We start from the raw sequence: 72,089 nt of genomic DNA, 5'->3' as shown, positions 1-72,089 counted from the left end.
TACTTGCTTTTAATAGTCTCTTGCAGTCTTCCCTTATCACAACCCAGTCAATTAGTCAATTTCTCTGTGTTTTAGTCTTTTTTTTAAATTAAATCTTTATTGTTCAGATTATTACATTTGTTCCTCTTTCCCCCCCCCATAACTCCCCTCCTCCCAGTTCCCACCCCACCCTCTGCCCTCACTCCCCACCCACTGTCCTCATCCATAGGTGCATGATTTTTGTCCAGTCTCTTCCAGCATCTCCCACACCCCTTTCCCCCCCAAGAATAGTCAGTCCATTCCCTTTCTATGTCCCTGATTCTATTATAATCACCAGTTCATTCTGTTCATCAGATTATTTATTCACTTGATTCTTAGATTCACTTGTTGATAGATGCATATTTGTTGTTCATAATTTGTATCTTTACCTTTTTCTTGCTCTTCCTCTTCTTAAAGGATACCTTTCAGCATCAACACTAATAAAAGAGAAAAATGGTAATTGGCATACGACGATACCCTTTTCATTGGCTAATCAGGGCTATATGCAAATTAACTGCCAAGATTGGCAGTTAACTGTCAACAAGATGGCAGTTAATTTGCATATGTAGGCACAATGCAGGGGGGCGAAAGGGAAAGCAGGAAGAAGCCCCCTGCCACTGACAGTGATCGGAAACCCAGGGGGGAGCTAAGAGCTGGGGAGCTAAGAGCTGGCCGCCTTTGCCCTGCCCCCCAGCCATGATCAGAGAATCAGGTGCCTTTTCTGCCCTGGCCAGTGATAGCAGGAAGTAGGGGTGGAGCCAGCGATGGGAGCTGGGCACAGTCGAAGCTGGCAGTCCCAGGAGCTAGGGGCCCCTTGCCTGGGCCTAAAGCGAAGCCCATGATCGCGGGGCCGCTGCAGCTGTGGGTCCCCGCTGCCCGGGCCGGACGCCTAGGCCAGAGGCGTCAGGCCTGGGCAAGGGGCCGATGATCCTGTGATTGGAGGGTGATGGGGGTCAATGCCTGAGGGCTCCCAGTATGTGAGAGGGGGCAGGCTGGGCTGAGGGACACTCCCCCCCACACACACACCCAGTGCACGAATTTCGTGCACCGGGCCCCTAGTTTCATATAATCCTGGTTTGGTGGTGATGAACTCCTTTAGCTTTCTTTTCCTTATCTGTGAAGCTCTTTATCTGACCTTCAATTCTGAATGATAGCTTTGCTGGATAAAGTAATCTTGGTTGTAGGTTTTGCTATTCATCGCTTTGAATATTTCTTGCCACTCCCTTCTGGCCTGCAAAGTTTCTGTTGAGAAATCAGCTGACAGTCATATGGGTATTCCCTTGTAGGGAACTGAGTTTCTTTCTCTTGCTGCTCTTAAGAGTCTCTCTTTGTCTTTTGCTCTTGGCATTTTAATTATGATGTGTCTTGGTGTGGTCCTCTTTGGATTCCTTTTGTTTGGGGTTCTCTGTGCTTCTTGGACCCGTAAGTCTATTTCTTTCACCAGGTGGGGGAAGTTTTCTGTCATTATTTCTTCAAATAGGTTTTCAATATCTTGCTCTCTCTCATCTTCTGGCACCCCTATAATTCTGATGTTGGTACGCTTGAAGCTGTCCCAGAGGCTCCTTACACTATCTTCGTATTTTCGGATTCTTCTTACATTCTGCTTTTCCGGTTGGGTGTTTTTTGCTTCTTCGCATTTCAAATCTTTGACTTGATTCTTGCGCTCCTCTGGTCTGCTGTTGGGAGTCTGTATAGTATTCTTTATTTCAGTCAGTGTATGCTTAATTTCTAGTTGGTTCTTTATCACAACATCGAGGGTGTCATTAGATTTCTCGAGGATCTCATTAAGTTTATTGGCGGCTTCTAGACAGTTCTTGAGAGACCTTAAAAGTGTGGTTCTGAACTCTATATCTTCCATTGACAATTTTGTCCTGTTTCTTTGTCTCTGCATTTTGTTATGCTTTCTTGGTGCACCCCCTAGTGGTCTTTGTGCACAGTCTTGTAGTTAAGCCTTGATTGTTGTAGCTAATACTAGGGGGGATTTGACCTCCAGGCCAAGTGGCTGTGAGAATCAGCTGTGTCTGCAGTGAGAGAACTTCTGTCCTCTAGGGAGGTGTTAATCTGGCGTTTGCCTGAGGCTATCCGGCAAATGCCTCTGTGCAGGGCTTGGGCGGGGAGGGTGGGTCGCAGGGGATTAACAGGGTGGGCCGGAGAGAGCAGTTATGGCTGCTCTCAGTCCTGTCCCCAGGGGCTCTGCCTCTTTGAGTCCCAGCAACCACTGCAAACCTCGGAGAGAAAGCTGCCTTCGAGTTCTGACCGAAGCCAGACAGTCCCGCTTCTCCCGTTTGAGTCAGGGTCCCTAAAGACACACCTGGATCTGGAGCTCAGAGTCTGCGACTCCCTCCCGATAGAAAACGCCAACTGCGCCCTCAGCCACCAGCCTGCTCTGCATGCACTCCGCACCTCAGTATTTGACTTCAGCACTACGCCTCCTCTGAGTGTCGGTATGCGTTTCTCTTTCCTCCTAGTTGTAGGACTTCCACTCAGCCAGCGTTCCTGTGGTTCTGGGTGATGTCCGTTCTGTCTTTTAGTTTCACTTTTGAAGTGGTTGTTCGAGGCAGCAAACTCCGGCATTAACCTATGCCACCATCTTGGTTCTCCTCAATTTCTTTTTTTTTTAAATCAAGATAATCTTCATGTCACTCCAGTCTCCCTCCACCCTTGAATGGATGCAATTGTTCACTCTTTTAAAAACTGCTTGTGGAAATATGCTGTTGGGTTTTTGTCCTATGAAAATTTTTCTCTTAAGACACTTCTCATATTCTACAAGCATTAAAGATATTTGAAAATTATATTAAAGTAATAATTAATTTTCCTGAATGTCTGGTATTCAAAAGTTGATACTGATTTTCAAACATTAACTTTAATTCAACAGCTTCTCCAAGGCAGGTAGTTTGCAGGTAGGGGAATTGACACTTGAGTTGGATACCTATCAGGTGAATAATTACACCAGTGTAAAGTGTTGATAGTGTTAAATGGTTGAGTCCAAAGTCTGGCCTTTAATCTCCCTAGCAGAGGCCAAAAATGTAAACACCCTACAGGTTTGCCAAGCAACATACATAAATTGATCAGGTTATGTGGGGACAGGAAAAATGGGAGAGCATATAAATGCACAAGTGTAGCCTTATGGATTCAGATTCAGATATTTACTGTTGTATGAAAATTCAGGCAAGAGATGATTCTGATCCAATATATTATTTGAAATCTTACAATTTTTAACTTCTGCTAAAGACTACCAAAATAAGTTATAGCTGTGAGTCTCAAAGAAAACACATCTTCGTTCATGAGGGAGTCTGTAGGTCACCAATGTTTTACTTCTTTTAACCCATATATATGGTCTTGGCCCTACTACTATTACATGATAAACCCACAAGGCTGAAATTTCTACCCAGTCACTTTCATAAGTAGTTCATCTCCCTGCAACTAATCTGCAAAATGAAACCAATAATGCCTGTATTCCTTTCCTAGGGCTGCTGTAACAAAATATCACAAACTGGGGGCTGAAAGCAGAAATGTATTTTTTTTTTATAGTTCTAGACTCTGGGAGTCTGAAACAAGGTGTGATCAGGGCCATGCTCTCTCTGCCAGCTTCTGGTTGTTTCTGGCAATCCATGAATTCCTTGATTTACTCTTTGAATAACTCCAATCTCTGCTTTCATGATCATATTGCTGTCTTCCCTATGTGTGTCTATGTTTTTATATGTGATTCTTTCTGTCTGTCTCTGTTCTTGTGCCTCTCTTCTTTTATAAGTATATTTGTCATAATGGGTGAAGAGTTCACTCTATTCTAATATAGCCTCATCTTAACTAATTACATTTGCAAGAACTTTTTTCCAAATAAGGGCAAATTCTGAGTTACTATGGGTTAGGACTTCAACTTATATACAGGTGTGGACAAAAGTAGGTTTACAGTGGTATGTGAAACACAGTTCTCATTATATTAATGAGTATTATTATAAATGAAATGTCTTTTTTTCCATACAAACAACTATAAACCTACTTTTGCCTGCCCCTGTATTTTGTGGAACACAATTTAACTCATAACAATGGCTCACTCCCAGGGCTGTTATAAAGCTGTTATTCTTTGGATTTATCTTCTCTGGGATGCATTATGTTTCCTCTTTCAGTGGGCTCATATTTTTCTCAGTTCTGGAAAATTTTCTTCAATATTTTTTAAAAAATATATTTTATTGATTTTTTACAAAGAGGAAGGGAGAAGGATAGAGAGCTAGAAACACTGATGAGCGAGAAACATCGATCAGCCGCCTCCTGCACACACCCCACTGGGGATGTGACCACAGCCAATGTACATGCCCCTGACCGAAATCGAACCTGGGACCCCTCCGTCTGCAGGCCAATGCTCTATCCACTGAGCCAAACCGGTTAGGGCAAAATTTCTTCAATATTCTCTCTTTCATTTTCTCAATTATGACTTTCTGCAATTTTAATCAGATACATATTAGAACTTCTCATTATGTTCTTCATATCTCTAAACCCCTCTTTCAAATTCCCCTTCTTCTCATCTCTGTTTATTGCATTCTAGATAAATTGTTTAAAATATATTTCAGATTACTTATGCTATTACAAATTTTATATGTCTGCCTTTTAACCTAACCACTATTAATTAAAACTGATATACCTCCATCATTAAATTTCTCTGCTTATTCCTTACTATAAAGTAATTGCTTATTATTTTCCTTATTTGAACTCCTTATCCACTGCCATTCTATATGCTTATTTGATTAGTCCAACATTTGCTTATTGTTGGAGACATCAATTTGCAGTTTCTTGTTTCTTCTGTATATTCTCATAGTGGCTTGTTTTTTAGTATGCCTATAAACTTCATTCCTTCTGCTTCTGGCACATGACAGTCCAAAGATCTCATCAATCCCTCCTCAAAGATTTGGTACCAATGCCATTCTAATACCAGCCTTTCACCTCGCAGAGATCCCATAGGCCGGTATTTTTATAATACTGTTGATATAGAAATCTGATGCACAGAGACTATAGCTCTCCTGGCTGTCAGCTAGTCTAGACAGGCTCTTTGCTGCTCCCCTCTAGCTCACAAACTCTGAAGCTTCTTCTCCAGCCACCCGAACTCCCAGGAGCTCCAATCACATATCTTGATCTCAATACCCTGGCCAGCAGGGGACCAGGTTCTGGTTCATATAGAACCAACAGTGCCCCAAAGTGCATGTCTTAATAAATTCACAATGTTCTGGTGCATGGATGGTCTCAGACAGCTCCTGGTTATTCCTTACATTAGATTGAGACATTCAGCAGTGATATTCAATAGAGAATATACATCAAAAACACCTACGATTAGTTTTATGGATTTGTAACCCTGAGCCTCACTCTTGGATATTCTGGTTCAATCATCTGGAGTAAGTATGAATATTAGTGTTTTCAAAAGATTTCACTTGCTGAACCAATGTAGTTTAGATACTTATTCTAGAGTCTAGTTCTCTCTCATTAAGCATTCAATACAAAATAGTTACTTTAGAGGCATATTCACATGAGTCGTCTCCTCAAGAAGCTGCCTATCTCACCAGTTAAATTTCTCACTGAGGCTGACTGTTGTAAATCTTTATAACTTGACCCAATCTGTCTCTCAAAACTCCCTTTCCTCTAGTTCCAAATGAGCAACCTTTGCCATAAGCATTGAGGAGATCATTCTGGCCTCAGCATTTTGTCTATATTATTCCAGACATTGATTCCAGCCTTGACATTTTGTTTATATTATTCTACTTATTGTTTTTTTTTTCATCTCAAAACTAACAAACAAAACCACTGACTTTAAAGTATAGAAACCCAATTACACTTTTTATTCATGACTCTGCTAATGAGAAAGAGACTTATACACTCTAAACTTCAATTTTTGATCTTTAAAATCGGGATTAATTTTTCAGTATCATTGAGTGGGTGAAAAGAGCTATCTTAGTACCTACAACACAGAAATATCTCAATAAGTTAGTCACCTTCTCTTTCCTCCATCACCAATCCAAACACTATGCCTCCTTCAGTTAGAGTATGTTGTGCCAGCCTGGGTGCCCTTCCCTGGCTGGTTAAGGTTATATGTAATTTACTGACTTCTGATATCTCACAGCACTTTTGTATATGCCCTCACTTATTGTCAAAATTCTTTTCAATGCTGATATTTTATCTTCATTAATTAGCTTCAGTTCCATAAAAATAAATGCATAATCCTATTTTCTGCTTTTATACCTCATATTTCTTAAAGTAGTGCCCGCTGTGGAGTAGCATACGGAGCCAAGTAGAGTCATGCATCACTTAACAATTGGATAGTTCTGAAATATGTGTTGTTAGATGATTTTATCATTGTGTGAACCTGGATGGTTTGTCCTACTACACAACTAAGCTACATGGTATAGACTCTTGGTATATACTGGGCTATAAACCTGTACAGCATATTATTGTACTAAATACTGTAGACAATTGCAACATAAGTTAAGTATTTGTGTATCTAAACATAGAATAAGTACAGTAATGGAATAAATGGTATTCTTGTATAGGGAACTTAGCATGAATAGAATTTATTTGACTGGAAGTTGCTCTGATGAGACACTGAGTGAGTGTTGAGTGGATGTGAAGGCCTAGGACATTTCTATGCACTACTGTAGATTTTAAAAGCATTGCCTCACAACAGTGTCAGAAATAGAACTTCTAAACTGCCAAGGCTGCTCTATGAACAAAAATGTAGACTGGATTGATTGATTGGAGATATCAAGGAGAAACTGAATGGATAAGGCATAGATCAGCATGATAGTGACTGTCAGGATGAAATAAAAGGTGGTCTGAGGATCACTAAGAATAATAGCTCAAGATGAAGAGATAAAAGAACATAGAGATTGTCATGCAATGTGGTTTTGTCTATTGCATCTTAAAGCAGTGGTTAAATTAAGAAACTTTGTGGTATTCATTTAAAAAAGGATGTTTAACACGTAGAGGGTGTAGAACAGTGAGGACTCAATATTTTAACTTTGGACATTTGTTTTGGGTTCCATTGACCCTATCTTACACAGAGGGCTCTCTCTGGCATGGAATTCATGAGGGGAAGAGGGGCATTTACCTATGTTTTACACTATTATAACCTGAAAAACTTTCAAAGTTCAGGGACAGGCGGACTCCACACTATCACAGAAAGCTTTTATTAAAGTGGCAGTGGCACTTACTACTTGTTATGGTAGCTCCTATGGACCTGTGTCTTTGTACAGGACCTTAGGTCCTTAACAAAGATTTTACACAATAAACTCTGAGGGCCATCAGACTAAATCTGGGAGGACTGCAGTGCCTCTGAATATTTTGCACTCGAGAGTCAGGTTTCTCTGTGCTGAAACAGATCAGTAGCTGACTAATTAGGATGTAATCTGTGCACCTACAATTTAGGTGCTATGAGTGAGAAGAAGTTAATTGCAAAGCCCCACAGGCATGGCTCCTGTCGGAGAGAGAAAAAAAAATCATCCTGGGCTTCTGGTTAAGGTGGCAGCATAGCAAATAGAGTACTCAGAACCTCCCACTACCACATCAAAATTACAACTCAACTAAAGTACAACCACCATTCAGAACCACATGAAATATAGCTAAACAGAGTCTTATAACTAAGGATATACAGAAGAATCCATGTTGAAACTGGTAAGAGGGGCAGAAGCACAGAACAGACTGGTCCCAAATCCATGTGTGGCTGTTAAAAATTGGGAAGGACAAGTCAGCTGCAGAGGTCCCCCCTGAGGAGCCAGAGGTCTGCGTTCCACACCAGAATCTAGTGCAGGGAAGATAAGTTCCCATAACTTCTGGCTGAGAAAACCAGCAGGGATTGTGGCTAAGTGAGGTAAAAGGCTGCTGGAGCCCTAGGCAGTTTCTCTTAAAGGGTCCACACACTGACTGACTTGATCTCTCATGTTCAAGGCACTAGGGCAGGAGATTGAAAGGCACTAGGATCATATGGGGAATAACTGAATTGTCTGGCTTCAGGATGAGAGCTGGAGGGACAGCTTTCTCCCAGATGGAAGTGCTGGCAGAGATCACTGAACCTTCTCCTGAGTGAGCTGGCAGTCAGTCTCCATATATGAATCTGCATCAGCCTGGCACTGTTTACCCAGCCCTGGTAATTTATTGAGACTCCAGTCTACCCAACTGTGTCCATGTCTTTTCCATGCAAAGGGGCTATCTTGGCTCATGCTTTAGACTTTCCTAAAATCTCTCAAACCAGCAGCATCTGGCCTCTGTGTGACCCATACCTCTTGCTAAATGGCCCCAGGCCTGGCACTAGTGGCAGCCAGCCTTAGTTCACAGCTTGGCTTCTCCTGGGCATGTCCTTGTCCAACACAAGTAGCAATCATCTGCTCATGCTGGGTGGCCCCAGGACAGGGCATCTGATAAACAATTTCAGACCACATCAGATTACAACCTAGCCACCTCCACAAGCAATGCACTCAAAGGCAGACTCAGGGGGCACCAAAGCCCCACTGAAATGAAATCTGCTCTATGGGATTGGCCTCTGCACAGCAGCTCCTCCTCTGTAGTCACAGCCAGTCCTTACAGCCAATCAGCCTGAGGGTCAATCCCTCCCAGTGATGTAACAAAAGCAATCAAGGCTCAACTACAACTGGACAGTGTACACAGCGCACGTATGGTGCACCTGGAACATTCAGTCCAAGTGTCAAAGGAGGCTGTGTCACTGGTCCCTACAGAATACCTTCTACATAAGGTCACTCTACCCAGACAGGGATAATCAGAAGCTCTAGCTAATACAGAGAAACAAACACACGAAAACAGCCAGAATGAGGAGAGGAAGGAACAGGACCCATGTGACAGACCAGGAGAAATCTTCAGGAAAAAAAACCAAAACACACACACAAAAAAACTTAATAAAGTAGAGGTAAGCAAACTATCAGATATAGAGTTCAAAACAATGGATTAAGCATGGCCAGTCTCCCTCAGTGGTTATAGCATCAATGCACACACCAAAAGGTGGTGGGTTTGATTCCCAGTCAAGGCCAAGTACTGGGTTGCATGTTAAATACCCCCTGGTTGGGGTATGTGTCAGAGGCAACCCCCTGGTTGGGGTATGTGTCAGAGGCAACGAATTTTGTTGATGTTTCTCACTGTTTCTTCCCCTTCCTTCCTCCCTTCCAGGAAAAATCCATGGAAAAAATGTTCTCAGATGAGGATTTAAAAAATATATACAAAACAAAACAAACAAAAAACAATGGTTATAAGGATTCTCAAGAACATTATTAAGAATTTTAACAGCATAAAAAAAGAAACATGGAAACCTTAAAAAAGAACCAGTCAGAAATAAAGAATATAATAACTGAAATAAAGAATGCATTATTAGGAATCAACAGTAGAGTAGATGAAGCAGAGGATCAAATCAATAAGTTTGAATACAAGAAAACAAAAACAGTCAGATCAGGAAAAAAAAGAATCCCAAAAAATTAGGGTAGTGTAAGGAGCCTCTGGGACAACTTCAAGTGTACCAACTTTCACATCATGGGATTGTTGGAAGGAGATGAGAGCAAGAATTTGAAAACCTATTTGAAAAAAATGATGACAGAAACTTCCCTAACCCTGTGAAGGAAACGGACATACAAGTCTAGGAAACACAGAAAGAAGATGAACACAAAGATGCCCACACCAAGGCACATCATAATTAAAATGCAAAAGGCTAAAGACAAAGGGAGAATCTTAAAAGAAGCAAGAGAAGAACAGTTAGTTTACTACAAGCTCCCATAAGACTGTGAGCTGATTTATCAACAGAAACTTTGCAGGCCAGATTGGATTGGCAAGAAATATTCAAAGTGATGTAAAACAAGGATCTACAGCCAAGATTATTCTATCCAGCAAAGCTATCATTTAGAATCAAAAAAGATAAAAACCTTCCCCGATAAGAAAAGCTAAAGTTCATCACCACCAAACCAATACTACAAGAAATATTAAAGGGTCTTCTTAAAGAAGAATAAAAAATCAGAACAAAAATATAAATAATAAAATGGCAATAAATACATATTTATCAGTTACTTTATTTTTTAAAATATGCTTTTATTGATTTTAGAGAGAGAGAGATAGAGTGAGAGAGAAACATCAGTGATGAGAGAGAAGCAATGATTGGCTGCCTTCTGCATGCCCCCTACTGGGGATTAAGCCTGCAACCCGAGCATATTCCCTGACTGGGAATCAAACCATTGACCTCTTGGTTCATGGGTTGACACTCAACCTTGAGCAACATTGGCCAGCTATCAACAATTACTTTAGATACAAATGGACTAAATTATATATACACTGCATGGCCAGATTATTATGACCACTCCATCAGTACAATGAAGTGAATTAGTTATGCAAATAATAATAATAATAATAATAAAACCTTGAGAGTATTTGCTTAGGAAGTTTGCAATTTTCAGTATTTTTGAAAGTGTCAATGAAGTACTGATGGGGTGGTCATAATAATCTGGCCACTCAGTAATTATATATAGTGACTGAATGGATAACCAAACAAAACCCTTACAGATGCTATCTACACAAGACTTACTTTAGATTGAAAGACACACACAAATTTAAAGTAAAGGGATGGAAAAAGATAGTTCATAAAAATGGAAACTAAAAACAAACAAACAAAACAAAACAAAAAACGGAGGAGGCAATGCTTATACCAGACACAATAGACTTTCAAACAATAGCTAAACAAAGAAGGACCCAGCAACTCTACTTCCGTGTAATTATCCGAAGAAACCCAAAACACTAAAAAACACCCAAAACCCAAAACAAAACAAACAAAAAAACATAAAAGTATACATCCATATGTTGCTGCAGCATTATCTACAGTAGCCAAGATACTGAAGCATACGTACTGTTTCTGGATACTAAGTGTCCAAAAACAGATGAATGGGTCAAGAGTAAGTGGTGCATATCCTATCTAATAAAAGAGAAACATGGTAATTGGCATACGACCACTACCCTTCCCATTGGCTAATCAGGGCGATATGCAAACTAACTGCCAGCCAAGATGGCGGCCGGCAGCCAGGCAGCTTGAAACTAATATGAGGCTTTCTTGCTTCAGTGACGGAGGAAACCAACGTTCCCCGCCTGCCTTGCTGGCCTCTGAGCCTGCAGTTTAAGAAACATTGTAACAAATATAGAAGCTAAACAAAACCCCAGAAACCTGCTTTCAGCGAGCCCGGGATCTCAGAGCTGGAGTTATACATTGTTTCGATTATAGAACCGAAACAAACCAGATACCTGATTTCAGCAGCAGAGGCCTCAGAGCTGGAGACTCAGAGCTAAAGCTGGCCCAAAATAAAAAAGAAAAAAAGAAAAAAAGGAGTGGTTGGAAGCTTCAGTCGGCCTGAAAACAGCCCTCAGCCCCTCACCCAGACTGGCCAAGCATCCCAGTGGGGACCCCCACCCTGAATGGTGTGTGACCAGCTGCAAACAGCCCTCGGCCCCTCACCCGGGCTGGCCAGGTACCCCAGTGGGGACCCCCACCCTGATCCGGGACACCTTTCAGGGAAAACCAGCCAGCCCCACCAATGCACCAGGCCTCTATCCTATATAGTAAAAGGGTAATATGCCTCCCAGCATCGGGATCAGCGGAGCCGCAAGGCCTTCTAGCACTGGGATCAGCGGAGCCGAGAGACCTCCCGGCACTGGGATCAGCATGACAGGGGCCAGCACCCAAACTCCCTGATTGTCTTGCAGCTCTGTTCATGACAGGGGATGGCGCCCCAACCCCCTGATCAGCCCTGCTCTGTGCCTGATACGGGGGAGCTCCCCAACCCCCTGATCACCTTGCGGCTCTGTGTGTGACAGGGTGCGGCGCCTCAACCCCTTGATCGGCCCTCCTCTGTGTGTGACAGGGTGCGGCACCCCAACCCCCCCCACACACACACACGGGCCCTGCTCTGTGTGTGACGGTGTAGAACCATAACCTCCCCATCAGCCCTGCCCTGAGTGTGAGAGTGGCCGCGCCCCAACCCCCTGATTGGCCCTGCTCTGTGGGTGATAGAGGGCAGCGCCCCAACTGCCCCACCCTTGGGCCTTGCTCTGTGTGTGATGGGGTAGAGCCATAACCTCCCCATCGGCCCTGCCCTGAGTGTGACAGTGGCGGTGCCCTAACCCCTGATTGGCCCTGCTCTGTGGGTGATAGAGGGAGGCGCCCCAACCCCCTGATGGGCCCTGCTCTATGTGTGACAGGAGGTGGTGCCCCAAATACCCTATGGGCACTACTCTGTGAATGACAGGGGGGAGCTCCCCAACCCCCTGATGGGCCCTGTTCTGCACGTGACGGGGCAGCACCCCAACCCCCTGATTGGCCCTGCTCTGTGTGTGACAGGGGGTGGCACCGCAACCTCCCCATCAACCCTGCCTTGAGTGTGACAAGGGGCGGTGTCCCAACCACCCAATCGGCCCTACCCTGAGCATGACTGAGGGTAGCATCACAACCTCCCCATCCGCCCTGCTCTGTGCAAGACAGGGAGCGGCGCCCCAACTCCCCAATCAGCCCTGCTCTGAGCCCGACCAGGGGCTGCACCTAGGAATTGGGCCTGCCCTCTGCCACCCGGGAGCAGGCCTAAGCCAGCAGGTCGTTATCTCCCGAGGGGTCCCAGACTGCGAGAGGGCGCAGGCCAGGCTGAGGGATGCCCCCCTTCCCCCCGAGTGCACAAATTTTTGTCCACCAGGACTCTAATATATATATATATATATATATATATATATATATATATATATATATATATATATATATATATATACAATGGCATGTACTTCAGCTACAAAAAAAAAAGAAGAAAATCTTTCCACTTGTGACATCATAGATGAACCTAGAGTGTATTATGCTAAGTGAAATAACTCAGACAAAGAAAGGCAAATGCCAAATATTTTTACATATGTGGAATCTAAAAACAAAATAAGTGAACAAGCAGAACAGACTCAAATACCTGTTACTTATTGATGGTTGCCAGGTGGGAGGGGGTTAGAGGGATAAGTAAAAATAGTTAAAGGGATTTAGAAGTACAAGTTGGTATCTACAGAGTGGTCACTGGGTTGTAAAGTACAGCAGAGGGAATATATAGTCAACAGTATTGTAATAACTATATATGGTGTCTGTTGGTACTAGATTTATCAGGGTGATCACTTTCCTAGTTATATAAACTTCTAATCATGGGGATATACACCTGAAACCTATAATATTATATCTGAACTATAATTTAAAAAAAAAAAAAATTCCTCCTGAACCACATGTCCTTCTGTTTCTTACAGGAAATTCAGATCCATTATAATATACTAGAGGCCTGGTGCACAAAAATTTGTGCACTTGGGGGGAAGGGGGGGCCCCTCAGCCTGGCCTGCGCCCTCTCACAGTCTGGGACCCCTCGGGAGATAACGACCTGCTGGCTTAGGCCTGCTCCCGGGTGGCAGAGGCAGGCCCAATTCCTAGGTGCAGCCCCTGGTCGGGCTCAGAGCAGGGCCGATTGGGGAGTTGGGGTGCCGCCCCCTGTGATGCACAGAGCAGGGCGGATGGGGAGGTTGCGATGCAACCCTCAGTCATGCTCAGGGTAGGGCCGATTGGGGGGTTGGGGCACCACCGCCTGTCACATTCAAGGCAGGGTCGATGGGGAGGTTGCGGCGCCACCCCCTTTCACGCACAGAGCAGGGCCAATCCGGGGGTTGGGGCGCTGCTCCCTGTCACACACAGAGCAGGGCCCATCAGGGGGGTTGGGGCTCCTTACCCTGTCACGCACGGAGCAGGGTGGATCAGGGGGTTGGGGAGCTCCCCCCTGTCACGCACAAAGCAGGGCCCATCAGGGGGTTGAGGAGCTACCCTCTGTCACTCAGAGAGTATTGCTGATTTGGAGTTGGGGCGCCCCCCACTGTCACACACAGAGCAGGGCGGATCAGGGGGTTGGGACTCCACCACTGTCACACTCAGGGCTGGGCCGATGGGGAGGTTATGGCTCTACCCCATCACACACAGAGCAGGGCCCGTTGGGGGGGGGGTGGTTGTGGCACCGCCTTCTATCGCCCACAGAGCAGGGCCAATCAGGGGGTTGGGGTGCGGCCACCATCACACTCAGGGCAGGGCTGATGGGGAGGTTATGGCTCTACCCTGTCACACACAGAGCAGGGCCCGTGGGGGGGGGGGGGGGTTGGAGGGCGTGGGTTGGGGCGCCGCACCCTGTCACACACAGAGCAGGGCCGATAAGGGGGTTGGGGTGCCGCACCCTGTAACACAAAGCCGCAGGCCAATCAGAGGTTGGGGAGCTCCCCCGTGTCAGGCACAGAGCAGGGCTGATCAGGAAGTTGGGGCGCCTTCCCATGTCACAAACAGAGCAGGCGGATAGGGAGGTTGTTGCCCCCCCCCCCATCACACACAGAACTGCAGGGCTATCAGGGGGTTGTTGCCCCCCCCCCCCCCCCGTCACGCTGATCCCGGTTCCGGGAGGCCTCTTGGCTCCGCTGATCCTGGTGCTGGGAGGCATATTACCCTTTTACTATATAGGGTAGAGGCCTGGTGCATGGGTGGGGCTGGCTGGTTTGCCCTGAAAGGTGTCCTGGATCAGGGTGGGGGTCCCCACTGGGGTGCCTGGCCAGCCTGGGTGAGGGGCTGAGGGCTGTTTGCAGCTGGTCACACACCATTCAGGGTGGGGGTCCCCACTGGGGTGCCTGGCCAGTCTGGGTGAGGGGCTGAGGGCTGTTTGCAGCTGGTCACACATCCTTCAGGGTGGGGGTCCCCACTGGGATGCCTGGCCAGTCTGGGTGAGGGGCTGAGAGCTGTTTTCAGGCTGGCGGGTGACAGAAGCTCCCAATCGCTCCTTTTTTTCTTTTTTTTAATTCTGGGCCAGCTTTAGCTCTGAGGCTCCAGCTCTTAGGCCTCTGCTGCTGAAAGTAGGTATCTTGTTTGTTTCGGTTCAAAACAATGTATAACTCCAGCTCTGACTCCAGCTCTGAGATCCCAGCTCACTGAAATCTGGTTTCTGGGTTTTTTTTAGCTTCTATATTTGTTATAATGTTTCAAATTGCAGGTTCAGAGGCCTGCAAGGCAGGCAGGGAACATTGGTTTCCTCCGTCACTGAAGCAAGCAAGCCTCATGTTAGTTTCAAGCTGCCTGGCTGCTGGCCGCCATCTTGGCTGGCAGTTAATTTGCATATCCGCCTGATTAGCCAATGGGAAGGGTAGCGGTTGTACGCCAATTACCATGTTTCTCTTTTATTAGATAGGACTAGGGGCCCAGTGCATGAAATTAGTGCACTGGGGGAGGGTGTGTCCCTCAGCCCAGCCTGCACCCTCTCCAATCTGAGACCCCTTGGGTGATGTGTGACTGCCAGTTTAGGCCCGATCCCACAGGGCCTAAACCGGCAGTCAGACATCCCTCTCACAATCCAGGACTGCTGGCTCCTAACCACTTGCCTACCACCCTGCCTGATTGCCCCTAACTACTTCTGCCTGCCAGCCTGATCACCCCCTAACCACTCCCCTGCTGGCCTGATCACCCCTAACTTCCCTCCCCTACTGGCCTGTTTACCCCTAACTGCCCTCCCCTGCCAGCCTGATCACCCCCTAACTGCTCCCCCCTGCCAGCCTGATCACCCCCTAACTGCTCCCCTCTGCTGACCTGATTACTCCCAACTCCCTCTCCCTCAGCCCCTGCCACCGTGACTTTGTCTGGAAGAACGTTGGGAAGATGTCCAGTCTAATTAGCATATTACCCTGTTGTTAGTATAGGTAGGGCCATCTCATATATGGGTCTGTTATTAACCAAAGCATCATTATGTGGCACATGACTATATTAAACAAGGAGGAGAGCACATTTCTCACCCAAGTTCTTTAATTTGTGATTTCCAAGTTTCTGAACCAACTTTTTTTTTTTTAGTCTGGTCTTCTTATCCATAAAATGGAATCAACATTTATTTAACCAGTTTAACTTGCAAAGTTTTCATGACAGGCCATGAAATAAAGCATATGAATAATTTATAAGAGCTTTACAAAGTATATTTTGACAATCCTAGCTTCTGAAATATGGCTCATGACTAGTATAGACAGGAAGCACTGTGACATGGTCCACCACATTATCCCATCCTAGAAAGTAAGAACAATTATGAATCCCTCTTACACACACACACACACACACACACACACACACACACATCAGAACACGGAAGCACAGAGATGTTAAATAAATTGTCCAAGGTCTGTAGGTAAATTACCCCAAGGCTATTGGATCTCAAAGTCCATGCTAATAAACTGTACAAAAGAGGTTTTAGCAGTCCATCACCTTAATCACTTAACCACTTCACCCCCCAAAAGAGGTTTTAGACAAAAGAAAAATAAAATAGCATGTGATGGTTAGTTTTCTGAGATGTATGAATCACAATGTCCTAACAGCCCTAAAATAATAAAAAAGAATAAGAGATAAATACACTGAGAATATAAGTGGCTTTCTAAGGGTGAAAATGGCACAACCAGAACACACGCACAGGGGTCTTCTGCTTCTATGTAGGAGCTCTCCATTCCACCTACTGTTATTCAAAGCAATATGTTGAACAGCTGTCACAGGCAAGTCTGACATGAGGGTTTTTAAATCAGTATGCTTCCTTTAAAACATGACTTATAATTGGACTGTTCCATTAATTTATTTTATGATGATTTTATCTATGTAACAGTCAATCTGACACTATTTCTACATACATAGCTGAGTTGACATATTTATCATTTCTAAAATTAATTTCCATTCTGCCCATCCAACTATAGGTAATTCCATTTTAGTCACTAAGTTTCAACTGAATTGTTGAGAATAGTGTATATTCCTAAAACAAGACAGATAATCCTTTCTAATCCAGTGTATCAGTACAACCAGTAATTTCAGTTTTTGCAAGTTAATATTATGTGGTATAATTTACATAACATAAAGTGTACTCCTTTTAAGGATATAATCTGATTATTCTTTATAAATGTCTGATGTAGAATCACACTATCAAGATGCAGAGCAATTCCATCACCCCAAAATGTTCCTTCATGCCCTTTGCACTCATTTTTCTCTCCACCTCCTCTTCAGGAAAACAGTGGCCTGCTTTCTATGTAAACACATTAGTTTTTCCTATTCTAGAACTGCATATAACTGGAATCATAGGATATGTATTCTATTGTATATGGCTTATTTCACTCATAATAAAAGCCTGATGTTTTCATCAAGGTTGTTACATGTATCACTAATTTGCTCCTTTTTTTATTGCTGAGTAGTATCCCAGTGTATGTATTTAGCACAATTTGATTACACATGCATGAACTTAAAATAGATATTTAGAATGTTTCCATTTTTTTAGCATCTAATTTTTGAGGACACAGTGGGCCCTTGCTATGTAATGACTCTCTACTTAGCTTCCCAGGATCAAAACTTATGGTTATACATCCCAGGCATACTGCTTGGCCATCCTTTCTGTGGCTGAAATGCTACCTCAGCATGTTTCAACTCATTGGTGTATGGCCCTGGCTTGTAGGGAAACCCTCATGTGCAATCCTTAAGGCATTTCAGAAATACATGAATAGATATAAATGTATACGGGAAGAGATACACATGCAATTTCTGCTTTCTTCCCTATAACAAGCCTCCCTGTGCCAAGGGTCACAAGATTGTGCTGCATACTGGATTGGGTAAGAAGCAACGTAAAAATAAAAACACACTGAGAAAAGTCTTAGATTAAAATCTATACAGTGGATTTTATTCTAATGAAAAAATAAATTTAAGAAGTAGCCTACAACACACCAAGGAACTGGTGGTCCATGTGTTAAAATGTAAGTTTGCTTTTAATAGTAAAACAGTAGTATTACAGCTAATAATATTTAATTTAGATATTTCCTGCCTGTATGCATGCTCACACACACACACACTGCATGTTTTACTAACTATGTGTTAATATTCTCTTAAGAAACCAAGGTAATATTCCCATCAGTATTTTTAGTAAATAAGTTGATAACTTTGAAAGACTAATAGGCATTATGCTATTAGTCTATCTTCCATCAACCATATCTATGAAATAAATTGGTTATGTTGAGTTTATTTTGGATGAGCAATTAAACACGTGCTTACAAAGAGCAGTGACTCTTTAGGCCTTCCTGTGCTCCTCTGTCTTCAATTTTAACATCCTCCATATTTCATCTATGGCTTTCTTAATTAATTTCTCCTTAGCACTTACCACACTCTCACACTATCCCAGTCACATAATGGTTTCATGTTTGTCTTCTCGCCTTGAATGTGAAGCCATGAGGCAAGGGACCATTGGCTGTGTTGACTGAACGCCTGGAGCCTAGAACAGTGTCTAACATGGAGTAGGTCACCCAGATATATATGCTAAGTGACTGACTGAATGAATGAGATGGAGGAGGACTCTCACAAGAGAGAAATTTAACTGGATAACCTGCAAATAACTAACCTTGGCAATTTAATTTAGAAATATTTAAATTAAAACAATATTAATAACAAATAATAACATTGTGTGCTCACGATGTGCTATGCAATTTCCATATTTTCATTCACATAATGTTCAAAGGTGTGTAGGTATGTACTATTAATTAATTTATTTTACAAATAGAGGAACCAAAAGCGTAGGGAAGTTTAATACCTTGCCCAAGAAAGGAAGGTTAAAATGCTATCAGACATCTGAGTCCAGAATCTGAGCCATTCTGAGTCTCTACAGTAACCCACAAATCTGAATAACCTGAAAAGAAAGTGTTAGATATGAAAATATTTGATTCTGGTGAAAAATGTTTTCACTCCTAATAGCAGAGCTGCTTCTCAGAAACACATAGCTCCTAGGACATAGCAGATCTGCAGGATGGGGACACGGATCACAATGGTTCAACTTCTCCAAATGCTATACATTGAATGTATGTGTCCCTCCAATACTCAGATGTTGAAAACCGAAGGCCCACAGTGACAGTATTAGGAGTTGAGGACTTTAGCAGTTGAACTGATCATGAGGGCAAAAGCTTCATGAATGGGATTCACACCCTTGAAACAGAGATTCCAAAGCGCTAGCTCACCCTTTCTGCCAGGTGAGGTCATGGTGAGAAGTCAGCAGTCTGCAACCCTGTAAAGGGCCCTCACCACAAGCCAACCATGCTGGCACCTGGTTTTGCTCTTCCAGATGCATAACTGTGAGAAATAAAGTCCTCTTGTTGATAAGCCACCCAGTCTGTGGCATTTTGTTACAGTAGCGTGAATGGACTAAGACACCAAAGGATGAGTTGCTTTCCTCATCACACTCCCTAATGAATGAGAGATTCATTACTGTGTGAGATGAAGTGAATGCATACTTTCTCTTCACTTTCTTATCCTCTGGGCTGCATTCCCTTCCTACCCCAGCCTCATCCAGTGCTGGTGAAGGAAATTTTCCAAGGATGTACACCAGGAGGCACTCTGAAGGTAAGCAATAAGATTATTACTTCAGAGAAAAATAAAGACATACATATGAATGAGCAGTTAGTATTTCCTAATAAGTGTACACGCCCTGCTGAAAAGGAAGGTGGAACATGCTTTCGGTTTCAAATTGCACTCCAAGGCTAGGAGAGAAAAGCCATGGCCGGTGAGTTTTGGGGTTTTTTGTTCTGTTTTGTTTGTTTGTTTGTTACTTTCTAAAAGGGAAAAATTTTTGAAAGTGGCTGGCTTTTGGGGAAGCCATAATTAGGTTTTGTGAATGTTTAGGTGAACAGAACTGAGGGAGAGGGAAGAAAGAGGAGAGAGGAGAAAGGGAAGTAGAAAAGGGGCCCTAAGGACTCTCAGTTTTCAGAAAGGCAGGGTGAAGGCCGGAAAGGAACTGGGCTTTCCTGGTATGACCCTGTCATTTTGCAATCTTAACTGAATTATCTGCCAAAGGGTGCAGGATCCACATGAGACGGGTACCAGCAGCTGCTGTCCCCAAGGGAAATAGGCTATCACTGTTTCCTTCTTTTATTATGCAGAGTTGAATAAACAGGAGGCACTGATAGTAAATCTCAGACTTCAGGCTCTCAGTGAGCACCCTGGGTAGCACTGAAGGGAGGGTGAGGGATGTGGGTAGCTCAGGTTGACTGAACTGCATGGGGAAGGTCATTTTATGGATTAAATGTAAAGGAGGCTGTTGCTGACTTGAGAGGAAAATGAGGCTGTTTAGTGACTTGAGGAATCCTTGTGCTTCAAACAGACAAAGTCCTGAAGGAGAAGAGGATGGTTTTTGTCCAATCAGTGACCTCAGGCACAATAAATGGCTTGTTGGATGACCTATTAGAGAAAAGAGTGCTGAACCAGGAGGAGATGGAGAAAGTAAGACGTGAAAATGCCACAGATATGGATAAGGCCCGAGCTTTGATTGACTCAGTCACTCGGAAAGGGGCCAAGGCAAGCCAAGCATGTATCCGTCACATCTGTGAAATCGACTCCCACCTTGCAGAGAAGATGGGGCTGCCCTCAGGTAAGGTCTACAGCTCGGACTAAAGTCCACTCAGGACCCGTGTCTTTGCACCCACATAGGATTTCTTCATTGGTCATGATAGCTTGCCGACAATTTCTTTACATCTGTCTTCAGGGCCCCATTTCTAAGTCAGTGGCACTATTGTATATCCGCTGTCTCGTTACACTTTATTCTTATTTCTTTAGCCTCAGAATCCTTCTAAGAATTAAAACTCACTTCCCATCCTGAGTATGTGGTAGCTCAGTTGTTGAAGTTTATGAGAACAGTCTGATAAACTTCATACCACATTCTCTAGTCCTCCTGGCAAGGCACTTTATTTATTTGTTTGTTTAGTTAGTTAGTTAGTTAGTTAGTTAGTTAGTCAGCTAGTTACTTAAGTCTAGGAATTTCTAGTAACTTATATAGTTATCTGACATGAAGATTTAAAGTCTGTCATTGAATAGTTTTATAATTTCTCTCCAAAAGTTTGCTCTCCAGGAGGAATAAAATATTTCAATGATGGTGAAGCACTCAGAGAATAAACTCAATCCTATTGAGTTTAATGTGGACTCTTTCATTTAATTGCCCTCTTGCATTTTCTTTGAGTGATGTTGTCCACTAGCATGGAACTAGGCTGTAGACCAGGGGTCCTCAAACTTTTTAAACAGGGGGCCAGTTCACTGTCCCTCAGACCATCGGAGGGCCGGACTATAGTTTAAAAAAAAACACTATGAACAGATTCTTATGCACACTGTACATACCTTATTTTGAAGTAAAAAAACAAAACGGGAACAAATACAATATTTGTATTTGCATGTGGCCCGCGGGCCGTAGTTTGAGGACCCCTGCTGTAGACCATTGTGTAAGGTCCGACCTCTACCTCACATGCTCCTGAGGCCCTGATACAAGACAGACAGGCATCTGACCTGCCCCTTCTATCTATAGTGCCTACGGCTCCCACACAGCCAAGATGGGAGCTCTGGCAGACTCTCAACCCCTGGTCTCTTTTATGCTTCCCAAATGCAACCAGAGGGAAAAGTTGTTCTTTGAAAGCAAGACCTCTTTTTCTCCAGGACTAGGGGAAGCCTATGCCTGGCTTACTGACATAGCAAAGCTCATCTCTCAGTAACTTCCTGCTGTTTCTCTTTTAATACCTTTTTTTTTTCCATTTAACACTCCCCCAAATTAAAGACAATCAATACTAACAATAAGGGTTCGGAATAATTGTATAGTAGCCAAAGTTTCTTCTTCTTTGCCCCAGTTTCTTCTTCTTCCTTTCAGTTCATAGTCCTTGAGTCCTAGAGGCACTTGGACAAACCACTCTAATAAAGCCAACACCTGGAGTCGCCTGGCTGCTTGCCAGCTGATGCCTCCTCAGTCAGGCTGTCATGCCTTTGTCTCTCTCTCATCTACTTGGCAATTGTTTTCTGTGCCACAGAATATGGTAATTCGATGACTTATTTGAATGACTCTAATGGCAGAGATCTTTCTAAAAAAAAGTTCTTGACATGTACACTCCTGCCACCACAAGTTTTCCCCCAGAAAACATTCTTGAACTTATTGATGGTTAAGTTAGTCCAGCAGTCTGGATGGGAAGGACGGGATGAGCTGCAGTCTGTCGCCTTGAGCTCAGCATTTTGAGGGATAGCCTATGGTTCTCCCTCATGCAGAGCAGGGAAGTGGACCATATTTTGTCTATGGAAATCTTGTCTTCAATTGTAACTATGGGATGAAAGCTCAGTGTATTTCACATGTGTTAGCACATGCCAATTCTTAGAATTTCTGGATTAAACTTCCAAGGTGTATATTGTTATACTAGAGGCCCGGTGCATGGATTCATGTACTGGTGGGGTCCCTTGGCCTGGCTTGCGGGGATCAGACCAAAACTGGCTCTCTGACATCTCCCAAGGGGTCCTGGATTGCAAGAGGGCTCAAGCCAGGCCGAGAGACCCCACCAGTGCCAAAATCTGTGCACTGGGCCTCTAGTATGCATATAAGATCTTTGGTTAATCTCTTCCCACCCTTCCCCTTTCCCCCTTGCCTCTGAGATTCATCATTCTGTTCCATGTTTTCATGCCTGTGGTTTCTGCTCATGCATTCAGCATCATAGCTACCAGTTAAACAGCTGGTAGGCTAGTCACTTAGGCTTTTATATATGTATAGATTGAGATCCTTATAAAAACTTTAAGAACCTTAAATGTAATTCCTGTCCTTGAAATTGACAAGCATAATGAATCGTGACCTCAGAGGATGCATTAATAGGCTTGAGTTGTTTTATGCAACCAAATAGTGGAACAGGCTTTTCAGTGTTTGTTTTTTCCTCAGAGCATGCCACTGAGTAGGGCAAGTGCAGATTACAGAGACTGTGGCCAGGGCCCCTGTCACATGCATAAATCCGTAGTGCCCTTTGTGGGATGGCAGAGTGGTTCAGTTAACCAGAGCCCAGATTTGTGTTTATATCCTAGCTCTACCACTTTCCTGACCTATGGCACTTAGAAAAGTAACTTAACACTGGTTGATGGTGGAGAAGTGAGTCACCTCGTCATCATTTTCTGCTGCGATAAATCTTGGCAGTGTAATTGTCCAAGACTTTTCTTGGTTTTCTCTAAAATCCAAATCAGCTCTGAGTTACACAGCTTCACTTTGCATATACCTGTTATGCAGTAGTGGTCACCTCAAGAGCCACCTTGAAACACGCATATTACTAGTAAGAATACTCTTGCTTCTATAGCTGATGGAATCTCAATGCCATTTTCATCATAGAAAGCAGAAATCAAGGGATTCACTTGCAGGCACTCTTCTGTTCTGCCTCAAATGTTAATGTCCAGGAATAAATGTGGAGAGGCTTTTGTTTCTCAGTGCTGAGTGTGGTTCCAGGTAAACAGCTATTTGAACAGATCAAAGCTTGGGGACATTGTTTTCAATAGGGAGTTTCCAACAGAGATAAGTGACTAATTTATGGCCCTTATCTTTCCTCAGGTGCACAATCAAATACTGATCATAATACACAAGACTCCCAAGCAGAGATTCTTCCCTTCCCAGGTAATGGCATGTTCAAAGCAAGAGCATTTTTGAACCCCATCTTCCTTGACATTAACTGCAGATTCATGGGATAAACACGGGGTGAGGAGGCAATGGGTAATTCTCCTGGATTGATCCTATGCCTTTTGCTCTTTTCAATCTATTCTGCTTTAGCAGAGGTCATTCCTGCAGTTTCACTACCATGTTTATACCAAGAAATCCTGAATATGTGTCTCAAATTCTGACTACCCACTTGAACGCCAAACTTGACCCCTTTTTCTCTACATATCCAGAGCTAAACTTGCCATCTGCCTTCCTTCACACTTTGGTTCTCCTCCAGTTTTCTCTCTCTTTGCTATGTAGCCATCATTACCAAGTTATTCAAACCAGAAACTTGCAATTCAATTTTTAGCTCTTTCTTCTTCCTCAGCTCTATCATTCAGTGTCTGAGATTTATTGATTCCTCTCTCAAATCCAGATCTGTGTAGCCACTCTCTTTGTATTACTATAGTTCAGAGCTCCTATTCCCACCGTTCCCTAAGATTCTCCTGCCATAATCTCACTATATTTTTCTTGTATTTTAAAAAATAAATTCATCATTGTCCCCCACTGGACTTGAAGCTTTATGAGTTCAGCCTCTTATTTACTAAATAATCAGTGTTTTATTTGTCCTGGGACAGTATTTTACCCACAGTTCTTGAAGTATTTCAGCTGAAAGTGACTATTTTCTCTAAATTTTGGAAGATATTTAGAGGCCACAGATGCAAATATTTCACCAAATTATAAATTACTGTAGTAAATCTGTTAGGGGTGTTTATCCCATGAATTTTTTCTCAGATATTTCATGGGATGGAGACACTCACTATATAACCAAATGCTCATTCCTTTACTAGGAAAAATGAGCTCTAATATAATTCAAATATTTCTCTTTAATATTTGCCATTGTTCCTCAGATTCCTGTATGAAGAAATAGAATATTTCTTCCACCTAATAATGATTTCTATAGTTTTCTTCAATAAATTAATTCCAATTATTTTTTACTTTACCCACAGTAAACACATTTCAGCCTGCCTTGCTTTGCCTAATTAAATGTATGATAATGTCTTCAAATTTTCCTTCAAAATTGCATATAACTTTCTTGTTTGAATAGTTAGTTTTTGATAGATCTTCCAAATATTGAGGAAATATATTTATTTTGAAAAAGACATTAGGTTACTTCTTTAGCAAGTACATCACACTGTTGGATGGTGTTGAATTTGTAATAAACCTAAAGGCTTTATTCACATAAATTACTGTTAAAACTCTTCCTCATATATTGTTGTAATCAATGTTTAGTGCTTTAAATCCATCAAGTATGCATCTTGATTTTTAGCATTTATCATTCTATTTCATAGTCATTCTAGTTAATATATTCAGTATTCCTCCTCCTCCTCCCCATACATACACACATTAGAGAGATCCTGAAGAACAGAAAAGCCCTTCCTTCCTTCTATCCTTCCTTCCTCCCTCCCTCCCTCCCTTCCTCCCTCCCTCCCTCCCTCCCTCCCTCCTTTCTTCCTTTCCATCTCTAATGCATCTTAAGTAAATAAAAAATAAACATATATATTTTAAAAACATTGAAATAGAGTGATTAAGCTCTATCTCAATTATATCTTATTATCAATGTTAAATCATTTGAAATAAATTTATGTCCTAAATATTTTCTCTAACGTGTTGGTTGGTTTTTGAGAGTTCTATCATGCATGGTCTTGAATAAATTCCCTTTTTATTCTTCTAATCTAAAATGTTTATAAAAATGCCGATCCTCAGAGGTAAAGGCTGATTCTTGTATCGACCGATAGAAACCTCCCCTGGTGTGGAATGTGTTCCCATAGTAGTGACTCACTCAGCAGAGTTGGCCAGGGTTTTTCTTTTGAGGATTCACTTCCTCCTCTGTGGCTTCTGCAGCTCACGCTGTGAGGAGCACCTGGCGGGACACTCAGGGGTGCCATTATTCATAATGTTTCTTGTCTGTTGCAGCTCCCCAGGCAGTGCAAGACAACCCAGCTAAGCTTGCATTCCCAGGACCAGGAGGGAGCCTCAAGCTTTGCCCCCCAGACATAGCCCAAAAGATATGGAATGAAAAGTCAGCAGAGGTGCTGTGCTCAGAAAACAGGATCCGGGTGAAAGAAACACTGGAAACTCTTTGAAAGGGCAGTGGAGCTTTCTTAGAGCCAATTTCCTAGAGAAGTTCTAGAAAATCATCCTGCTGCTTCCCTTACATAAAGGGCTCCTATCTCCTAGAATCCCAGGTTTAGGGATTGAGTTCTAAGTTTGATACAGCTCCCTGAATAAATACTTATAATGACAACAAAGGCATCCATTGGATGCTTACTATGAGTCAGATACTGTTCTAAGCAAGTTTCAGAGTTGAGAAAACATATTTGAATAACACCTTGAACCCTAAAAATAGCCCATGTTATAGATCAGGAAATTGTGCATTGGATGATAAAATATTTTGGCAAAAACAATAAGCTGAGGAGTCAGTTTTAAAATTCTGTCATTCTTGCATCAAAGCCTGTTCTTCTCTCAAATCTTAACTCAAAAAAAAAAAAAAAATCCTTACCAGTTGTTATCTGGGCATTTGTAAGTTCTATTGCAACTCCTGTAGTAAGATTAATTTGCCTTTCCTTTAACTATGGTTCATGAAATTTGTTTTCTGGGTAGAACTAGAGTGGGAGAAACAGTCTTATATCCTCAAGATGAATATTTAATTAAAGGGAACAGGACCATAATGCGATTTGCATTTCTGACAGATTTACCCAATAATGGGAAAGTTTACTCGGACACGTGTTGCCCTCATTATCTGCAACACAGAGTTTGACAAGCTTCCCAGGAGAGCTGGAGCTGATGCTGATATCAGAGGTATGAAGATGCTGCTAGAAGATCTGGGATACACTGTGGATGTTAAAGAAGATCTCACTGCTTCGGTAAGGTCTTCCAGAATGTAGGGACAATGATCACACCATTCATTTTACTAAATAGCTTTTGGTTGTAGCACCAGAAACTTAATTTCTTGATAATATAAAAGTTAAATTTGCCCTTGGAGGGTGCTTCTCACCCCTCCTAACAAAGAGTCTTTTAGCAAAAGTCTAGTGAAATTCTTATTTGGAAATTGTTCTGTAAATAATAATACCCTTTCCTCTCTACTAGAAATTCCCAAATGGCATTCTATAACTCTATGGCATCTTTCTTTAAATTAAAACTTAAATTATCTTTTGTACCCCATTGATTTTTATGTTACGCAGGAATTCCTTAAGTGCCTTTTTATTGAATTCCCCAGGCGCTCTGATAACGGACCTCCTAGTCCAAAATTAATGGCATGGTCTCTTTCCAGGACATGAAGACAGAGCTGAGGGCCTTCGCTGCCCGCAAGGAGCACAAGACCTCTGACAGCACGTTCCTGGTGTTCATGTCTCATGGTATTCGAGAAGGCATTTGTGGGAAGAAACACTCTGAGGAAGTCTCCGATGTATTAGACATCGACACCATCTTTCAAAGTTTGAACACGTATAACTGTCCAAGTTTGAAGGACAAGCCCAAAGTGATCATTATCCAGGCCTGCCGTGGCGGTGAGTGCTGATGTCTGTCAGAACACAAGATATGCCAGTGTTGACCTCATCATTTCCATCCATGTTTTGTGCCTGCTCCTTAGTGTCAAAGAATACCTACTGTCACCAAACAAAACTGTAGCTTCTGTGAGTTGTATAAATGGTTAGTAGATACTTATTCTATTTTCAACTAAAGAGATACCACTTTTAGTCTCAAGACTTTGATGTCTCAGTGTCATTAGAATTCATTTAGGGTTCATAGAAATAAAGGTTGTTAAGAAGATAGTTCCTGGGATGTATGTGTGTACACGTACATGAATGAAAGACAGCCACAAATAAATTAGTAAATATAGTTGGACAGAGGCTTAAGGGTGAAAATGAATCTTTTGGCTGTTGGTAGTAACAAGATGTCAAATCTTGTCTTTCTAGAGAATGAAGGGGTGGTGTGGTTAAAAGATTCAGCAAAAGGTTCTGAAAACGACTTCTCATTGGCTCCAGAAGATTTTGAATATGATGCCATTAAGAAAGCCCATATAGAGAAGGATTTTATTGCTTTCTGCTCTTCAACACCAGGTAATGAGTGTCTGTATAGAACACCTTTGTGGGCATTGCCAATACAGAAATTCACACACACACACACACACTCTGTAGGGAATGGATATCTGTTGAACTTTCTATGACACTTCTGAAGAACAACGAAAGCAGTCCTCCTAGTTTAAATCTCCAATTATCCTTACCCACAGAGATCACATATATTTTCACTAAATTAGTAATTAGTAAACTTCCATGGTGCAAACATAGTTTCCTGGAACTGCTTGGGATCTGTTGAGAAATATCTACACTGGAAGTAAATTAGAAGATGACTCCACTTAGGGAAGGTTTACAATGTTGGGCTCAATCATCAGTTCAATTTTCCTAGACATCAGCATGTATTTACAGAAAAGTAGTATTTATAGGGACAGAGAGAGAGATTAAAAAGCAGAAGAGGCATATTGAACCTCTAAGTTAAATTGTTTTCAACTAGAAGTATAGAGTGGATGAAAAAGAAAAAAAAAACATAATGATTTCTAAATCTAGGCTATGGATTAAGAATACTGACAATTATAATCTGTCCCTGCCATTTAGTATTTTGTAAAATAGTCTTAGTTATTTAGCCTCTCTGGGCTTTATTTGAATTCCTTACTGATTATATATATATATATATATATATATATATATATATATATATATATATATAATGTTTTGAAATTCAAATTTTGTGTGTGTGTATGTTGACCATATCTTAATGTAGAAATCCATCATTTTTTCCCCAAAATCAAAACAGTGATGCTAGGCAAAAAGTCCCACACACTTATAGCTTGAGTGTATTTAGCAGATTTTAGTATTATACATAAATTTTCTTTAAAACCCTTTATTCCAGCCTTCCAAAAAGATTTACCTCTGGCTATATAGTCTTTTGTAGACCTCCTGGCTTCTCAAAATCTGTCTTGCTGAGTTCTTTCTCCTTTTCTTTTACTTTCCTCACCCCTCCATTGCAGTTGGCACTTAAAAACTTCAATTCTGTCATCGTCAGTTAGTTATCTTCCACTAGTAAACGTAGCTTCACTTTCTCTGGTGTTAATTGCAAGCACATTGTGGTGCTCTCCTGAACACACGGGGCGATTTACTCCCTTAATTTCACAAAGAACGTGTGGAGATTTCTGCCTCCATCCTCTCTCCCATCCCCTTCTTTTAATAGAAACCAGCTTCATAAAACTCCTGTGGCTTTAAATAGAATTTTAACCTATTACTATTACATGTTTTATTACCAATTATTGGCTAAAAGGTTTTGTTAAAAGTTGTGTCCATGGTTATATACAGAGCTATACCACTTTTCTCTTATATATTTATTTTTAAAATTTTAAAATGGCTCAGTGATTTCTATGTGTCTACTATTTATATAATTAATATCATTCTTCAATATTTCTCTTTCATAAGGCTGTTTTGTCCTACAGTAGAATACGATCTTTCTCTCTTACTTTTTTTTAGGTTTGTACTTCTATTATATTGGTAGCATTCTTATATTCAGTTAACCTTTTCTTTGCACAAATACCTTATGATCAATAGTATTTGATTTTAATTAAATTATTTACCAAGTCGACATTTGAAATGCTATTAATATAATTACCCTGTATGGACTGGGTATAACACATCCTATATTCTCCTAGACACTAATAATAATTATATCTAATCTTTCAATACAGTTTTATGGCAGAAAATTTTACCCTCCCTACCCTTTATAGTCAAGGCCATTGCATTTCAGAGTGTATAAATAACTTAAATTAGAGTCAGTAAACAAATACTCTTGGGATCCACACTCAGGTATTTCTTCCCTAAGGCCCAATCACTTCTCTCTACCTCATTCTGCCCTCCCCTTCGTATCTACTAGATTTATAGATCCGTGAACCCTAAGATAATACCAACCTAACATCTGCCCCATCTATGGCATCCTTCATATGGCATTATCAATTGTCAAGTATCAGTAAAAATATACTCATTACACATTGGATAAATCACTACATGATGGCAAACAGTGTATAGAAAACAGCATGAACTCAACAGGCTTCCTCAGCTGGAGGGGAAATCCTAGCATTCCATCTTTTTGGCCAGACAAGAACTTTGCATGAGATTTGGAATGTGCTTTATTCACAGATAATGTTTCCTGGAGACATCCCAAACATGGCTCTCTTTTTATTATGAAACTTATCAAAAATTTGCAAGAATATGCCTGGTCCTGCGACATGGAGGAAATTTTCCGAAAGGTAAGGCTCTAGATCACTGGTTCTCAACCTTCCTAATGCCGCAACCCTTTAATACAGTTCCTCATGTTGTGTTGACCCCCAATTTCATTGTTACAAATTGAACATAATTATAGCATAGTGATTAATCACAAAAACAATATGTAATTATATATGTGTTTTTCCAATGGTTTTAGGCGACCCCTGTGAAAGGGTCGTTCGACCCCCAAAGGGTCGCGACCCACAGGTTGAGAACCGCTGCTCTACATGTTTCTCATACTCTATTTCCCTGGGTACTTGACTATTCCCGATGGAAACCTAGGGAGCAACTCTGGACAGGCTTATCTCTCAGAAATGCCCTTCTTTCCAAATGAGCTTTGAGTTTCTTTGCTGAGTCAGCAAACCTGAAAGGCAGATCCCATCTGCTAGGATCTAGAAATCAACACCCAGAAAATAATAATTTATTTTTACTCCCCCTGAACCCTAAGGAGACAAACAAGTGGACTTCGAATTCCCTGTGTCCACAGCAATTAGATCCAGCAACAGATTTAAACAGTCTGGTCATCCCATGCTTGGATATGTATATTACTATGATTCTTACAGATGCACAACCTTTTTGTTTTTATGACTTATTTTGCTATACTTTCTCTAATTTTTCCAGCTTAAGTGAAGTTTCCGCTGTTCAAGAAAACAAAAATACAGATTCTCTTTTCCATTTAGGTTCGGTTTTCGTTTGAGTCACCTGATGGTAAGGCACAGATGCCCACCACCGAAAGAGTGACTTTGACAAGATGTTTCTACCTCTTCCCAGGACATTAATATAAGTAAGTTGTATCAGTGTCAATGGACAGATGTGTGTGTGTGTGTGTGTGTGTGTGTGTGTGTGTGTGTGTGGTGCGGGTGGGTGAGGTTGGGGAAGAAGGCCTCAACTTCATCCTTATCAAGAACTCAAGGCCTCGTGTAGTAAATGGGAGGTTCTAAAAAGATGCTTTCTTCTGGTTCAGTGCATGCTGCTCTTCTCTCAAAGTTCAGCAGTCAGATGCCCCTTTCTCAGGGTCAGCTGATATAGACTGAGATGTGGCCATAAGATGATGAAAGTTCGGTTTTAGATGGCCCCTCCTTACATGCAGTGGGGCAATATGTAGACATAGCATGGTCTCTTCCTTCTGTCCCCATAAGTGGAGTGATCTTTTGACGTGCATTTCTTTTAGCAGGACACTTTTTTAAATATTTGTGTGTGTGTGTGTGTGTGTGCGTGTGTTTTCTTGTAGGAAACCAGGAGTCCTGTCATCCTGTTCCCGCTTTTGGAATCATGTCTGCAGGAAACAGACATTTCTTTCAACATTCTAATAAATCTGAAATTTAAAAAAATGAAAAGTTTTATGGTGTTTTTCTACTCTGAGAAGATAAACAGTGAGATTTGGAGCTTTTAATGGATCCGGAGTCCTTAGGCTTGATCCATGATCAATAAACAACTTAATAGCACCATTCTCTCTTTCTAGACACCATTTTCTGGGCTTTCAGTTTTAGGGGTACAGATGCCAATCACAGTAGCTACCTGACTTCAAAGAACCTGCTGCTCGCAGGAGGGATGCAGAGTACGATAAGTGATGTATCCAAAATCCTAATTTACCACTCCCAGAAATTACATGTTTCTGTCCTTTCCTAAGGTCTTTTAGGGCTGCAAAGTAATTTTGACTCAACTCCAGGCAGCTCACAGTTTACAGTGCTATTGGGAACAGAACCCAACAAACACAAAACAATTAGCTGACAATACATGATACCCTATGTGTTGTATACAAAGTAACATCCTTGTGTGGTGCATTGTTAATGAGTTTGGGGTAAAATCCTCCAGTCAGCAATGCTAGACTTGGGAAGGACTGAAAAGACTACCTTTCACATGCAATTTGAGCCCTTCCTAATCCTAATCCATTAGGAGCAGAGGTGAATTTCTGACCTTTTGAAGACCTTATAAGTTGAATATCACAGTCTTTTTCCCCCCACCAACTAATCTTCTGTACATATCTTTTTTTTACTGCCATGCATTTGTTCTACTACAGCCTGAGACTGCTTCTCTGATGACTCATTGTTCAGAGAATATAAAAAAAAATGGTAGTGAGAAGTCACTTTTAGCGAAAATTAAACACGAAGGCATGTTTAGGCAGTTACAGGAAAGCATGAGGAGAGTGGAGATGCAGATTCCTTCAGAACTTACCCATAAAACCTCAAAAGCACAGGGAGACAGGGAGGGGATGATACCAGCACAGACAAAACAGAAAACAGAAGCTATTTTGGATACTTCTTATCTGGAAATGAAAGGAGACCTGTTAGTTTTAACTTGTTCATGAGTTTTCAGTGAGCAGAGGAGAACTACTGAGGGGTCAGAAAAAGGACAGAGAGAAGGAGGTGTGGGGGCATGGAAGTGAGAGAAGGAAAAGGGAACAAAACAGTCAGAGGTGCCAGCCAATAGGAAAATGTTTCATCATTTACATTTCTTTTCCTTTTTACCCTAAAGGAAGAATGTTTTCTTCCCAAGGGATTTTCCCCGGACTGACTGGTGAACTCAGAAGTTCTAAGCAGCAGTTGCCCAATGTCTGGTTAGTTGCCCCCGCCCCCTGCAATGAGGAAGTGCCAGAAAGTTTCATTTTCAAGCCTGTGACTGGCTTCGCAGCAGCAGGAAGGGGCTGAGGCTGTGGTTACCTATGGCTGGTGAGTAGGGGTCTTTTCTGACTAAAGGTCAGGGACTTTATTTATTGCTGCTGATGAACAGAAATAAGAAAAGGGAAACAAGAACCTGTGGTTTGCAAGCTGAATTCTTCCCCTTATCGGGTCTGTGTAACTTGACTCATCTATGGGACATTGCCTTAGAAAAGCAGGAAAAAAAAGGTTTCCAGGTCTTTTAGACCCAGGAAAAGTTAATTCCTTTCTTTCAGCTCTTGGTAATGAAGGGGAGGGAGAAGACAAATCGAGGAAGTTATTGTTGTGTGAGACAACTCTTGAAGAGTCTAAATGCCCTCTGAAATCTTCTGGCCTGCAGCTATTTCCAAATAAGTCATCTGGGTGACAAACACTCGCCCAGGATCCCACCTGTGGTCGGCAAACTGGGCTGGGGAGCCACATGCGGCTCTTTGGCCCCTTGAGTGTGGCTCTGCCTAAGCCTTAGGAGTACCCTAATTAAGTTCATAACAATGTACCTACCTATACAGTTTAAGTTTTAAAAATTTGGCTCTCAAAAAAATTTTTCAATCTTTGTACTGTTGATATTTGGCTCTGTTGACTAATGAGTTTGCTGACCTAGTAGGTGAACTTTGAATTCCCGCCCCCTTTGCCTTCTCCCGGATTGAATTACAGGCTTGGTCTTTTGAGGTGACTGTCTCTCCCCCTTTCTCTCTAGCCCTGGTGCTAAGGACTCAAGTGCAGTTTTTCCTAGATCGCTATCACAGTTTTTTAAGGGATCAGATCTTCCTTTCCAGGTTTTAACCCTCCAATCCATCCTGTTGCTTATACACAGAAGCTGAAAAGGCACGAGGTTAGCTATGTATGCAGCTAGTAGTCAAACGCGTCATATCACTTTTTTGTTTCATTCTCCTCATTTGAAAGGAAGGGGTTCAACGAGGTCATCAGTTTCTAAACTTTATAACAAATCTGAATAATCTCTAGTCATTTTTAAAAGTTCAGGTTATCCTGCCCCTGAATGTCTCCATCTTAAATAGGCATTCCTAGCCTTATAAAGATCTGCAGATAACGCTTATATAGCTGGTCTGGCACAGGTTTATTTGCAGATTAGAATCATTAGGAAAAGTAATTAGTTATCTTAAAGTTCTCACATTCTAGGTATCTCTACATGTAATTTACTTACTCAGAACTACAGTGTCTCCCAGGTGTTTTTTAAAAAATGTCTGAACATTTCAGACAGGTTTTTCTACCTGTTAAAATATGTTTATCCATTTTTCCATTCATCTCTCTAAAATATGAATTTAATTTCACAAACAAATTTTATATTTACTGTATTTACCTTCCTTTTTTATATATATTATGCTCTTCATGGTATAATCTCTCCAGGGCAGCAGTTCTCAACCTGTGGGTCGCGACCCCTTTGGGGGTCGAACGACCCTTTCACAGGGGTCACCTAAGACCATCGGAAAACATATATATAATTACATATTGTTTTGTGATTAATCACTATGCTTTAATTATGTTCAATTTGTAACAATGAAAATACATCCTGCATATCAGATATTTACATTATGATTCATAACAGTAGCAAAATTACAGTTATGAAGTAGCAATGAAAATAATTTTATGGTTGGGGGTCACCACAACATGAAGAACTGTATTAAAGGGTCACGGCATTAGGAAGGTTGAGAACCACTGCTCCAGGGTTTATGACTCATCTCATGACATTTTACTTAAGTTCCTATACTACAAGGATTGATTGTTTTCTTCAGGAAGCCTTTGGCTGGAGAATAGTGAGTGAAACTCACACTCATGGCTGCGTCTTTAGCCAGGCAGGATGGCCTCACTGATTACTATTTTGGAATCAGGGAATCATTAGATAATAGATGTGACAAATGGAAAGGCAAGAGACAAAAAAAACAAATGGCCCAATAAATATAAACAACCAAATTTGGTTAGCCATTATTATACAATTAACAAGCACAAGGGAAACATTGCTAGCCTAGTAAGAAACAAGGCATCTGGAGCTTATACCTCTGACACTCTGTCTAGTTTGGGAGCCTCAGGTAGGATTTCCTGAAGGCAATTGCATCTCATCTGAGATATAAAGAATAAGGGAGCAGTGGGGAAACAGGAAAAAATGTGGGGTTGGGAGACTGCCCACATAGAGCTTCCTAAGTAAGGGTCTTCTAGAAACAAGGTAATGAGCAAGGTGGGTAAGTGACAGAGAGTGAGGATGGATGAATGAGAAGACCTACATTAGATTAAGCTCAGAGGTTTCATGATTAAATCTAGATTTTAGCACCCTAACTCTGCTTCATTGTGGAAAACAGATTAGAAGGATCCAAAAGTAGATTTACAAAGCTCCTGGAGTAATTAGGAAAAGGAAGGATGTTGGCCTGAAATGGAATAATGTGTAATTAAAAATGAGAGAAGTGGGCAGATTCTGTAAATATTTAGCAGAGAAAATCAATACAATTTGACATGAGAAGGAAAATCAGTTATTCAGAAAACAGGAGAGATTCACTATTAACATATGTGATGAACTTGGTGTTTAGATATCATTTACTAGTAAAGGGAACAGAACAGGTATATACAAAGATCAATTTTATGAAAATGAGTTTAATAACTTTGTGGTATATTGAGAGGAGGTAGATATATGAGTCTCAATTTTAGTATCCACATCTGGGCTGAATCCATAAATTTGGGAGTAATGTATAATGAAGCCATGAGAATGTAGAGATGATGAGAAGAGTACCTAAGACCAAACTCTGGTTGTATTGTTTATCAAATTTCTCCCCATGCCATTCATTCAGTCGACTCTATACCACCTTCTTGAGTGCACAGATGCTAGTAAAATGAAACTGAAGCCCAGAACTCAGGTAGATTAAATCTTCCATACACTAACTTGTATGCTGTTTGCAATTCTTCAAACTCTCTGTTCTAACATCTGTATACTATATTGTATAATGCCGGGGGGTCTTAATCCAGCATCTAGAAGGGTTCAGGAATCTGGAGAAGGGCTGTGGCATAAATTAATCACGAGTCCAGAGATGAAACATAATTTTGGAAGGCATTTGGGGGGCCAGAGAAGACTTAGCTGAAGGAACTAAGTTCTCCTTGTCTCAGGACCCCTTGCTTTTTATTAACACAAATTGTCCTAAGGCAAGGTAGATATACACATCAAAGGGTAGGGCTACTATACAGAATCCATTGTCCCATTGGAGGAATTGCTTTCAGCTGTTCGGGTGTTTGGCCAGTAGGAGGCAATAACATGTAGATTGAAATGCCCTCAGCTGTCTGCAGCAAGCAATCACTGATGCATCTTTTTCAGGGTTTGGGGAAATGCCCTCCGCCATTTCCAGATGATTCAGCCCTGATGACATGCTGGAATTGGCTTCTGGCAATAGTATCTCCTTGTTTTCATTACCTTTTCTAAGAAGACTTTGTGGTCTCACCTGCAGAAATTTACCAAGTCTTCTTTGAGTCCCTGAAACACTTTGCATTATTTTAAGTAATTCTTCACCAAGTATCATGTAATGTAGTTTGATGATTTAAGAGTGGGGGGGGGGTGCTTTGAACCCCTGAGTTTGATTCCCTTCTCTCCACTAACTAGACACACTGTGCACTAAACATACAATTTGGGTCAATTACTTAACCAATTTCTCTGTGTCTGCTTTCTTTTTTTATGTAATAGAATTATTAATATTCAGGTTAGATGGAGTTTTGGTAGAGTTTAAATGAGAAGATTCATGCATAGCACTTGGCACCAGTGGGGGCTTGATAAATATGAATTATTATTACTGAAGCTGTGCTGTAAAAATAGAATGTGAATCCCAATTTGTGTGATTTGGGGCAAATGATCTTGAAATAGAGAAAAATAACGTCTATCTCATTAGATTATTGTGACGATATGGCATATTAATGTTTGTATTTAGTACAGAGACATGTAAATAATAATAATAATAATAATGTTTTACATTGCTTTATATGTATTTATTTTTCAATAAATTTAAGTGGGCAAGAGATGTTAGCTAGAATTAAACTAATTGATATAAGGTAACATTTAATTTATTTGTAATTTCCATGTTTCTTTCTCATAATCACTACTAAATAAAAATTTATTGAAATAATTCAAGATGACATGGAAAATGAGGCTAGTGTTTCTGGGCTCAAGTTCTTGTTCAATGTCCTGGCACCTTTTCTTTAGAAAGTGTCATTTTATGTCAAGGCTATCCTTCTATCTAGATGGACTGAATAATTATCTTAGAATTAATTGAGAATTGATGAAATATCCTGCCTTCCCATATATGTGTAAGTCATAACTGTGGTATTAAAAAAATATTTAATATATTGACTTCTATATTCCTCTATAAAAATTCAAACTATCCCAGGCAGTAATAAATTAACTTGTTATCAAATTAATCTGCCATCTTGAAAGATTAGTCAGCAGATTATTTCCAACTCTAAGTTTTGATTGAGACAAGATTTTAAAGTATTGGGAGCCTGGATGCATTTATTCACTTATTCATTAATTCATATTTTCAGCTAGGCTATAAGTACTTTTAAGAATTTAAGCACAAAGATGTAACTAAGAGATGTGGATGCAGACTGTGGATTCAAATGCATAGTGCTTTCACCAGGAAAACTAAATACATAGAGAAGACAGATTCTGTGGTCTGGTGGGACAAGAGCATGGACTTTTCTTGGAGCATACATCGTCACTATGAGATGGAGAAAAATAGAGAAATATAAGACCAGTGGGTGACATTAGGCTCAATGTCAGAGGAAGGAGATAAGAAGCTATCCAAAAATCAAGGGACAGTAATCATTAAACAAAGCCTAGTACGCTTTTGATGCACTGCCAGAATGCCACAGGCACAATGAAAGAGGGATGTATTTTATTGGGGAAACGTTGAAATAGTCAGAAGGTATTTCACCTTTCAGGGGGGGAGGGTCTCTAAATATAGTGCAAAACTCTTTAGGTTTTGCCCACAGTTGAAGGAGTCTTTGTATTTCTGACAGATAAACTCAACAAAAACCCACTTAAGGCTTTGGAATCTATCGGGAAAGACCTCTTAGTTGAAGTTTTGGATGGATTGGTGAAAAAAGATGTTCTAAAATTGGAGGAAACTGACAAGAAAAAATTCAATGAAGCCAAACCTGGAGACAAGGCCCGGGTTTTAGTGGACGCTGTGCGAGGGAGACACCATGAAGCAAGTCAAGCCCTTGTCCAAACCTTCCTTAACACAAACAAAAATTCCATCAGCCCAAAAGGTAAGAATAGAGGCATTTGCAACAAATATCTCAAATTATCTGGAATCTGTGTATCTCCAATGCCCCTCCGGTGTCCTCTGTAAAGCCCCCATGCTTAGTTACTAAAATATTATTTTCACTAGTTTCATCAGTACCTCTTAGGGGCTACCTTGCACTGTGTGAGAGGGGGCTTGGTTTCTGACTAGCTAAGAAGCTGAGGGTTTGTGTTCAGGTTGCTCATGGAAAGAGCTCACTGTAGAGACTTTGTGGTTAGGGCTACCTGATCCCGAACCCTGGTTCCGCCACTTTGGACACTACATGCATGACTTCCTTCAAGTTTCTGTATCTCCAGAAACTTGCATCAGTATTAGCATCTGTGAAATGGGGGCAATTTTAGGAACTCTGCGGGGTTCATAAGCCTAAGAACAGAGTGCTAGGCATATGCGGACAACTCCTAACATTTTATTTCTCACCCAGCACTCTCCCCTGAGCTCAGATACATTGAGCTCTGGCAGCATAGTCTCTATTTCCACTCAAATATTCCTCCGGCTTCACACAACTAAAATATCTGAAATTATACACTTGATGCTCCTCATCAAATCTATTCCCTTTGTATCTCATTAGAACTATAATCCACCAATTTTCTTAATCCAGAATGCAGCTGTTGTCTTTGCCAATGAATGAATAAGAGCTCTTAACAGAGTGCCAGGCACATAATAAATATAAGATGAATAAGCAAACAAAGAACCTGCATGCAATAAATATTAGTAATCATGATTATCATAGTAATATTTAGAACTTTCCAGTAACACCTAGAAAGTTTAAAATATATTAAAATCTTTCAAATATGTTGACCTAGATTGAATTACAAATGGTACTAGAGATTACATGTCCTCAGGCTCAAATTCAACAGTGACTGACTCTGCTTGCTGCAGAGTTTAACCTAAAATCCCAACCTTGTGTAGTAGAGCTCATCAATAAGAAAAAGTAATGCACAAAAGGCTACATACATTATAGAGCCCTCCAAATTACATATAAGCTTTTGTTTCCTTTTTCTTTCCTCTTTTTAAAATGTCTCTTTATTACTGAAAGCATTACATGTCCCGTTTTTCCCCCTCCTCCCCCCAGGCCTTCACCATACTAGTGTCTGTGTCCATGGGTTATGCATATCTGTGTATCAGCTTTTAAAAGAAGCCCTTCTCTAGGTGGAAGGGACATTCCCCCCAGCAGGAAGGACACGCTTGTCTGGTAGATGTCCAAGATTGTGGCCTGAGCGGTGTTTTCATTAACATTCACGCTGCTCCTTGTACAGGTTTATTATTTTCTCTTTAATCTGGGATGGGGTAGGAATAAGTGAATTTTTTTTCCAAAAATAAAACATTTGCAAATAAAAATCAGATTTAAATAATAGAAATTATAAAATAATTTCAGCAACCCCAGGAATCACCATAAGCATTAAACCAAACTGATGTAAACCACTGCACTGGCAGAGGTAGTGAGTGGCAGGCAGGAGGCAGGGGTACATCCTATCATGATGTGTTGTGTGGTTCCCTGGGCTCTATCTGCACATGGAACCTCCAGGGCAGGGGTCCTCAAACTTTCTAAACAGGGGGCCAGTTAGTCCCTCAGACCGTTGGAGGGCCGGACTATATTTCAAAAAAAAACTATGAACAAATTCCTATGCACACTGCACATATCTTATTTTGAAGTAAAAAAAGAAAACAGGAACAAATACAATATTTATATTTGCATGTGGCCCGCGGGCCGTAGTTTGAGGACCCCTGCTCCAGGGTGATCCTAGGACAACTAAGGTTCACAAGCTTAGCAGGCCAGGAAGATGGGTAAGATGAGCTGTTAGAACAAGTAAGGTCCTGGCCAGGCATTTTGGACATACCACAGATATAATTCTGAGGGTCCCTAGTATAATATTGAGGGAATGATGTAGAAATTGAAGAGAAAGAATACAAGGTATTTGTCTGCTTATTTTATTTAACAAACTCATATATAGACACATATGATTGCTATTTAGTCAGAGAGAAAAGTACTCAAATTGCTACCCATCGAGGGATATGGTTTTGTCTCATCTAATACCAGTCCCTTCCCTTTTATATCATTTGAAGGGGTTTCCTGAATATGTCCTTAGGTAACAGGTAAACTGAGCTTTTTAAAGTTTTATCTAAACTCCTAATTCTCTCATTTCTTTCAGCTCCATTCCCAGGCTGCTAGAAACTCCTTTCGGGCAGCAGGCTGCACTATAATATCTATTATACTAGAGGCCCAGTGCACAAAATTCATACACGGGGGTGTGAGGCGGGGGGGTCCCTCAGCCCGGCCTGCAGCCTCTCCAATCCGGGATCCCTTTCACAATCCAGAACCACTGGTTCCTAACCGCTCACCTGCCTGCCTGCCTAATGGCCCTAACTGCTCTCCCCTGCTGACCTTATCCCCGTAACTGCCTAACTGATCCCCCCTCCTGGTCTGGCCTGCCTAACTGCCTAACTGCTCTTCCCTTGCTGGCCTGATCCCCCTAACTGCCTATCTGTGCTCCTCTCCTGGCCTGATTCCCCTAACTGCCTAACTATTGTCCCCTCCTGGCCTGATTTCTCTAACTGCCTACCTGCTCTCCCCTCCTGACCTGATTCCCCTAACTGCCTAACTATTCTTCCTTGATGGCCTGATCCCCCTAACTGCTTATCTGACCTCCCCTCCTGGCCTGATCCCCCTAACTTCCTAACTACTCTCCCCTGCTGGCTTTATCTCCATAACTGCCTATCTGCTCTCCCCTCGTGGCCTGATCCTCCTAACTGCCTAACTATTCTCCCCTCATGGCCTGATTCCCCCCAGCTGCCTAACTGCTCTCCCGTCCTCGTCTGATCCCCCTAATTTCCTATCTGTGCTCCCCTCCTGGCCTCACCCCCCTAACTGCCTATCCGCTCTCCCTTCCTCTCCGCACCTTTTGGAACCCCAGCGTAGGCTTGCTGAGAGCTATCCACCACGGCCCTGCACCCATTCTGATTGGTCGTTACATGATAGCATGCTGGCCAATTTGCATATTCCTCTATTATTAGTATAGATTGTAATGAGAGGATTTGTTTTCATGCTAATTTGTACTATTAGATGTAACACAGAAATATTAAATCCCAATCTTAACTGCAAACACTATATTTATACAGATACACAATGGTCATTAGGAGATGATGTTTCTTAAGTTAGAGTGCTCACCAAACTTGCAAATAACCTGGAAATAGAGGAGGTTTTTGCTGAAAAATATCCCATCTAATGAGAGAATAACCCAGGACCCGGGGAGTCTTTACATTGCCAGAATCTTCTGGAATGAGAAGGGAGAGCATGTCTCTGTTTAATCTATAAAAATATTTAGAATGCTTGGTTTCCTTAGAGACTAACAATTTGCTGCATCTCCAGAGCTCTGGTGTTTAGCATATATTTTAGAAAGAAGTTTATAAAAATATTATGAAAAAACTAATGGAAATAAATGAGTAAAATATAAAAATATATAAAAAATAGAAACTAAACATTTGTACAGGATAATATTTCTTTTTCTTTTAAATAAAAGAAAATCAGGGAGTTCCTTGATTGGTTCATGTAACTAACCATCAAGGTTTCTTTCTGGACAAAAACCTTGTTAATTAGATCTTGGCAAACCTCTCTTCTATTGTTTATGCATTCTTACTCATTCCTCTGAAAGGAGGGGTGCTGGACTTTTCCAGTCTCTTGCAAAATTTGTCAAGTGATGCCAAGCTGTGACGGATACAGTTAAGTTTCTGCAAGGACTGGGTCAGGATGAGACAGAAACAAACTTCTTCAAAAGGGAGGAGTTATTCCCTCACATTTTAAAACATGGGTTGAAAATTTAGTGTCAGTTCATCAGAACTTTGGAGGCAAGGACATCCAGTGTATGTTAGAATCTCCAAGCAAAATGTTGTCCCCCTGGCCCTGGAATCAGTACTCTGGTGGCTAGTTAGCTTTTCTCCTTGACATAGCTGACTCTACAGCTTTGCAAAGAATCATAGAAGCCCATTTTCTCTGGACAAATTGAAAATTCAGGCTGAGGTCCCTGAAAAAATAATGCCTATTGGTACAGGATTCAGGATTCTTTTAGGTGCTTAGTGTGTGTCTGTGTCTGTGTTGTGTATAAATTAGGCACAGACTTGGGATGTTATACCATCCTATGTAATAAAAAGCTAATATGCAAATTGTCTTTGACTCGGAGTTCCACAAGGGGGCGGGGCCAGCCTGCCAACCACCCACAGCCCATCCCCCCCTGGCTGGCCAACCTAATTGACCTTGATAATGGCAGGCCGGCCGAACCCTGCCCATGCACAAATTTTTGCGCCGGGCCTCTTGTCCAATATGATAGCTACCAGCCACTTTGTGACTATAAAGTGCTTGAAATGTGGCTAGTAATACATGTTAAAATGATAATAGTTTGAATATATTATGTCAAATAAAATATCATTAAAATTAATTTCATCTGTTTGTTTTTCCTTTTTAGTGTGAACATTAGCAAAAATTGAATTGCACATGTGACTTAATTATGATTCTAATGAATAGCACTCTATTAAATATTTATTCAATGTACTCTTGATCAGTGATAAGAAACCATCCAGTTAGATGAGTGAGTGCTTTAGAGTAAAATATAGCCAGACTCAGGCTGTTTTAGCTAAATATAAAAAGCCTAATTTTGACCGAAGTCACCAAGGAAGGTGTTTTCCTTTTAATAATCATAATCTAGTATTACATTTTTGGGTGGATCTGCTACCAAGAATTTCCCCCTTTTTCCCCCAGTCACAATACACTTCTTCATATTAGAGATTAAATACAAAAAAAAATTCCTACATTTAAAAGTGTTTAAAGAACTTTTCATGACTTACCTTCTCTGTCAGTATGTCTTAGGTGATCATGGGTAACAGATGCAGATATTAAAATTACATCATGTGATGTCATGTGATAGATCCTGCAGTTCCTCCAGAAGTTACTGGGCCAGCTGAGTCAGCAGAAACTACAGATACCCTCAAGCTTTGTCCTCCTGAAGAGTTCCTGAAAGTGTGTCAAGAAAGGGCTGGAGAGGTACTGTGTTCTATCCATAAAATAGAGACAGAGAGAGAAGCAATTGCTTTCACTGAGTACTTGATTCCCTAAAGCACTAATTGCAGAGTGGTGGGGTGGGGACAGTGGTAATCATTTTCATAGATGCTTTGAGCAAGGAGGAACTCATTTGCCTCACACAGATTCCAATTTTCTTTCAAGCTCATGATACAATACAGATTTCTCTTCATTTATTTATTCTATTTGAGACTTATTACAATTAAGCTGTAGCTGTAGATCAAAATATTTAGTAGTTATTTTCATGCTAGTTGAAAAGCCTAGACACAAAACATGACTTAAAATACAATTAAAGCCTGAAACCCATTTTATCTTGCTGTGTTAAAAATAATACTGAAATAATGATGTTACCAAAGGCAAAGCATCTCTGATGTATTTATTTTTAGCTGGAGCCAATAGAAAATGTCTCCTAGTTTTTATGAAATTTGATCTGAACCTTGAACACTGAGAATGATTTGACTAGGTGGAGAAGAGAGAGGAGAAAATTATGGTAGGAATTGTTCTAGACTCTTCAAGATTCTTGAGTAAGTGTAACAAATATGTTCTAGGTCCACTTCTGGGCTCTTAGAAAATAAGTTACATTATTTTATTTTTCAGTCTATTTTTATTTTTATATAACCTGAAAGTTCTAAATCACTTTTAATTCTCACTTATTTCTTTTGTCAGTTCAATCCATTACAAAGAAAAAGGCAGGGTCTCTGGTACAGGAGAGGGGAGAGAGCAGATCCATGATCCTGTAACAAAGCAACAGAGATTAGTACATGAAGGTTTAAAAGAGATTTCAGTAAGTCAAACTCACTGCATATCCATTTCCTGCAGATCTATCCAATAAAGAAGAAAACAGACCGCACTCGCCTGGCTCTTATCATATGCAATAGAGAGTTTCATCACCTTCAGCCCAGGAAAGGGGCTGACCTTGACATCACAGGGATGAGAGAGTTGCTTGTGAGCCTTGGCTACAGTGTGATTGTGGAAGAGAACCTCACAGCCAAGGTAAGGGCTCCTCACCCACCCCACACACCCTCCTACTAACAAACTAACTTTATAATGATAGCCAAATGCTTTAACCACCTTAGGGCACATATTCCTCTGTGTGGGCACGTGCATGTGAGTAGGTGTGTTTATAAAATGAAATTATTACATAGATGACATCTATGTCTCTTTGGACTCCAAATATCCTCAATTCCATGAAACTAGACAGAAAGTGCCTGGCATGTATACCCACATAATTCTTGGTTCCAAAGTGAGGTGATTGGGATTCAGACCTAACATTCCCAGAAAATTCTAAAGTAATGAAAATTTAAAAGGCATGTAGTCACCATATAAATACTGAGTCCTGACTTGGTCCCAGGGCCTATTTTGGCACTGAGGGTAGGTCTGTGAATGAGACAGGACATTCCAAGTTTGAATTGATTTAAGTTTACTGGTGGGAGGCAATCATATGAAAAGAAAAACAGAAAATTTCAGAGATTTGATGTGTCTCGTGACTCCCTGTAAGAGTGAAAATGAAGTTAAAAGTATTTTAAACAAGAAAAAGAGAACATAAGAGTGAATTGGGGAGTGGGGAGTAATTGCTTTGATGGAACGGTCAGGAAAAGCCTTTACAGGAGACAGTATAGGACCTGACAGATGACAACCATAAGAAAGGTCTGGGTATATGTGAATGCAATCCATTCCAAGAGGGATTACTACAATGAAGAGTGTGAGCTACGTATGAAACTGACACATGAAATATATAAAAAGACCAGTGTAAGGAGAGCCTAGGAAGGATGATAGGAGGGAGTACACATATGTCAGAAGTGTGATTTCATTCTAAGCACAGTGGGAAGGGTTGTGGAAGGGAAGAGGTAGGATATATTTATGACGTAAAGTTTCTATTAGGTAATCAGATTAAAGACAGAGATAGAAAGAAAAAGTATATAAGTAAAAAAATATATATATATAAAATATATCACGAGGACAGCTCATATAAAGTTAGCAGGAGCAGGTCCTTGAACCCCCAGCTCCATTGTCAGAAGAAAAAGAAACCTATCACTGAGCAACCACTATCTGAGGGCACAGTGACTGGAACATTACAGGTGTTTCTTATACTGCTCACCATAAGCAGGGGGTCAGATTGGTGTTAGTGCTTGTCCTGTAGAGTAAGACTCCGTGGCCTTTTTCAGGAGATGGAGAAAGTGCTGGTGGAATTTGCTGCCCGCCCAGAGCACAGGACCTCAGATAGTACATTCCTGGTGTTCATGTCCCATGGCCTCCTGGATAGACTCTGTGGGACTCAGCACAGCGATGAAAACCCAGATGTGCTACCTTATGACACCATCTTTCGGATATTCAACAATCGCAACTGCCTCAGTCTCAAGGACAAACCTAAGGTCATCATTGTCCAGGCCTGCAGAGGTGGTGAGTTCTGATATGGAAAAACCAAAGGACATGAGGTGTTTGCAGTGGATTGTGATGTATGTTTTGCTTTTAGGGGAAACAATCCTAGACCCCATTCAGTGCAAATAAAGTGAATTGAATTCTTGGGACATGCCAAGTGGAGTTGGTATCATGAGAGTTTGTCTTTTCAGCTAAGAAATATCTATTCAATTTAATCAAAGGTAAGTGGTGAAGGTGATCTTCAGAATCCCTAATCAATGTTGAAAAAATATACAAACCTTGGAATAAGATCATTTTAATGACATCTGGACATGCCTTACAGGCATTTTGACATTCTCCGGCTTGAGAAGAATGTCATTGGAAAGTGGGGCTGTTCTATAGTAGCAGCACTCTTTTCCCTCATGCATTTTTGAAGGGGAAGTGAGTAGGGAGATGTGGGCTCTTGGGATTGCTGTCAACATTTCCTTTGCTTTTTTCTGACTTCCAATCACCTCTTAGCGTTCTGGAGCAGTGTTTGGAAGAAAAATCAGAAATAGCCTAGCTGAAAACTGGGAACTGGGCTCTGAAATTATGCAGATAAGGTTTTAAGTCCTCTGCTCTTCTTAGGAAAGGGGTTCTTCCAGTTTGTTGATGCCATCACTACTTGCTGGTAAGATGCTGCCACTGTTAATTGGCACGTTGTTCAAAGACACTAGAGAGAGGCCAAGGTATGTGTGTGGAGCAATGGTTTAGTGTGTGTGTGTGGGGGGGGGGGGGGCGCGTGAAGTTGGTGAGAATAAACATTGAAAAAGAATGAGGTAGACAATAGTGACAGTCATACTGATAGAGGCACACAGTTTGCACAATGTTAATGTCTCCACAGAAAATCGAGGGGAATTGTGGGTCAGTGACTCTCCAGCAGCCGTGACAGACAGCTCTTCACAGTCACCTGAGAACCTGGAGGAGGATGCCGTTCACAAAGCACACGTGGAGAAGGACTTCATTGCTTTCTGCTCCTCAACCCCACGTAGGTCTTTCAGTTACAGATAAGGGTTGTGCACCTAAGGCCACCTCAGAGTGATTCTAGAATATTGAGGTAGGCTCCCTGCAGCAGTAATGTAAGACACATTTTGAGGGCTGTCAAAACAATTTACATTTCTCTGACCTATTCTATGGAAACAGAGTTTCTATATTTTCCACTTTTAAAAACTGTACTTTTATACTAAGTGTTGCACTTTACGGTCAAAGGTATACCACATACTAAAACAACCTAATACAAGGAACCCCGTTCCCCATACACTGTTTAAAAAACAGATTTGATTCCATTTTCTATCAAATCTGTTTATCATTTTGAATAGAGTTTTAGTGGATCCTGAGACTGCCTGCCATCCTTAAATTATCAACTCCAACTTCTTTTCTCCATGGTTCTCATTTGATGCTTTTTAGAGGGAGCCATTGCGTGGCTCAGCAAGACAAGGAGATCCTTTAAAAGATGTAGGAAATTATACCCTGGGGCCTAGCGGTTGGTCCTAATAACAGGGATCAGTGTTTAGTTCTTGACCTCTACGTAGTCATCTTAAGACGCTCTAACATTTGAATGTTTCTACTTTGCAAAGTTCTGTTTTAAGTCTTTTCTATTTGTTACCACTTCATGGACATATTGTTTTTCCCTAGCAAGGAGTGAACATATCTTTTTCCATTAATTTTAGAGACAGTGGAAAGGACGGAGAAGGGAGAGAGAGAGAAACATCCATGTGACAGACACACATCAATTGGTTGCCTCCAACATGCCCCCTGACCAGGGGGCAGGGATCTGACCTGAAACCCAGGTATGTGCCCTTGACCAGGAATGGAACCCGAGACCTTCCAGTGTGCAGACCACGCTCTAACTGAGCAACACCAGTCAGGGCTCATGGAGGTTTGATTGACATACAAAATGCTGTATATACTTAATGTATGTAACATAGTGAGTTGGGATATAATATACACCAGTGAAACCATGACCACAATCTCCTTTGGATTTGTTCACCCACTTCGCTTATAATATTGTGAAAGGCAGAATGCTATACACTCTGTAAGCAACCTGGAACCCAGGGAGCCATTTTATGTTGCTTACTGTATAATCATGGGGAAATTCTTTAATCCTCTGAGTGTCCATTCTTTCCTCTGTAAAATGGGGTAATTTCAGTTATTACTCAGGCCATGTTTCAAAACCAAGTGAATGAACATGAAGCACATAGTAAGAGTCATTTCCAAGAATATAATGCAATCATTATGAAGTTCTAGTGAATTATTCCCTTAGTTAAATCTCTGCCAGGTTTTTTAAAAATTTTTTCCTCCTCTTTTTGGAAAATTAGTTAATATAGAGATATAAGTGTTTCCCCTAAACACGTCAAGATAATTCCAAAGCTATGCTTAAAAAACTCAAAAACTACGGGGGGAAAAAACAAAAAACACGTGTGAGAAAAGAAAACATTCAAGGGAACAGCTCAAGGCTTGCCACTCCTTATCTTTACAGATAATGTATCCTGGAGAGACACTACTAAAGGTTCTCTCTTCATCACCCAACTAATCGATTGCTTCCAGAAGTATTCTTGGCGCTGTCACCTGGAGGAAGTATTTCGGAAGGTAAGCTTTTTCTTCTTCCTTTTCTAATCCTGTGTGTGTATGTGTGTGTATGTGTGTGTGTGTGTGCATGTGCTGGAAGATTTCACTCTTATTTTTATTTCAAATGACAATGACAGGCTTCACCAGGCAAACAAAAGTAGAACAGTGCCTGGTTTCCATTATCCAGGGGTTGACATCTGATTTAAAGGAGAAGATGTCAACACAAAATTGCTCGAGATCAAAATAGAACAAAATAATATAACCTGTAAGCTTCTTTGTTATGGGCTATACATTTATTTTAAGTCAAAGAGTGGAAAGTATTTTGAGTTGATTTGTATGGCTTTATTGAATAAATATCTATTGGGTGTTATCCTACTTGGTAATTGTTGCTATCCTGTGACACTGGTGTAAATGAGATATTGTGTTGTAAGGCTACTTGGGAACTTTTTGTGAGAGAGATGGATACTACAATTAGACCAGCAAACACATATGTCATTACAGATTGCGATAGGCTCCATTACATAAAGGATCTAGGGCACATGAAAGAAAAAAAAGGGAGAAGGTATTCTTGGAATGGAGTGGTCCAGAAAAGAAGACCAAATTCCTTTCCCACCTCAGGAAATTCCTTATCCCCCCATTCCTCTTAATTTGTTTTCCTCTGGAGTTCTGAGCACCACTCATTCGACATATATTCTGTTTGTTCTTAGCTGTACTTACTCACTTGAATGCAACCTTCATGAAGGCAGAAATGTGCTCAACACCTCAACATGATGGCACATAGGAATTCATATTCATTCAATAAATCAATGCATGCTGGGTGATAGGGGAGGCTAGGGGACTGTCTAGGGCGGGGGGATAAAATGGATACATATGTAATACCCTTTGTAATACTTTAAGCAATAAAAAAAAAAAAAGAAATAGAGTTCACCACCAGCTACAGCATAGATAAGACAGACTCTAGATATTATTCTTGAGCTAGTTATAGTGCCACAAACTCAAAAAGCAACTCTTAAAAGGAATTGGTGAGAATGATGTAAGCTGGAATCTCATAAATGTCTTATTAATTTTAATAAGCACATAGCAAAAACAAAACCAAAATAAAATAGTAAAGAGAGTTTATAGTGGAAAACAATCTTCTCTATGCCCCACCTTAGTCCTATCCTGAGAAGCAACCTTTTTTTTTATTATTTTTAATTTTAATTATTTTAATGACTTCCAACATATCTCTGAATAATTTGCTTCTATGTTCTTGATTTACTATTTTAGGCAATATCTACTCTTTCTATGAAAGATGTGCATTTTATCTTAATTCCTCTCTCCTCTCTCTTAACTTCTTCCAGTGCTTACAATTTTATGTTTAAAATTTTGTTGATTGCTTTTTGAACTTTAAATTATATAATTAAACACTTAATTTTGTGAAAATAAATAAATCAATGCATGGATATCAATACCTTTCTCCCTTTAGGGTATTAAGAATATGGGGAATTTTTATTTGTTATTATTTTTTAAAATATATTTTTATTGATTGAGAATAGGAAGGGAGAGTGGGAGAGAGAGAAACATCAATAATGAGAGAGAATCATTGATTGGCTGCTTCCTGCATGCCCCCCAGTGGGGATCAGCCTTGACCGAAATTGAATCCAGGATCCTTTAGTCCACAGGCCACTGATCTATCCACAGAGCCAAACCAGCTAGGGCTGTATGGTTGTTTTTAAATATAAAACTGTGGAGAACAGTAGCACTCCGTGGGCAAAGGGGAACACAGCTTTAGTAAACAGGAGAAAATTGCATTATAAAGTATATTGAGGTCTCCGTGAATGGGAACTTTGGAAATTAAGTCCTGTTGGATGAATAGGAATTAGACATTGTACTTTAGGGCATTCCTCGGAGAAGTCTATAGTGTGATCAGTGGGGAGAGGTCCTCATCCCCACCACTTGCTGGTGGGAGTGGGTGTGTTGCAATATCCTGAGAATGTTCTGAGGCTCAAATGGGAAGGTGATATATTATAGAAAGCTTCATTTCTGTGCAAGTATACCCCCGAGTTCCCAAGGTCCCATTTCCCTTTGTCCTGCCAAGAAAGAAGTGCCAGTTGGTTTTCAGCAGATCTGAAATCAAACCCAGTGTCCAGAGTTTCTGTTCCATGTCTCCACAGTCAAATGGAGCATCAAGCTAGCTGATTTGTGTTTCCAGTTATAGTCCTTTGCGCGTGAGGTCCACGTGGCTGTGGGCCATGCAGCTATGGAGACAACAGGGGCAGAAACAAAGCCAGAGGGGCATGAGAGCCAAGAGAGACACACAGGAGAGTGAGCTTCTTATCTGCTGGTTTATGTATTCCCAAATCGGTGCAGGCTTGCAATGGCCCTGCCTAGTCTAGCCAAAGCCATTGTTCTCCAGGCTTGACAGACAGGTGCTTTCCCTTGTAAACCCAACTCCTTGTGCATGCACTCATCTCCCATTGATTGAGTCCCTTCCCCTGTGGTCTGCAGGGATGGGCCAGTGAATTGCAGCTTCCTGGTGAAGCTACCCAAATAATAGGCCTAAAGTGTCTTGCCTTTCCCCTTGCTCCTGTTCTATTACTAACAACTACCTAATTGCAATGGTGTCAATAGAATCTCATTTATCAGTCCATGACAAAAAACTTCAGAGGTCAGCTTGTTGGTCAGGATGTGAAAGTTGTTGTGTTCAGGTTTTAGGAACAATAATTGAGTTTGTGCCTTATTGAATTCAGGATTAACCTTGGATGTTGAAGGTAGAGCACTTTTGAGAGCCAGTTCTCATGAATTGACTCTAGGAGATCAGTTAAGATCTGCAGATCTGAAACTCAAAATAGAAGAGTGAACTTTGAAAGGCCTTGGGTTAGGCTTGAAGTGTTTATTTTGCGATAAAGAGTATATTCTGACATGTGGCGTTACTTCTAAACAGTAGGGTAACAGTGACAAGGAGTTAGAATATTCATTGGCTTGGTCCCATCATTCCCAGAATTTTTTGGCTCATGGTGCAAAATGTTTTCTGAGAGTGGATAAGAGTTAATTTATTCTAGAACCTCTTTTTTTTCAGGTTCAACTATCATTCGAAAAGCCAGATGTTAGAGTCCAGATGCCTACCATTGAACGACTCTCCATGTCAAGATATTTCTACCTCTTTCCTGGCAATTGAAAATCAAAGCTGTTGACAGGTATAACAAATGGGAAAGTGATATTGGTGATGAGGTTCATGGGCTAATGACAGCCAATTGCTTGGGTAGTCAAATTAATGTTGCCTATTGATGTAGTTTAGTGACTAGATGTTATTTTTTTCTCTACTTATATGAATCTGGATCCTCCTCATCTTGATAATCAATTAATCAGTCAGCCAATCAAGGAGATAAGCCAAACTGAGACAGGAAGTAATAAACAATCAAGGACACAGGGTAGTCATCAATGAAACAGAAATGTACTCATGCTTCTATTATTACTATCTCTCTCTCTCTCTCTCTCTCTCTCTCTCTCTCTCTCTCTCTCAGTACACACACACACACACACACACACACACACCTACTGAGTTATCAAACATTGCCTCAGATCTTGAAAAGCAAAAAAAAAACACACAACAACAATAAAAACAAATCAAAACAGAAAACAGAGGAGATGACTGTGAAGGAAGCAGGATATTAGTCCTTTAAGTGCAGATATCACATTACTGACCTTGAGCTCCTGTTACCAAGACAGCATAAAATATACCCTGGACTGTAATTCATATGTTGATGCACATTCTGGCTCTCTGACTGTTCTCTCAATGTAGATTGCAGAGTCTGCACTCATATCCTTAAGTACTGCTCTGAAACTCTTTCAAGCACTGATGTTAACATACATTTATTGTTTTGGGTAAATATATTTTAGAATGGGTCCAATGAATTTAGATCCAGCTATTACTTTACTCACTCATAACAGCTTAATATCACATTGTATTGTAAGTGTATTGTTAATCTTTCTTTAAACAGCATAATTGAAATTATATTTTATAGTAAAGTTTATCTCACTACTTTAAATCTTTACCCACCATCTTGTACTCCTGGTTTGTGATTCCCTGGTGGATAATTGCATAGGTAGTTCATTAGAGTAGCTCTCATTGCCTAATTAGTATAAGATAACCAAATTAGAGGTTGAACTCTTTGACTAATATTTATCAAGCACTTACTATTTTCCATGTTCTGCTCTAGAGTGTTGGAATATACCAGTAAACAAAATAAATGGAAAGCTTTTGCTTCAGAAAGCTCATACTCTAGTCAGTGGAGACAGACTCTAAATACACAGACAAGTAAATATATGTCAGATAGTGATAAGAGCTAAGAAGAAAAATAAAGGAGGTTAAAAAGATGAGAGAGATTGGTGTTGTACTATAATAGATAGATTATTTAAGAAAGGCTCCTTTGAAGTGATAAAATAAGTCAGAGCAGAGAGTGGGCAGAGTCGGGCAGTGAACCTTATGATTCTCTGCAGAACAATGTTCTAGCACCCCTGGGACTAGCAAGCACAATCTCCTGAGGCAGAACTGTGCTTAACATCTTTAAAGAACTGCCCAAAGGCAGTGGGCTGGGGGAAATGGCAGAGACAAATTCAGAAAATGGTGATGAGTCTGGTCACCTGGGCTTTGGTGATCACATACTAAACGTTCTAAAGTTTTAATCCTGAGTGAGATAGGAAGCCCTTTGAGTGCTTGTGAACAGCGAAATGAGAACTACCTCAAGTTTACAAAGATCACCCTGTGTGCTTTTGGTGAATATACTGTAACGGTCACAGAAGTCACAGGAAGTGGCAAAAGCACATGGAAGAGGATGAAAGAGGAAAGATGGTAAGGGTGGATTGAAGGCTTCTGGGAATTACTGTCCTCACCTTCTGTATTTTGTGTTTTGTTTTTGTTTTTTCCTTCTTCAGGGAATTACAGGCCGTCCTGCCCTTCTTTACCAACTTCTAGAAGCACCTTTACCAGTATGGCACACCTATTTAACCATTTGTACTTAAATAAAAATCAAAACACATAAACTGTGTCTTTGGGTCCTTTACTAGAATTAGAGACTAGAATTTCAGTTAAAATGGTGGGTGAATGGAAATGAAGTGGAGTAAGCTAACTGGGTTTCCTAGCTTAGGATTCATATGATACCTGCATTTCACTGAGTGAAGACAGCTGGCCCAGACTTTCCCTCAGCAGTGGGGTGAAAGGGGATGGTGCCTAGATGGAACACAAGAACTGTAAATTGGTCAGCTCCTCAGTTGTATACTCATCAAACCCACGGTCTAGAACCAGGTATGTTTCAGAGAAGTTTTCTAATTTAATATTTAACCAACATCATAGATTCAGATAATATTTTTCATCAGTAAACTATTATTTTAGCATATTATTCCCATGTGTCTTTCTATCAGTTAATTCACTTTCTTGTTGTTTTCTTTCCAGATATTTTCATATTTCCAAACTTTAGGAAATTTTATTCTAAGAAGCTCTTGGATATTGTCTATAATAATTTGGCATTTTGTTCAAGATGGGATGACCTAACTGTATTTGTATACGAACACAAATATCTTCAGATAAAAAACAGAAAGAGAGTGGGGAGTGTCAGCAATGGGAGAGAGAATATTAAAATGTCTGGAAAGGTGAATATTAGTTGAGGAAATTTTGGCACCATGACTATCAGAACTACTAAGTGAGGATATGTACTACTTCTGTTATATACACATAGAATGTTAATGAAATATTTGAGTGCATAGCTGAATTGACTTAAAATAAGATGTTCTCGGTTTCAAATATAATCATAACTGTCTATATTTATTAACACAACTAGAGGCCCGGTGCACAAAAATTTGTGCACTCGGGGGGGGGGGGAGGGGGGGTCCCTCAGCCTGGCCTGTGCCCTCTAGCAGTCTGGGACCCCTCGGGAGATAACGACCTGCTGGCTTAGGCCTGCTCCCGGGTGGCAGAGGGCAGGCCCAATCCCTAGGTGCAGCCCCTGGTCGGGCTCAGAGCAGGGCTGATTGGGGAGTTGGAGTGCTGCCCCCTGTCACACTCAAGGCAGGGTCGATGGGGAGGTTGTGGAGCAACCCCCTGTCACACACAGAGCAGGGCCAATCAGGGGGGTTGGGGCTCTGTACCCTGTCACGCACAGAGCAGGGCCCATCAGGGGTTTGGGGTGCTGCCCTCTATCACCCACAGAGCAGGGCGGATCAGGGGGTTGGGGGGCCGCCACTCTCACACTCAGGGCAGGGCTGATGGGGAGGTTATGGCTCTACCCCGTCACACACAGAGCAGGGCCCGTCGGGGGGGGAGCTCCCCCCTATCAGGCACAGAGCAGGGTGGATAGGGAGGTTGTGGCCCCGCCCCCTGTCACACACAGAGCCGCAGGGCGATCAGGGGGTTTGGGCGCTGCCCCCTGTCACGCTGATCCCGGTGCCGGGAGGCATATTACCCTTTTACTATATAGGGTAGAGGCCTGGTGCACGGGTGGGGCCAGCTGGTTTGCCCTGAAGGGTGTCCTGGATCAGGGTGGGGGTCCCCACTGGGGTGCCTGGCCAGTCTGGGTGAGGGGCTGAGGGCTGTTTTCAGGCTGGGGGTGACTGAACTCCCAAACGCTCCTTTTTTCCTTTTTTTTTTTTTTTTTTTTTTTAAATTCTGTGCCAGCTTTAGCTTGAGGCTTGGCTCCAGCTCTTAGGCCTAGGCTGAAAGTAGGTTTCTGGCCTTTGCTTACAATGTTGCAAATCTGCTGGCTGAAGTTGGGCGTATTTGTTACAGAGTTTCTTAAACTGCCAGCTCAGAGGCAGCGGCAGGCGGGGAACGTTGGTTTCCTCCGTCACTGAGGCAACCAAGCCTCATGTTAGTTTCAAGCTGCCTGGCTGCCTGCCGCCATCTTGGCTGACAGTTAATTTGCATATCTCGCTGATTAGCCAATGAAAAGGGTATCGGTCGTACGCCAATTACCATGTTTCTCTTTTATTAGATAGGATTATTAATTACAATATTTAATATTAAAATAATATGAACTCTATATTCATATTATTTTAATAAATTTGAGTACTGTAAAGAATTTTATATATAAGAAATCAATTGAACCATCACAGCAACCCTATAAAGTAATTACTATCAATATCTCTGTTCTACCTAAAATAAAGCAAAAGTATATAGAGTTTAAATGACTTTCCAAATGTCACTCAGTTAGTAGGTGGATATACTATGATTTGAACTCAATTTGACTTTCTCTATAATCCGAGTTATTGACCACTGTTCTGTGTTGTCTCTGCAAAGCCATGAAAAACAGAAGCTATAAGAGTTCTGAATTGTAAGGTTTAACTGAATTTTGAATTGTAATGTTTAACTTACACTACAAAGATTCATAATGTTTATATTTCTGGACTTGGATGTCTGTGTAGAAACATGAGACACATGACAAAGATCCAAAAGCACATACTATTGCGAATTTATTCTTCTACTGTGTGATAATATTAAAAATCCAATAACATAAAGATTTTCACACATCTCCACACAGTTGGAAACAACACACACACATGCACATATATATTAATATTTAATATTCATATACTAGTTACATACAAACATAAACATATAAAAACAAGAAAGAAAAAATGAACTAAGCATTAATCTTGAGAATTCAGAAAATACTGAACCAATAATGAGATAGGAAAATGAAAATAGATATTAAAACACAAAAATCAATGAGATGTCATGAAATAAAAAAATTGAGCAGATCAAGAAAAGCAAAAGCTGGTCTTTAAAAAATACTAATAGCAGACATTCAGTAAGATTGAGTATGAAAAATAAGAGTTAGAAGAAACACAATATAGGAGATAAAAATGAACCATAAGTACAAATAAACATAAATACAGTAAAATTATAAAATTGTCTGCCATACATTATATAGATGAAATTCTAGAAAAGATAAATCAAAATATTAATCCATGAAGAAATAAAAAGCCAAATGTATCAATAAACATTAAACAGATTATATTTTGTTATATCTACTTGCAAAGAAGTTAACAGACATAAATAATAAATACATACATACATAGATAAATATCTTACAAAACCTCTAAGAAAGTGCTGAGCTTAACTTTATATAAATACTTCCATATAATAAAAATAGAAGTAATCTCTTTAAATTCTTTTATGGGGCTAGTACAAACTGCTACAAAGTAGAGAATCAGAGGAAAAGTTAGAAAAACAGGTTGATTCGCAGGAACATTGATGTAAACACTCTAAATAAGGTGTTACCAAAACAAATCCAGCCACATTTTTATAATAATAATAATTTTTAGCCAGTATTTGCTCTGGAATTTAGTTATAGTTGAATAACAGAAATATTTATGCTTACATTACCCAAATTAAGAGATTAAAGAAAAAAACTATATTTTAAGATGTTTAAGAAAGAATTTAATAATATTTGTATTCATTAGTGATTTAAAATTAAACCTTAGATAAAAAGGAAGAAAAGCAATTCCTGAATTAAACAACATGTACCCAATAAAAGCTTAATAATACATAAGAATAGAGCAAAAACAATATGAGAAAATACAGGGTATCCCCCCCAAAATATATATTAAGGCCTGATAACTCAATTTTGAAAATGAAATGTATTTTAATAAACATCCTATACTAATAAAAGAGAAAAATGGTAATTGGCGTACAACCGATACCTTTTTCATTGGCTAATCAGCGAGATATGCAAATTAACTGTCAGCCAAGATGGCGGCTGGCAGCCAGGCAGCTGAGAATAGGAGGGTTGGTTGCCCCAGCGATGGAGAAAGTCAAGGATCCCCGCAGCTGCGGGGCTCTGAGCTCCTGAAGCAACAACTCCAAAAGATACAATGTTTCAATTATAGAAGCTAAAAGATGGCGGTTAATTTGCATACTCAGGCTCCAAGCAGAGCGAAGCCAAACAGCCCTGAAGCAGCAGGGCAGAGAGGCCTCAGGGCCTGGGATCAGCGGAGCCAAGAGGCCTCCTGCCCCGGTGATCAGCGGAGTCCAGAGGCCTCCCGGCCCCGTGATCAGCCGAGAGGCCTCCCAGCCCCCGTGATCAGCCGAGAGGCCTCCCAGCCCCGTGATCAGCGGAGTCCAGATGCCTCCCGGCCCGGTGATCAGCGGAGTCCATAGGCCTCCCAGCCCCGGTGATCAGCGGAGTCCAGAGGCCTCCTGGCCCGGTGATCAGCCGAGAGGCCTCCCGACCCCGGTGATCAGCGGAGCCGAGAGGCCTCCCGGCCCCGGTGATCAGCGGAGCCGAGAGGCCTCCCGGCCCTGGTGAACAGCGGATCCGAGAGGCCTCCCAGCCCCGGTGATCAGCGGAGTCGGAGGCCCCGCGATCAGCGGAGCCGAGAGGCCTCCCGGCCCCGGTGATCAGCGGAGCCGAGAGGCCTCCCGGCCCCGGTGATCAGCGGAGCCGAGAGGCCTCCCGGCCCCGGTGATTAGCGGAGTCCAGAGGCCTCCCGGCCCCGTGATCAGCCGAGAGGCCTCCCAGCCCCGGTGATCAGCGGAGTCCAGAGGCCTCCCGGCCCAGTGATCAGCGGAGTCCAGAGGCCTCCCGGCCCCGTGATCAGCCGAGAAGCCTCCCAGCCCCGGTGATCAGCAGAGAGGCCTCCCAGCCCCGGTGATCAGCGGAGTCCAGAGGCCTCCCGGCCCGGTGATCAGCGGAGTCCATAGGCCTCCCAGCCCCGGTGATCAGCGGAGTCCAGAGGCCTCCTGGCCCGGTGATCAGCGGAGTCGGAGGCCCCACGATCAGCGGAGCAGAGAGGCCTCCCGGCCCCGGTGATCAGCGGAGCCGAGAGGCCTCCCGGCCCCGGTGATCAGCGGAGCCGAGAGGCCTCCCGGCCCCGGTGATTAGCGGAGTCCAGAGGCCTCCCGGCCCCGTGATCAGCCGAGAGGCCTCCCAGCCCCGGTGATCAGCGGAGTCCAGAGGCCTCCCGGCCCTGGTGATCAGCGGAGTCCAGAGGCCTCCCGGCCCAGTGATCAGCGGAGTCCAGAGGCCTCCCGGCCCCGTGATCAGCCGAGAGGCCTCCCAGCCCCGGTGATCAGCAGAGAGGCCTCCCAGCCCCGGTGATCAGCGGAGTCCAGAGGCCTCCCGGCCCGGTGATCAGCGGAGTCCATAGGCCTCCCAGCCCCGGTGATCAGCGGAGTCCAGAGGCCTCCTGGCCCGGTGATCAGCGGAGTCGGAGGCCCCACGATCAGCGGAGCAGAGAGGCCTCCCGCCCCGGTGATCAGCGGAGCCGAGAGGCCTCCGGGCCAGGGATCAGGGGAGCCGAGAGGCGTCCTGGCCCTGGGATCAGCAAAGCAGCAAGGCTTCCCAGCACCGGGATCAGTGTGACAGGGTGCGGAGCCCCAACCCTCTGATCGGCCCTGCTCTGTGCATGACAGGAGTGGCGCTGCAACCTCCCTATGGACCCTGCCTTGAGTGTGACAGGGGGTGGTGCCCCAACCCCCCAATCGGCCCTACCCTGAGCATGACTGAGGGTGGCATGGCAACCTCCCAATCCGCCCTGCTCTGTGCATGACAGGAGGCGGGGCCCTCAACTCCCCAATGGGCCCTGCTCTGAGCCCGACCAGGGGTTACACCTAAGATTAGGCCTGCCCTCTGCCACCCGGGAGCAGGCCTAAACCAGCAGGTCCTTATCTCCTGATGGGTCCCAGACTGTGAGAGGGCACAGGCCAGGCTGAGGGACCTCCTCTCCCAACCCCGAGTGCACAAATTTTTGTGCACCGGGCTTCTAGTTCCCTTTATAATTATTTAAAGTGTGTATATACATTTTTTGGAAACTATATATATATATATATATATATATATATATATATATATACACATACATATATATATGTATGTGTGTGTGTATATATATATATATATATATATATATATATGGCCTTATTGTGAAGAAATATTACAGAATTATCTATTTATATAAAGAGCAAGGGTCCGTAAGGACCTTAAGCTCAACCAAGTGCGTGGGGACTGGCGAGCAGGCTGAACTTCGTGAGGCTCCTGGTGGCCGAGGGTGCAGAGTGGGAGTGTGGGCGTGTGGGTGTGTGCATGAGCATGGACCCAAGCGACACACACTCACATGCCCGCACCCACACAGGGCCCTTGGCTGTGCCACCCGCGCCTCCCTGGACTTCACCCTACAGCCCAATCCTCCTGGCCCTGCCTCTAGTGGGTGCGGGTGGGAGTCAGTCTGGGGAAACTTTCTCGGACGTGCCTGATGTTGGGACTGGATGCATCCGAGCTCAGGGAGGTTCCTGGTGACCAAGGGTGCAGAACGGGAGTGAGGGCGTGTGGGTGTGTGCATGAGCATGGACCCGAGGGACACACACTCACACGCCCGCACCCACACAGGGCCCTCGACCAGCCACCTGCGCTTCCCTGGACTTCACCTTCCAGCCTGGATCTTCCAGGTCCAGCCCAGAGGCCGCTCAAGTTCAGCAAGAGTTTGCAATTTGCCCAATTGGATAGTTTTCTCTTAACCCGTTTGTGGGGGTGTAATCTGACATAAAACCAATGGACTAAATAAACAGAAGCACTTCCTAGAAAGTCAGTTTAGAAATATGGATCACAATTCAAGTGAATTAGCTTTGGGCCAGGAGTTCCATGTCTGTGAATGTGTCCTAAGTAAACAGTCAAATAAACAATTATGTTCACTGTAGTTGTTGATGCCAGGGGAAACCAGAAACAATCTGCCCCACAATAAAGGGTTAGTGAGGTAAACCATGGTAATGTCAAACAGTCAGGCATAACACCGTAGCCATTAAAAATTAGGTCTGTACATCCAATTTGTTGACATGAGAAGATGAATGAAAAGAAGGCCATAGCCAAATATTAAGTGGAGGGCAGGGGAAGCTCAGAAGAGTGCATGGATATTGATATGTATGTATATTTTATATGCCAGGGAAATAATAGTTTTAAAAACAGTGATTCTCCTGAGCTCCACAATTGTGAGTGTTAGCAAATTGTTTCAGGTGTGACAGGTGTCCTTTGGCATCCCATACACACAGACATCCTTGCCTGTGGGACAGCCTGAACCTTTGCCGCACCTGCCCCTCTCTGCTGTGGGAACAGCCTAATCAGACATTCCCTTTCATAGGGCTGGTTTCCTTTTCTCCTTTGCCCAAACCACGCCTTTCCAACAAAAGAATATTAACCAAGCAATCCTAACAGGTTTGTTGCCGACCGCCAGTTATGCCCTTTTACGCAAATGTTGCTTTCAAGGCCTACCAGGTTGTAATTCAAAACTATTATTTATCTGCAACTTGATCATTTTTTATTTGCTTAAAATATTCTGGAGTATTTTAAATACATATAGAAGAGTAGAGAATAATATGACAAATACTTATCTATACTAATAAAAGGGTAATATGCTAATTAGATCAGACATCTTCTGGACATCCTTCTGGAAAAAGCCATGGTGGCAGGGGCCGAGCGGAGGCAGTTAGGAGGGACCAGGCCGGCAGGGGAGCACCCCAGCGGGGATCACCACCACAATCAGGGGTGTGGCCAGCCTGCAAACCATTGGCAGCCCCTTGCCCAGGCAGAGGTGGCACTGGGGGCTAGGTGTGTGTGGTGCAAATCTTTTAAAAATAAGGAAAGACCCACTGGCACTCCAAGGCGCCTCCTGGCACTGGCTGCCCAGCCCCCACTCCCTTCTCAAGCAGAGCCCCAGGCAGAGCCCCAGGACGAAAGGTTCAGGTGGGTGTGGGCCATGTGGCCCCAGGTCCCAGGCCCTGTGGGGATGGAGATGTTCACACCACAGTCTTTGTAGTGACTCAGGTTAATACCGCTTGGAAAACCGGCAGGGCTCCCATGTTTTGAGGGGTAGCCTGTTCATGCTGGGACCCAGGTGTGCGGCCGCACACACGCAGGGGGCATGTGCTGGAAGTGCGGCGCAGGCATCATATGGACATTTGTGCATGAAAAGGTGTGCACACACCTTTGTGTGCATAAATACCTCTGTTTCTCAGAAGTGTACCTGGAAAGGTGCTTTATCTGTAATAGGCAGTTTTTAAAATGTAATCCAGAGCAAGGGTTCTGTAGCAAAAACACACACACAAGAAAAGGTTTTTGATACTAAACACAAACCTGTAATTGAAGTGTTTATGCCCAAATGTACTGTGAATCAAACATATGGTGATATTGATCAGCTGGTGTGTTTTTTTGAAAGGTTTGGTTGATCACTTCTCATTTCACAAAAATAAAATAAAGTAACTAAGTGATTACTAAATATATACTTCTAAGGAAAAGTTGTTTACCCACTTTTTGCATGTGTGTAGCACATCAAGGCTGTTTATAAAGTATAACTTGGATGATGTGACTATATGGTTGAGGAAGGGGTGTGGCTGGTTGTTTTTAAAAATCAGGCACTTCACAGCTTTTAAGACAAATGTGTTAACCTAAAATCTTCAGAAGGCAGGGTCAGGGGTCTTTTAAGACCTTTGTATAAGCTTAAGTCATGAAAAAGCAGCTACCTTTTTAGGATGTGGCGTGAAAGAAACCTATTGTTTTCAGTTATTACTGTCTTCAAAGTAAAATAATATTTTTGCAGCCTTTTTATATGAGGTGTTTTTTTTCATACTTTCATTACAATACTTGAAATAGGTGTTGTCATTATTTTAAAGGAATAGTTTTTTTTCCTCTCAATATCAGCCCTAACCTTTCACACACATACACGCCAAAATGTTTATTTGCAGTAACTTATGTGTCTGGACTCCAGGTGACCTAAGCTCAGCGATTAGACAGGTGCTTTTATAGCCAAGGTCAAAGGCTCTTTCCCCTGATTAGCCCTTGAGGGGGAGCAGGAAGTGTCTCTCCTGACCAGCATAAGGGAAGGGTGGAGGGGCAGGAAAACCATTAGAGGAAAAGGAGTGGGACTGGAAACTCCCTCGCAAAGACACTTAAGAGAGTTCAAAGGCTCTGAATAGCGGTGGGTGGGTGGGTGGGTCAGGGAGCGTGGCGGGGAGGCCAGGTGAGCAGGCCACACATGGGTGGGTGGAGCAATGGACTACCAAGCAATTTCGCATGCTGGGCCTCTAGTCTATATATATAAAAGCCTAAGCAACCGTTACAATCAAAGGACCAGAATGACCGGTCAACCAGTCGCTATGATGCACACTGACCACCAGGGGGCAGATGCTCAATGCAGGAACTGGACCCTGGTGGTCAGTGTGCTACCACAGAGAACCTCCTGCGGCCAGCCAACCTCCCCTGGTCCTTCCTTGTGGCCAGACAACCTCCTGCAGTCCCTCTCCCCAACCGGTCCCTCCCCCCATCCCTCCACCCAGATCACCTCAAATGGGGCTGGCTGGCAAACCTCCCACACTTCCTCCCCCCTTCCCAGTGCTTCCCCCTTGCTGGTCCCTCCCCCCGCCTGGCTGGCCCTGATCCACATCTATGGAGGCTGGCTAACCTCCTGCTGTCCCTACCCCCAGCTGGGTCCTCCCTCTTTCTGTCCAGCCAACCTGCCACAGATCCTCTCCCTGGCCAACCTACCTCCCTTGGTCTCTCCCCTTGTTACTCCTCCTGGCTTGCAGGCCCCGATCAGCCCAGCCCTGATCTGATCTGGGCTAGAGGTTCCATATGGACCCTGATCACTGGACAAGCCTAGGGACCCCACCCATGCACGAATTCATGCACTGAGCCTCTAGTCTTTAAGTAAAATGTAAAAATATAACTGTATTAAATGTTGCATTAGACTTCCAAGAAAATAAAATTAAAAGTAAAATAAAAATGTCTGGAGCACAAGCAATCATTTACTCTACCGTTAATTCCCAGTATATTTATACATCCTTCCATTATTCCTGGGATACATGATTGGATTCATTGAAATATCTCACTTAAAAATTTTTTAAATCATTTTTTCATTACTGTTCACATAGAATATTATGTTGGTTTCAGGTGTACACTGCAGTTATCAGACATTCTATAACTTACTAAATGATAATCCCAATAAATATCATTCCCATCTGACACCATGAAGAGTTATTAGAGTATCATTGACCCCTGGCTGGTTTTTCTCAGTGGTTAGAGCATTGGCTTGAGCACCAAATGAACGCAGGCTCAATTCTGGTCAAGGGCACGTACCTAGGTTGCAGGTTCATCTCTGGCCCTGGTCAGGGAGTACGTGGGAATCAACTAACCGATGGGTCTCTCTCACATTGATGTTTCTCTCTTTCTCTCTTATCCTCTCCTCCACCCTCTTCTACTCTCTCTAAAAGCAATGGAAAAAAAAAATCCTCAGATGGGGATTTAAAAAAAGAATTTAATATAATATTATTAAATACTAGAGGCCCGGTGCACAAAAATTTGTGCACTCGCCGGGGGAAGGGGGTGTCCCTCAGCCCCACTTGTGCCCTCTCACAGTCTGGACCCCTCAGGAGATAACGACCTGCTGGCTTAGGCCTGCTCCCGGGTGGCAGAGGGGAGGCCCAATCCCAAGGTGCAGCCCCTAGTCGGGCTCAGAGTAGGGCCGATTGGGGAGTTGGTATGACGCCCCTGTCATGCACATAGCAGGACGGATTGGGAGGTTGCGATGCCACCCCCTGTCACACACAGAGCAGGGAGGATCAGGAGGTTGTGGTGCCGCCCCCGGTCACGCTCAGGGCAGGGCTGATGGGGGGTGGGGGGAGTTGTGGCACCACCCCTGTCACATACAGAGCAGGGCTGATGGAGGGGTATTGGGGCCCCACCTCCTGTCACTCACAGAACAGGACCAATCGTAGAGTTGGGGTGTTGCCCCCTGTCATGCACAGAGCTGGCTGATCAGGTGGTTGGGGCGCAGCCCCCTGTCATGCTCAAGGCAGGGCTGACCAGGGGGTTGGGGAGCTCCCCCCTGTCACACACAGAGCAGGGTTGATCAGGGGTTTGGGGTGCTGCCCCCTGTCAGACACAGAGCAGGTCAGATCGGTAGTTGTGGCGCTGCCCCCTGTCATGCTGCTCCAGGCCCCGGGAAGCCTCGCAGCTCCGTTGATCCTGGTGCCAGGAGGCCTTGTGGCTCCGCTTGATGCCAGTGCTGGGAGGCCTCACTGCCCCACTGATATAGGTGTCCAGAGGCCTTGCGGCTCTGCTGATTCCAGTGCTGGGAAGCCTCGCAGCTCCGCTTGACACAGGTGCTGGGAGTCCTCACGGCTCCACTGATCCCGGGGCGGTGAGGCCTGCTGCTTGGCGGCTTTGGGGGCTGTTTGGCTTTGCTCCACTGCATGGAGCCTTCAAATGCAAATTAACCGCCATCATTGTTGGCAGTTAATTTACATATTGCCCTGATTAGCCAATGGGAAGCGTAGCGGAGGTATGGTTAATTACCCTTTTTGTCTTTTATTAGATAGGATATCCCCTGTGCTGTACTTTACATCCTCATGACTATTCTGTAACAACCAGTTTGTACTTCCTAATCATTTCACCTTTTTCACCCATCCCCTAACCCCCCTCCCATCTAGAAACTGTCAAAATGTTCTCTATATCTATGAGTCTGTTTCTATTCTGCTTGGTCATTTATTCTGTTATATTAGATTCAATTTTTGATAAATATGTATTTATTGTCATTTTATTGTTCAGATATTTTTATCTTTTTTCTTCTTCTTCTTAAAGAAGACCCTTTAATATTTTGCTTAATACTGGTTTGGTGGTGGTGAACTCCTTTAGCTTTTTCTTAAGTAAGAAGCACTTTATATGTCCTTCGATTCTAAATGATAGTTTTTCTGGAAAGGGTAATCTTAGTTAGTCTTTGATTTTCAGCACTTGGGATATTTCTTGCCCATCCACTCTAGCCTGTAAGGTTTCTATTGAGAAATCATTTGACAGTCTTATGGGAGCTCCTTTGTAGGCAATGGATTGCTTTTCTCTTGCTGATTTTAAGATTCTGTTTTTATCTGTAACCTTTGTCATTTTAATTATGATGTGTCTTGGTGGTCTCTTTGGGTTCTTCCTGTTTTGGATGCTCTGTACTGCCTGGATTTGTATGTCAATTTCTTTCATCATGTTGGTGAATTTTTCTTTCATTATTTTTTCAAATAGGTTTTCAATTTCTTGCTGTCTCTCTTCTCCTTCCTGAACACCCATGATGTGAATGTGGTACACTTGAAGTTGTCCTAGATGCTCCCTATTTTTTATTTATTTATTTAATGATTTAATTATTTTCCTTTTGCTATTCTGATTAGGTGTTTTTTTCCTTTTCATATTCCAAATTTCTCATTTGATTCTCAGCTTCATCTATTCTACTTTTGATTCCCTGTAAATAATTTTTCATTTCAGTTGGTGTGTCAATTTCTGCTTAATTTTTGTTTTGTTTTTTTTTACTGTTTCTATGTGTGTGTTTTTTTCATGCTGTTGAAGTTCTTACTAAGTTCCTTGTACTCACTAAGTTTCTACAGCATTGCTTTGAATTCTGTATCTGGTAGTTTGCTTGCCTCCATTTATTTAGTTCTTTTTCTGGATATTTCTCCTGTACTTTTACTTGTGACCTGTTCTTTTGTTTCCCCATTTTGGCTGCTTCTCTAGGTTTGTTTTTATGTTTTATGTAGAGCTGAACTTAGTAGAATGGCCTCCTATAGTAGGTGTCATGTAGGACACAGTGGCACTGCCTCCACAGTAACCCAAGCTAGGTGCTCCAGGTACACCCTTGTTCAGTTATAGTTGAGCTTTGATTACTGTTTGTTGCCCCTTTGAGGACCAGCTGCCACTAGAACAGAGGAGTTGCTGTGCAGGAGTGGAACCTACAGACTATGACTTGCTTCAGTGAGGCTTTGGTGGTCACTAAGTCTGTTGGTGATTGAGTCCCTTATGGAGTTCAGGGCTATAATCCAATGTAGTCTGAAGCTTTTTCACTGAATACACTGGCTTTAGGGTCTCCCAGGAGCTTTAAAATCAGTAACCGTGTCTGCCCTTCCTTGGGCCACCCAGCACATGCTACAGTACAGTCTGCAAATGATGGTTACTAGTGCCTGGCTTGAAGGACCTCAAGAAAGGGCACATGTGAACCAAGGCCAGCTACTGCTAGTGCTGGGCCTGGGGACACATAGAAAGTGGTACAGTGTGTGCAGAGGCCTGATGCTGCTTATTTGAGATTTTTTAGGAGTGTCTGAAGCGTGAGGCAAGAGAGGACACATTTATGAAAAAGCCACTGGAAATGACATGGGGAGGTGGGGCCTCAAGTTGAGTGTGGTAAGGTAAAGGGAATCACCAGGGCAGGGCAGACAGTGTGAGACAGGTTAGGTTGATGGAGATCCAGGTATGCTGCCTGCAGTCTCTCTGGAAGGGGTCTCAGAAAAGGAACAGTGTCCTCTGCCAGCATTTCTTCTGGCAGAAAGCTGCCTGCTACTTTCTCATTCTGATGCCAGACAATTCATTTCCTTCCTGTATGTCCCTAGTGATTTCCAACCTGTCGTCCCAGTGCGGGAATTCAGAACAAATGAGCCCAAGTAGGGTTACTCATAGTCTCTTTAAAAAGAACTTCTTGGGACTCCAGAAGCCCTCCATCTCATTCAGCCACAATCTCCACTGGTCTTCATAGCCAGAAATAATTGAAATCTCTCCTCTTGCCACTGGAATCCTGGGCTGCAGGTCTTAGTATGTGGATGGGACCCCTTGCTTCTCAGCGGGGACCTCTGCAGAACAGATATCCTCCCAATTTATATCTGTTGTATGTGGGAATGCGACCAGCTTGTTCTGTGTCTCTCCTCCTCCTACCAGTCTTGATGTGGCTTCTTCTTTAAATCCCTAGCTGTAGGATATTCATTCAGCTAGGTTTCGGGTGGCTCTGAATGATCCTTGTTCTGTAGTTTAGTTGGAATTTTGATCTGGTTGTGGGAGGATTTGAGTACCACATTTACTTATGCCACCATCTTGATCAGAGTTCCTTATTGAAACCTCACAAAATTAATAATAAATTCCCCACATTTGCAAGAATTTTGATAAATATATAACATTAATACCATTTTCTATTCAAAAGACATGCAAGTAGAAATTATTTTGCTTTTTAAGTTTCTATTTGCAAGAGCAACAAATCTTACAAGGTACTTAAAGAAAATTATAAACAGATAGTTACAAGGCATATATGGGAAACTACTTTAAGAAATTATTGAGTGACATAGATGAAAATTTAACTATCATGAGGGATATGCCACATCATTAATAAGAAGACAAATAAATGTAAGTTTTTTAATTTTCTACCCAAATTAATCTATAAACACAACAGAATACCAAACAAAACCTAACCAGGTATTTTTTTTGAACCTGAAAAGTTATTTTTACTCTAACAGGGGTGGGCAAACTTTTTGACTCCAAGGCCACAATAGGTTCTTAAATTGGACTGGAGGTCCGGAACAAAAGCATGAATGTAGTGTTTGTGTGAACTAATATAAATTCAAAGTAAACATCATTACATAAAAGGGTACGGTCTTTTTTTTTTTTAGTTTTATTCATTTCAAATGGGTCGGATCCGCCCTGCGGGCCGTAGTTTGCCCATGGCCAGTTTAGAAGGTCAAGTAGTAAGACTATCTAAGAAAAAATAATTAAAAAGTGGTTGGGAGATTGCCTGAACACAAATCATGAAATCCAGTTGGTATGTGGGTAGACAAATAGATACACAAAAAAGCATACAAATGCTGGAAGTGAACAATATAAAATATGTCATGTTGCATAGGTAAAATAATGAGTGATTCAAGATATCATTTTATAGAAACACACACACACACAAACACACACACATACACACACACATATTGTACCTGAAGCCATACACAAGAGAATATACCAGATGTAGTGAAGACCTAAATGTAAATAGCAAATCTTTCAAGTTATTAGGAGAAAAAATATAGAAAAATATATTTATGGTATTTTGCTAGGGAAAATTTTCAACAAAATTCAGAAAGCACATTTCCTAAAAAAACAGATGAATAAATTGAATATAAAATTTTAGAGCAGTGTGTACAATGTTAGACTTTGTGGTGATGGTACCATGAATGTAGGTATATTCCGAAACTCATGAAAAGATTTACATTAAATAAATGCAATATTTTATATATAAACTACTGTCCCAGCCCATGTAAATTTGTAAGCAGTTGTGGTCCCTAGGCTTGCCCTGTAATCAGGGCCATCTTCTCTGGTTGCTCGCAGCCAGCCCCTCCCCTCGCCACCATCCACCCCCAGTTCCAGGTTTGCCATCAGGTAATGGGAGCCTGCCAGCAGGTGGGAGTAACCAAGAAGTCGTCCATTCCACCCGCTTGTCTGGCCTGCCCCTGCCACCTGTTGCTCTCTGTGTGTGGGGTGACTGGTGGAGCTGGGACCTTAGCCTGGCGCCACCTGCGTCCCCTGCCACCCATCCCTGGTTCCCTGTTCGCCATTGGGCGATCGGAGCCTGCAGCCAGGGAAAGAGATCGGGGGATGGTCAGTGCACCTCACATTGACTGGTTGAGCAGTCATTCTGGTCATTCATTCTGCCATTAGGATCAATTTGCGTATGGACCTTTTATTATATAGAAGAGAGGCCTGGCGCATGGTTGGGGGCTAGCCAGCCTGCCCTGATAGGGTTCTGGATAGGGATGGGGTCCCCACTGGGGGGAGAGGCAAGCTGGGGGGAGGAGCATTGAGGGGTTTTAAGGATGGCCACACCCCTAATTGGGCTGGGGCTCTCCACTGGGGGGCATGGCCAAGATGAGGGATTTGCAGGCCAGCCACATTCCTAATTGGGGTGAGGGTCAGGACTGGGGGGCGGGGCCGGCTGGGGCTGAAACGCTACCTCAGCATGTTTCTACTCATTGGTGTATGGCCCTGGCTTGTAGAGAACCCTCATGTGAAATCCTTAAGGCATTTCAGAAATAAATGAATAAGTATAAGTATATACAGGAAGCGATATACATGCAATTTCTGCTTTCTTCCCTACAATAAGCCTCCCTGTGCCAAAAATCACAAGATTGTGCTGCATATTGGATTGGGTAAGGAGCAACGTAAAAATAAAAACACACTGAGAAAAGTCTTACATTAAAATTTATACGGCGGATTTTATTATAATGAAAAAATAAAGTTAACAAGTAGCCTACATCACAACAAGGAACTGGTGGTCTACGTGTCAAAACATAAGTTTGCTTTTAATAGTAAACAGTAATATTATAGCTCATATCTAATTTAGATATTTCCTGCATGTATGCATGCTCATACATACACACACTGAATGTTTTAGTAACTCTGTGTTACTATTCTCTTAAGAAACTAAGGTAATATTCCCATCAGTATTTTTAGTAAATAAATTGGTAACTTTGAAAGACTAATAGGCATTTTGTTATTAGTCTATCTTCCATCAATCATATCTAGAAAATAAATTGGCTATGATGAGTTTATTTTGGGACAAGCAAACACGTGCGTACAAAGAGCAGTGACTCTTAGGCCTTCCTGTGCTCCTCTGTCTTCAATTTTAACATCCTCCATATTTCACCTATCGCTTTCTTAATTAATTTCTCCTTAGCACTTACCACACTCTCACACTATCCCAGTCATATATTGGTTTCACCTTTCTCTTCTCGCCTTGAATGTGAAGCCATAAGGCAAGGGACATTGGCTGTGTTGACTGAACGCCTGGAGCCTAGAGCAGTGTCTAACATGGAGTAGGTCACCCAGATATATATGCTAAGTGACTGAATGAATGAATGAGATGGAGGAGGACTCTCACAAGAGAGAAATTTAACTAGATAACCTGCAAATAACTAACCTTGGCTATTTAATTCAGAAATATTTAAATTAAAACAATATTAATAACAATAACATTGTGTGCTCACGATGTGCTATGCAATTTCCACATTTACATTCACTTAATGTTCAAAGGTGTGGAAGTATGTACTGTTACTTGTTTTACCAATAGAGGAACCAAAAGCATGGGAAAATTCAATACCTTGCCCAAGAAAGGAAGGTTAAAATGCTATCAGACATCTGAGTCCAGAATCTGAGTCATTAGTCTCTATAGTAACCCAAAAAACTGAATCATCTGAAAAGAAAGTGTTAGATACGAAAATACTTGATTCTGGTGAAAAATGTTTTCACTCCGAACAGCAGAGCTGCTTCTCAGAAACATATAGTTCCTAGGACTTATTTGATCTTCAGGATGGGGACATGGATCACAATGGTTCAACTTCTCCAAATGCTATACATTGAATGTATATGTCCCTCCAATACTCAGATGTTGAAAACTGAAGGCCCACGGTGACAGTATTAGCAGTTGAGGACTTTAACAGTTGAACTGATCATGAGGGCAAAAGCCTCATGAATGGGATTCACACCCTTAAAACAGAGATTCCAAAGCGCTAGCTCACCCTTTCTGCCAGGTGAGGTCATGGTGAGAAGTCAGCAGTATGCAACCCTGTAAAGGGCCCTCACCACAAGCCAACTATGCTGGCACCTGGTTTTGCGCTTCCAGATGCAGAACTGTGAGAAATAAAGCCATCTTGTTGATAAGCCACCCAGTCTGTGGCATTTTGTTACAGTAGCGTGAATGGACTAAGACACCAAAGGATGAGTTGCTTTCCTCATCACACTCCCTAATGAATGAGAGATTCATTAGTGTGTGAGTTGAAGTGAATGCATACTTTCTCTTTACTTTCTTATTCTCTAGGTTGCATTCCCTTCCTACCCCAGCCTCACCCAGTGCTGGTGAAGGAAATTTTCCAAGGATAGACACCCCGAGGCACTCTGAAGGTAAGCAATAAGATTATTACTTTGGAGAAAAAATAAAGACATGCATATGAATGAGCAGTTGGTATTTCCTAATATGTGTACACACCCTGCTTAAAACGAGGTGGAACATGCTTTCGGTTTCAAACTGCACTCCAAGGCTAGGAGAGAGAAGACATGGCCGGTGAGTTTTGGTGTTTTTTTTTCTTTCTTGTTTTTGTTGTTCTGTTTTGTTTGTTTGTTTACTTTCTAGAAGGATAGGTCTTCGGGAAAATTTTAGAAAATGGCTGCCTTTAGGGGAAGCCATAATTAGGTTCTGTGAATGTTTAGGTAAACAGGGTGAACAGAACTGAGGGAGAGGGAAGAAAGAGGAGGGAGGAGGAAGGGATGGAGAGAAGGGGTCTTAAAAGCTTAACTGAATTATCTGCCAAAGGGTGCAGGATCCCCATGAGATGGGTACCAGCAGCTGCTGTCCCCAAGGGAAATAAGCTCTGTTTCCTTCTTTTATTATGCAGAGTTGAATAAACAGGAGGCATCTGGGACTTCAGGCTCTCAGTGAGCACCCTGGGAAGCACTGAGGGAAGATTGAGGGATGTGGTAGCTCAGGATGACTGAAATACATGGGGAGGGACATATTATGGATTAAATGTAAAGGAGGCTATTCCCTGTTGCTGACTTGAGAGGAAAATGAGGCTGTTTAGTGACTTGAGGAATCCTTGTGCTTCAAACAGACAAAGTCCTGAAGGAGAAGAGGAAGGTTTTTATCCAATCAGTGACCGAGGGCACCATAAATGGCTTGTTGGATGACCTATTAGAGGAAAGAGTGGTGAACCAGGAGGAGATGGAGAAAGTAAGACATGAAAATGACACAGTTATGGATAAGGCCCGAGCTTTGATTGACTCAGTCACTCGGAAAGGGGCCAAGGCAAGCCAAGCATGTATCGATCACATCTGTGAAATCGACTCCCACCTTGCAGAGAAGATGGGGCTGCCCTCAGGTAAGGTCTACAGCTCAGACTAAAGTCCATGTAGGACCCCTGTCTTTGCACCCACATAGGATTTCTTCATTGGTCATGATAGTTTGCCGACAACTTCTTTACATCTGTCTTCAGGGCCCCATTTCTAAGTCAGTGGCACTATTGTATATCCCCTCTCTAGTTACTCTTTATTCTTATTCCTTTAGCCTCAGAATCCTTCTAATAATTAAAACTCACTTCCCATCCTGAGTATATGGTAGCTCAGTTGTTGAAGTTTATGAGAACAGTCTGATAAACTTCATACCACATTCTCTAGTCCCCCTGTCAAGACACTTTACTTAGTTAGTTAGTTAGTTAGTCAGCTAGTTACTTAAGACTAAGAATCCCTAGAAACTTTTATAGTTATCTGACATGAAGATTTAAAGTCTGTCATTGAACAGTTTTATAATTTCTCTCCAAAAGTTTGCTTCCCAGGAGGAATAAACTATTTCAATGTTGGTGAAGCACTCAGAGAATAAATTCAATCCTGACAGAAAAGCTAGGATTTTAAATGTGAACTCTTTCATTTAATTGCCCT

General features: G+C 42.1%; 2 protein-coding genes across 2 annotated transcripts in view; both read left to right on the top strand.

The window, feature by feature from the left end:
• Positions 1–19,416: 19,416 nt before the first annotated feature.
• On the top strand, positions 19,417–52,890 carry LOC132241716 (caspase-1-like). Its single transcript, XM_059710636.1, has 17 exons — positions 19,417–19,456; positions 20,214–20,480; positions 23,439–23,501; positions 25,500–25,615; positions 26,276–26,449; positions 26,857–27,091; positions 27,500–27,643; positions 29,762–29,871; positions 30,568–30,664; positions 37,522–37,800; positions 42,752–42,867; positions 43,723–43,896; positions 45,069–45,303; positions 46,145–46,288; positions 47,780–47,889; positions 50,927–51,044; positions 52,783–52,890. The coding sequence occupies exons 1-16, from the start codon at positions 19,432–19,434 to the stop codon at positions 51,023–51,025; spliced, it is 2,388 nt and encodes a 795-aa protein (XP_059566619.1). The 5' UTR covers positions 19,417–19,431; the 3' UTR covers positions 51,026–51,044; positions 52,783–52,890.
• A 17,790-nt stretch (positions 52,891–70,680) lies between these two features.
• The window catches only part of LOC132240572 (caspase-1-like), a 16,492-nt gene continuing 15,083 nt past the window's right edge, over positions 70,681–72,089 (top strand). The window contains exons 1-2 of the mRNA XM_059707929.1: positions 70,681–70,719; positions 71,267–71,533. Coding sequence (XP_059563912.1) covers positions 70,713–70,719; positions 71,267–71,533 — 274 coding nt within the window. The 5' untranslated portion in view covers positions 70,681–70,712. The remainder of the gene's footprint in view (positions 70,720–71,266; positions 71,534–72,089) is intronic.

Source organism: Myotis daubentonii, chromosome 9 (genome assembly GCF_963259705.1).
Source record: "Myotis daubentonii chromosome 9, mMyoDau2.1, whole genome shotgun sequence".
NCBI lineage: Eukaryota > Metazoa > Chordata > Mammalia > Chiroptera > Vespertilionidae > Myotis > Myotis daubentonii.
Note: the sequence above shows the minus strand (reverse complement) of the source record. Positions and strands in the feature narration are given on the sequence as shown.

Excerpts from the sequence above, each read along its gene's own strand:
- LOC132241716 (XM_059710636.1), top strand. The coding sequence starts at position 19,432 with ATGTACACCAGGAGGCACTCTGAAG. Across the intron at positions 25,616-26,275 it reads GGAATGAAAAGTCAGCAGAG|ATTTACCCAATAATGGGAAA; the intron begins GTGCTGTGCTCA and ends CATTTCTGACAG. Across the intron at positions 47,890-50,926 it reads TGGAGGAAGTATTTCGGAAG|GTTCAACTATCATTCGAAAA; the intron begins GTAAGCTTTTTC and ends CTTTTTTTTCAG.